This window comes from Corylus avellana, chromosome 3 (assembly GCF_965113065.1).
Source record: "Corylus avellana chromosome 3, dhCorAvel1.hap1.2, whole genome shotgun sequence".
NCBI classification, from domain to species: domain Eukaryota; kingdom Viridiplantae; phylum Streptophyta; class Magnoliopsida; order Fagales; family Betulaceae; genus Corylus; species Corylus avellana.
This window is the reverse complement of record NC_142492.1, coordinates 26,579,286-26,635,860: the sequence shown is the minus strand read 5'-3', so window position 1 is coordinate 26,635,860 and position 56,575 is coordinate 26,579,286. Positions and strand designations below refer to the sequence as shown.

Below are 56,575 nucleotides of genomic sequence, written 5' to 3'. Positions count from 1 at the left end.
AAAGCCAAATGACGTTATATATAAATGCACGTCGTTTGATCATGTAAACGATGTGCATTGTTAATGTCGTTTGTAAGACAATTATACAATTAAGATGACGTGACAGTGAAAATCAGCATCTGGATAAGTAAAGACTTGTAAAAAAAGGAAAATTAATGACTAGTTTTTACTGTTTTATTATCATAGTTGTATGACAATCGTATAACCATTTACTTAATAATATTTTTCTTATAACTTTGCCAAACATATTGGTAGACTCATATACGACATTTATGCAATTGTAATGAAGTGACAATGAAGACCATCATTTTTTATTTATTTATAAGTATTGATTGAAGAGTCAATTTTCACTTCTATATCATTAAATTATATAACAGTAGTACACCCGTTTACTAAACTTGCACTATATTCCGAATGTAAATTACAAATATGCCATTGAACAGCACTATTTCCGGATGAATTCCTTCTCCTAAGCATTACCCGTTACACAAATCTTTTTGGCACATTTTTTTCCTATTACAACCCATAATTTAATTGTGAAAAGGCTTTGAGCACCAACCATGAGTAACCGACACTAAAGTGACGTCGTGCTCACTAATAAATTTTTACCATTTTTTTTTTTTAAAAAAAAAAAGAAGTCAAAATAAGAAACCTAATTATCAGAGATCTAGCTCTTATATAAACCCTAACTTCAACAAATTTTTGGAAGAAATATTACATGCAAACAAGAGAAAAGGTAGGCAATGGGAAAGAGCAAGGTTCTTGTTGTGGGGGGCACTGGGTATATAGGGAAGAGGATTGTGATGGCAAGCCTTGCCCAGGGCCATGCAACCTATGTTCTTCGAAGGCCTGAGACTGGTCTTGACATTGACAAAGCACAAATGCTACTGTCGTTTAAGCGGCGGGGAGCCCACCTTGTCGAAGGCTCGTTTTCCGATCACCGGAGCCTTGTCGACGCCGTGAAGCAGGTCAACGTTGTGATCTGCACAATGTCTGGGGAGCATTTCCGGTCTCACAACCTTTTGTTGCAGCTCCAGCTTGTTGAGGTCATCAAAGAAGCAGGAACATTAAGGTATATATATATATATATATGTATTTTTGTCTATCTTTTCTTTGATACAATTAATTTTATCTGAAAATTTACAAATCTTTTGAAATTTTTGAGAACGAATGAATATGTAATTAATTTCATATTCTATAAAGGGATCTCCAAAGTTAAGAATGAAAATCCTTTAATATAATATTGTGTTAAATACTAAAAACTCCCTTAGGGCTTAAACTCTTTATTTTGTGCCCCTTAGGTTTTCATTTTATTAAAGGAGGTACATGTAGTTTTCATAAATACGAAAATAGTACATCTATTAAAATTTCGTCCAAAACTTAACGAAACGCCACGTTAACACCAATTATATTGTGCCACGTCAACACCAATCATATTGTGCCACATGTCATATAAATATTTTTTTATTAATTTTTTTTAAAATTAAAAAATTATATATATTTTTTAAAAAAGAAAAAGAAAAGAGAAATGTTATTTAACATACCGTTATACGTATGACTGCCTTACAACTGGGGGATGAGCAGTGATTTTTATTTTTTACAAGTCCCGGAAATATGAACATTAATCATCATTCCCGGCAGCCCAAGTGGCGATCCGCTGGCCTTTTCTATGTGAATCTTCTAAAAGTTAATTAAGCATGAAAATCCTTTCCTAAAATTTAGAGATTTACTGATAATTTGAAATTGACTATATCTAATTCAACATTTTCCTTTTAATTTTTAGGTTACGCTATAATCTTCTCTTGTTAATTGATACCGGTTAAAAAAATTAAGGGGAAACTTCATAAAGCCCCCCTGAAGTAAACTTTCAGTGATTTTGACAAACCCCTCCTGAATTTTTAAAACTCTCACTTAGGCCCCCTGAACTTTGGTTTTCTCTCACTTTGGACATTTTTAACGTTAAAGTCAAACAATTTGACTTTTTATACCTATTTTACCCTCCCCCAAAACTATGTCATTTTGTGTCCTAAAACTACAATACATACCCAACCCAAAACGACATCGTTTCAGGCATTAATTTATTTATTTATTTTTTTTAAAAAAAAGAAAAGCAAAATAAATAAATTTAAAAAAAAAAGAAAAGAAAAGAAATCGGGGGTGGCTCCCTTGGCCAAAAAATAAAAAAGGGGGATCGGGGTGCTTTGGGGGTGGCCGGACCACCCCCACGATCCCCCCCCCCCCCCCCCCCCCTTTTTTTTGGGCCTTTTGGGGGTGGCCGGACCACCCACATGGCCAAGGGGGTGGTCCGGCCACCCCCAGACCAGCCAGGGGGTGGCTCAACCACCCCCTTGGCCAAAAATGGGGTGGTTCGGCCACCCCATTTTGGCCTTCAGCCACCCCCGATTTAGTTTTTTTTTTTTAATTTTTTTTTTAATATTAATATTATTCCCAAAACGGTGTAGTTTTTTAGTAAAAAACGACGTAGTTTTGGTTGAGTCCAAAACGACGTAGTTTTAGTTGAGGGTAAAATGGGTATAAAAAGTTAAAAGGGTCCAAAGTGAGAGAAAACCAAAGTTTAGGAGGGCCTAAGTGAGAGTTTTGAAAATTTAAAGAAAATTTGTCAAAATTGCTGGAAGTTCAGGAGAGCTTTCTGAAGTTTTTTCAAAAATTAAAGTACATGTATTGTAGTTGGTGTATGCATGTATGTGTGTCAAAATTCACGCTAATGGTTAGCAATAAAAACCCATCAACACCTACAAAAAGAGCATTTTGCCTCATCATTTTGCAGCGTAAAAGTATATTTTTAAATAAAATTATAGAAAGTGTCTCATTTGATAACAGATAATAGTCCACTTACCCATTAAGGTATGTAGCCAGTGAAAAGTTTGGATGTTGTGGTTGTGAGCGATGATTGAGCAGGTTGGTGAAGTGGTAGGTGGGGAAGGGACGTGGAAGAGGTTGCCTTGGTTTTGGATTTTTTATCTTTTTTTTTTTGGGGTGGGGGGGGGGGGGGGGGGGGGGGGGGGGTGGGCATACATAGTAGCGCAGGGAAGAGGGAGGTTAGGTTGCTTTGGTTATCAAAGAAGAGAAAAGAGGCGAAAGAGGTTTGAAACCATTACGTACATGTGAGAAACCATTTTTTGTGTTTTAAAAAAATATATATATTAAAGAAAAAATTACACTTATCCTTTCTAATTAACGTACACTCCATTTTTTAATACTTTTCAAACTTAAAAATTTTACAACTTTTTTGTTAAATCCTACGAAAAAGGAATAAAATGTTGCCAAATTGTGTTTATGAGAGCCATTTGGCCTTGACTTTTTGTGAAAACCATTTTTTTGTTTATAAAAATAAAAAATTAACAAAAAAAAAAAAGGAAAAAAAAATTACAGTTACCCTTTTCAACTACGAACTAATTTTTAATAATTTTAAAACTTTAAATAATTGCAACTGACCCCAAACTATAACTAGTCGTAATTAGGATTGTTTTGTTAAACCTAAGAAATTAATAGATCATATCCATATTATCTGTGTGAAAATATAATTAGGATAGAGTCTTTCTTCAAATTGGGTTGGAGGAACTTCTTTCAACTCAGTTCATAAAAATGACATGTGTCATTTAAACATGTGAGATGCACATGTTTTTTTAATAGCAGTGACAGTTAGAATAAATAATATTAAAAACTCGTGTGTATTTCACATGTTATTAAAAAAATTGACACATGTCATTTTTATAAATTGGGTTGAAGGAAGTTCTTTCAATCCAGTTTGGAGAAAAACTCTGTCCATATAATTATGCCATTAGATTTAAAAATTATTCGAACAAAAGATGGGGCTCTTTTTTTTTTTTCTTCTTTTTTTTTTTCTTTTTTCTTTTTATATTTGATGCATGGGTATTACATACTATTGTCTATTTTAATTAAAATATATAAAATTTTGCAGCGTTTCTTGCCATCAGAATTTGGTATTGACGCGGCCAGGATGGGAGATGCTCTTGCACCAGGAAGAGTGACATTTGATGATAAAATGGTTGTGAGAAAAGCAATAGAGGATGCCAAAATCCCTTTTACTTTTGTTTCTGCCAACTGCTTTGCTGGTTACTTCGCTGGCAACCTTTCTCAAATGAGAACACTTTTTCCCCCAAAAGAAAAAGTTCATATATATGGAGATGGCCAAGCAAAAGGTACCAAAAAAAGGAACCCAAAAGAAATATCCATGTGCAAATGATTTAGGTATGATTGAGCAAGAGAAAGGCATTCACCACGACCAAAAGTGCCATACAATTTGATGGTGTGGTAGTAAAAATAAGTCTTTAAATCATCACTAATTATAAGAAAAAAAAAAAAAAAAAAGGGAAAACTTCATAAAGTCTTCCCTAAACTTTCACGCGTTTTGAAAGTATCTTTTTAAAGTTAAAAAACTGTCAATTAAGGGTATCGAACTTTCATTTGCTTCATTCCGTTAAATCTTGTTAACAATTTTAATTTAAAATACCCATGTTTTTCTTTTTATTATAAAAAATAAAAAATTGTAAAGATTCATACTTTTTTTTAAAAGAAAAAAAAAACATTTTGGGCATTTTGACAAAAATTAACGGAAAATCCTAAGAGGATTGTGTAATTAAAAGAAATTGAAAGTTTTATATTTTGGAGAATAATGTCAAAATAATTAAAAGTTCAGAGAGAATTTTCTGAAGTTTCTCTTAAATAGTAGTTACTCATATAGAAAATAACCTGGAACGAATTCTTGCTCATCATAGTCGTTGGAGGTTGGCCTTTCAAAGAAAATAAATTTATATACTAATACTATATATATATACTACAAAGGAATATGATACATATTTTCCATTTTTCATGTGGAAAATGAAATGAAATATTTGATTGGGAATTTATATTAATTATTGGAATATTTGCTGCAGTGGTTTATATGGATGAAGATGACGTAGCAACATACACAATTAAGGCAATAGATGATCCTCGAACCCTCAACAAAACCCTCTACCTTCGGCCACCTGAAAACATTCTCTCCCAAAGAGAATTAGTTGAGTAGTGGGAGAACCTTGCTGCCAAGAAATTACAGAAGATTAGCATTTCATCAGACGACTTCCTTGCCTCCATGAAAGGTAAATAAACTTTAAAATTAACTCTCACTTTTACTCCTAAATTTTTTAATTTTACGCAATTTACTCTCTACGTTAAAATCCTAACGGAGGCTATAAAAAATACCAAAACACCCTTAACTTTTTCGTTTTTTTCTTTAAAAAAAAAAAAATTTTAATGTGAAATTAAGGTAAATTTAAAATTTTATAAAATTTTCAATAGTATAAAGGCCATTTAATCAATTTTAACGTCAAATCCTAACGGAGGGAATAGATTGCATCAAATTAAAAGTTCGATGAGTAAAATTGAAATTTTTTGAACTTTAGAGAGTATTCTCAAAACGCATGAAAGTTCATGACGTCTTTATAAAGTTTCCAAAACAAAAAAAAACAAAAAAAACAAAATTTATTTATTTTTGTTTTCTTTTACTGCAGGACTGGATTATGGAGGGCAGGTAGCAGTTGGGCATTTCTATCACATTTTCTATGAAGGTTGTTTGACAAACTTTGAAATAGGGGAAGGGGGAGAAGAAGCTTCAAAGCTGTATCCAGAGGTGAAATATACACGTATGGATGAATACCTAAAGCTCTATCTATAAGACTTCATAGGTTGCATCAAAACTACATACATCCATCATAATGAAAAAAATAAGTTTTAAGGTTCTTAAACTCAGTATGTTTGTAATGATCATATTATATCAAGGTTTTGCTTTAAATTTAGAGTGTTTTTTTTTTTTTTAATTTGTTTTAATTTTTTAATGTTATAAACAAATAATTAATTCAACTGTCCAAAACATTTATTGAATTCATTCTGGGTTTGGTTGTCCTGAAGTAGTTTTACCTTTAAGGAATAATTCTTCAAAGGATTTTCACATGACAAAAATCAGTGTGTTGATTGTTTAAATGCTTTGCTTAATTTTGGTATTCATATTTGTTGTGTTGGATTGAAAGTTGATACCTTTATTAATCTTTATTGTTGTTAAGATCCGTTTTTGTGTGAGAAAAGAGAATATTAATCAAGACTAGTGAACCTAAATCAAAACTTCTTAAGGCTCTTTATTTTTGTTTGGGAATGTGTTCTGTTGCGACATAAAGGTGAAAAGCTTTTGGGATAACTTTACTTAGGACCTTTGAATTGGCATGCATTTTGAGAAGACTTCTAAAATCTTAAAAATTCTCAATTTCACCCTTTAAACTTTCAATTTGATTTAATTGACCTCCCCCTGCCAATTTTTCCTATTAAACCCTAACATAAACTTTTAAAAATACCAAATTACCCTTCAATTTTTTTTAAAAAAAAATTTCAATTTTCAATTAGAATTTTATAAAATTTTCAGTGGTATAAAGGTCATTATATCACTTTTAACGTCCAAAAACTGACAGAGGGGGACAGATTCAACAAATTGAAAGTTCGGGGGTGAAATTGAGAGGTATTAAAATTTGAAGAGATCTTTTCAAATCACGTGGTAGTTCAAAGATCGATCTTTTAGGAGATTTTCCTAAACCTTTTTTTGTGCTTTTATGAGTTTTTTGTGGTTTAGTTGTTTGTTAATATTTTTATTCTGAGAAGAAAAAACAAAAGATATAAAACCAAAATTTTAACAAACGAAGCCTCCAAACTCTCGGGGTTAGGTTATTTAGCTCGTAAGAATACGAGAATAACGAAATTTGAGAGACAGGAGAGAATTATTCTGATGTTTTGAAGAGTAAGTAAATTCAAGATATCCCAAGAGAAACTATAAAAGATGTGTTCATTAGTAAAGGTATATTATACATCCAAGATTCTGTCTACAATTGTTAAAACTCAATACAAACATATATAAAGCAGGCAGTAGAAGGTGACATTTATGTCATCAAATTAATTGTAAGACATTATATATAAAATTTTCTATCTCCTATAGGCAAACATATTGGATTCCAATTCATCTCCATTTGCAGCAACAAAATCATAATTTCCTTCTGAGTTCAAGTCAAACCATATCAAGCCCCCCTCAACTTTGAGCTTGATATCTTTATCTTCTTCCTGGGCTCCATCTGGGTAAAGCCAAATTGAAGTCAGTTAATTGTGCCTTTGCTGCTTCTATAGTACGAGGGCCATTCATATCGAGGGAAAGACTCTTTTGGGCTTTCTCTAATATTGCTTGCAAGCACTTCCCTTGAGCCTCTATTCTCATCTACAGTTTCTTCTGTACCTAATGGTAATAATGTATAGATCAGCAACAAAGAATATATAACACTTTTCTTTGCATAAAGTAGCAAAATTTGTGGCAATATACCTCAAGCTGCTCTTGTAATCTTTTCTGAACTTCAAGCTGACACTTGAGTGCTTCTGCAATTGGGATTTCTCTGTTTCATTTGCAGCATTATTTAGTATGAAGGTGGTGAAGTATAAAATAAGGTCACTGGATGAATCTTAAGAGATTCTAATTCTACAATTTAGATAACATAACTGGTTTATTATTGATGAAAATGAGAAAGGCCAGAGGAGGCAAAGGATACAACCACAATTCACCCACCTATTTAAATAACAATTATTACAATCAACCCGACAACATGCAAAGACCACTACAAAAAAACCAACAAATAGTGATGCCTGGCTGAGTGTCGTTTTAACAAAATGACACTAGCAGGCGTCACTTGCAAGTGCAAACGACGCCTCTCAAAACGAGGCATCACTTGCACAGTGAACGACGCCTCTCAAGCGTCAAATAGTGGACGCACACTATTCAAGCGTCACCTTCCAAAAGGTGACGCGTGGCCCTAAATGTCACTTTGTAGTGATGTTTTCACTGTACAAACGTCACTATATCAGTAGTGACTTTTTTTGGGCTTAAACATCATCTTCTAGGAGTCACTATTTTATGTTATTTTTTTTAGTGGACGTATGTCACAACTTAATTAGGAAGTGCTAATCACATTTGCATTATTATTCTAAAATGAGTAGTTAATGTTACAATTGGAAACTAACACACTTTTTTTTTTTTTTTTTTTTTTTTTTTTTTTTATAAATAATGTATATTCAAACAACGCACAAGGGGCGCAACCCATGTACATTGGAAGTATACGAGAGACTCTTAATCCGAAGATAAAGAAAAGCATAAACCTAAAAATTTAGAAAAATTAGAAATAGTCGGAGTAGGCCAAGCCACTTTCCATGAATACATCGTTTGTAACACCAACTTCTTCAAATGGATGAATCCTCTCTCGCAGTCATCAACACTTCGAGCATTCCGCTCTCGCAAAATATACCACATTACACACAATGGAACCATCCGCCATACATGGAAACTAACACTTATACAACACCTTTACAATTCACCCACCTAATGTAAGACTAACTAATTTCTAACTTGTCACAATATATCTCTCTCACTCACTCAAATTTCTAATGTTCTCCTCAGGGCCTATCTCAAGTTTTTTCATTAAATGTTGAAATATGACTTATTTTAGACACTTAGATGAGATAAACGGCTAAAACTTATGAATTTAAGAATCTCAAATTTAAAGAAAATTTTAGGGGATCTCAATCTTGTTTTATCCTATAATTCTCTTTTCTTTTCTTTTTTCTTCTCTTTTGAATAATAATAATAATAATAATAATGAAAGAAGCTCCCCAAGCTAATCACGTAATTCAACAAATTAACAAAGTTACTTAATTCGTTTTGCATTGTAACTGTGAAGAGAGTTGACGTGTGGGATTGACTTTCTCTTGGTCGTTTTTTATTTTTGTGAGAAGAAAAGTCGAGAATAGCTATTTTTCTATTTTATTTATTTATTTTTAAGAGAATAGCTATTTATCTGACTATTGTTCCAAAGCGGTAAAGGTTGGTAACCAGCAATAATCAAAGAAAGAACAGTTGCTAGCTGATGTGGCATTCATAAGTGACATAAAATCCGGTTGCGGTTGCAGTAGCTTTTATGTACGAGCATGTATAGTAGAAATAGGCAAAATAACTAATGAAAAATGATAAATTTTTAATTCGCTACTCATTTATAATTTATTCATACACATTCTAACAAATTATTCATTCTACTCTTTATTTTTTTAAAATATTTTTTTGTGTGGTAGAGAGTGTCAAACAAAGAGGAGAGAGAGAGTAAAAGAAAAAAAAGGAGAGAAAAAAATAATAATAAACAAAGTTTATAGCGTGACTAGTAAATAAGCTAATCAGCATGAGCATTTCCAAGCGAATAGGCAAATCCTTCATAATAGTCAGATTTGACTTTATTAGCCTTTTTCCCTCTCCAATAGAATAACTATTTTGCAGTTTTTCCTTCTAGTATGAAAGAGCATCTCTAGCAGAAGTAAGCAAAATTGCTACTGAAAAAGTACAATTTTTTTACTTTAGCCACTCATTTTTTCATACGCACTCCAACAGATTCTCTATTATACTATCTATTTTATTTAAAAATTATGTTGTGTGGGAAAGAGTGTGAAAGAAAGAGAATGAGAGAGAGAGTAAAAGGAAGAAAGGGAGATCTAGAAAGATTATAATAAACAAAGTTTATAGTGTGAATAGTGAATATGCTAATCAGCCTATTTACTATTTATACTAGAAGGAAAAACTACAAAATAACTATTATGCTGGAGAGGCAAAAAGGCTAATAATAGTCAAATTTAACTATTATGAAGGATTTACCTATTCTCTTGGAGATGCTCTTGATTAGCCTATTCACTATTCACACTATAAAATTTGTTTATTATTATTTTTCTCTCCTTTTTTTTTCATCCTCTTTCTTTCACACTCTTTCCCACACAAAATAATATTTAAAGAAAATAGATAGTAGAATAGAGAATATGTTAGAGTGTGTATGAAAAAATGAGTAGCTAAAGTAAAAAAATTGTATTTTTTCAGTAACTATTTTGCTTAATTCTGCTGGAAATGTTCTATTCATACTTGAAAGAAAAACTACAAAATGGCTATTATGCTAGAGAGGAAAAAATGCTAATAATAGTCAAATTTAATTATTATGAAGGATTTGCCTATTCTCTTGAAAATGCTCTAAGATGGACTCTTTGCTTGCTTCAGAAATCATTTTGTGCGTTTATTTTTTCTGCTTTTAGCGCAAAATACAGAAGATTAGATTATTTTTTGATTAATTTTTTATTTGTTGTTTTTATTTTTAACATTGTATTTTTGTTTGAATCGTTTTGTGCTTCAAAAAAAAAAAAAAAAAAGAAAAAGAAAAAAAAAAAGGGCAGAGTAGGTGAAGATGTTTCTTGATATGTAGGAAATAAGGTTTTCTAGAATTATGAACAACCTATATTTGAAAAAAAAAAAATGGTAGAGTAGGTGAAGATGTTTCTTGATCCGTAGGAAATAAGGTTTTCTAGAATAGAATTATGAACAACCTATTTCAAATAAGTGGGCTCAATACTCTAAGTTATCCGGAATCGAATCAAACTCATGAGAATTATGCAAATATTCTATTTCAAAAGGTGAACTCTACGGCCTATTCTTTTAAATTACTCAAGAGTAATACTACAAGTCTACATATACTATATCTCCATCCTTAATAAATTCATAATACTATGAAAAATTAAGAAATTTTTTGAGATAAATCCCTTGGTTAACTCCCAATTTTAGCTGCATCAGCCCTTCACAAATTTGAAGTAGGTCATTCGTTAGTTTTCGGTCAAAATTGTACCGGCTATTTGTGTGACGTCATCATTATCGCCAAAACTTATTAAAATAATATATATATATATATTTTTAATTTTCAATAATTTTAATTAAAAATGAAAATATTAAAAAAAAAATAGAAAAAGAAAATAGTTGGTTTTTTTTTTTTAAAAAAAAAGTTCTTCCATTTTAATAAAAATTGATTTTAATGTGATGTGGCAGAAATGCTAACCGACATGCACCAACAACGACAAAATTTTGCTAGAGAACTAACGAAAGGACCCAATTCAAATTTGCAAAGGACTTTTGTAGTTAAAACATAAAATTGAAAAAAAAAAAAAAAAAAAAAAAAAAAAACTTTAGGTGTTTTTTTTTAGCATTGACTCGGAGATTTATCTCAATTTTTTTTTTCAAAAATTAAATATAAAGGCAAAATAAAGAGAGATCTGAGACTATTTATAGGCGGTTTGGTGTTAAACACTTAAATTCACACTAGGGAAGACTCTAAAGGGCTGCATTTTACTCTTATTTCTTAATGATCAATTACAATTCAAATAATTCATATTTATAGGAAACTGTGGTAGGTGGGAGATAATACAAAATGGTAGGTAGAGCTAATATCAAATCAAATTAAAAAAGAAAAGAAGAAAAAAAAATACACAAAACAAATTCAATGGCAAATGGATACCGTCAAATCAACTAGTGAGATGGGATAAGATAATGGTGTAGTATGTAACATTATTCATTACATTTTATAAAAATACAAAATTATAGAGAATCTTAAGTTTTGTTTGTTTTGACAAAAACCTCTTTTTGAAATTTTGTTTTTCCTATTTTTCAACGTTTTGTATGCCGTAGGTCACTCACCGCGGCCACCGCCGCTGGAGGTCGCCGAAATCTACCATTATAATTTGCAAGAAGTTGCCAACCTTTGCGAAAAGAGGCAATCAATGTTGGCTGATTTTTTATACAAACTAAATACCAAAAATTATTTTCAAATTAAATCATTTTTCAAGAAAATAAACGGAGCATTAATCTCTCCAAATAAATAAATAAAAGATCTTCCATTAATTATAGAGATGTCAATCCGATTAGTAGACCCGAGAGCAAGAGTGGATTTTATTGTCGATAAGATTCTCATGTCTTTTATCTCTTTGTGAACTTTTCTTAAAGCTGCTTAGAAAAAAGAAAAAAAAAAAAATTCTAGAAGAAGGGAAAGACAAAAAAGGGAACCTACGCACTTCCGCTTTCGATTTGATTTTTAAGCGGAAAAAGGGACGAAACGGGACACCGGGTCACTTGTAAAACCATCAATTATCAACTATATGGATATATGTTATTAAAATGGGACCCATGGAAGATACCATCTGTCCCTTCCTTTATATTTTTCCTTGGAGTAATTATAATGCCTTGACATTATTTATATTTTACTGAAACCCACTTCCCAAAGATAATATCAACACACCATCAATTAGTTTCAATGCAATTTCTATGTGGTTAGTAAATATTATGGCATTGGTTGGACTCTTGTAATAAAAATTTGTATACCTGTTAGTGTTAAATTATCATTTTTTTTTTCATAAACTTAAATTTATAAAAATAGGTTAATTTAATTATTTAATTAATACTTTAATATTTTCTTTCATATGTGGGCTCGACCTTTCTTTTAATAGGTGTCGGTGAGATTCAACTTGTGAACTATTTAATTTAAATGATAAGTAAATTGATGGAATCAAGGTTTGAACCCATAGTTTTTTTTTTAGGAGAATTTTCCATATTCATTCATTTAAAAAAAATCAAGAGCATAAAGCTCTAATAAATCATAGTCAAAGCTATGAGATTACAACGTCATAGAGACAAAATATAAAAATCTTACAATCAAATCTTATCTATGACTTCAATATCCGCTAACACATAGGGGTGTCAAAAATTACTGGGAAACAGGAACCGGAACCGGTTCCGGTTTGAAAAATCCAAAAACCGAGTACCCCGGTTCCGGTACCCGGTTTTTGGTACCTGGTTTTTACCGGGAATACCGGAACCGGGTTTATATTTTATTAAATAATATTTATATATATTATTATATTATATATATATATATATATTAATATTTTTTAATTTTTTTACGCTTAGGTTTAGGTCTCCCGTCTCCGGTTCTCACTTCTCCCCTAAGTCCCCTTCATCTTCTTTCCTCACATCACGCGATTCACGCCGCAAGCCCCTCCTCTTCTCCATTTTCTCCTCTAGTCCTCTTCTTCATTTCACTTCTCCATTTTTACTTTTTATTGTTTTAATGTTTTCTTTATGTACCCAATTTAAAATAATTTTTAGGGTATTTTAAAAAATTGAATTTTTAGTCTTCTAAGGCCCATATAGGCAAAAAAAACATTGATTTTTTTTTTTTTTAATGATTTTTGGGCTTTTTTAGGTTTATTTTTTAATTATTTGGAACAGTCACAACAAAGCCTCTTTAATTTAGACAAAAAGACTAAAAGATTTTTTTAAAAAAAAATGAGCTAACTTATGAAAAAAAATGGGCTTATTTTAGGCCCAATACCTAAAATAAGCCCAAAAACTAATTTTCTTCAAAAACCGGTTACCGGACCGTGTAAAACCGAAACCGGCCTATAACCGGGACCCCGATTTCCCGTTCCGGTTTCCTAAAACTGAGAACCGGGGTACCCCGGTTCCGGTTTCGGTTTCCTAAAACCGAGAACAGGGGTACCCCGGTTCCGGTTCCGATTTTGGCCAAAAATCGGGAAACTGGACCGGGTTAACACCCGTACTAACACATGTCCAAACTTCAGTTATATATAGAACAAATCTGCTCCAAGCAGACTCAATGTAATACATAGGTAGCTTATATTTTCAACTTTTAATTTTCTGGCCATGAGAGTAAAACCCTCACACCGAAACTAATCCTCATCTGCCCAAAGATCGCTCATGAAAGCAAACCTAAGGAGAAATCAAATCCTTATACAAAAAATTAACAACAAAAACACAATAAAAAACCAACAAACAGCTACAGCAGTAGAGGTTAGGGAGGTGAAATGCATTGGCATTTTGCGCCAATGGGCAGCTGAGGAGCTGGGGAGCACGGTAAGCCGACGCGTGGCTAAGCGAAACCAGTTGAGGAGATTAACTCTAGATTTGAATATGTGTTAGCAGATATTGAAGTCATAGATAAGATTTGATTGTAAGATTTTTATGTTTTGTCACTATGACGTAAACTCATAGCTTTGACTATGATTTATCATAACTTTATGCAAAGGGATAGCTGGATCAATTGGACTGGTCGGAAAAAATAAATAAAAAAACAAGAAGGGGAGGGAGATGAAAGAAGTGGAATTGAAATAAGCATGATAGATTTTTTTGCACAATTTTTTTGACATATAATAAAAAATACAATAAAGATGTATTTTAAATTTTAAAATCAAATTATAATGAATAATCATTCTAAGCTAGTTTTAATAAATTTGAGACATGAGTGTAGGCCGAACCCATGGCTATTAGCATTGATGTCATGTTAAACTTAAGCATATAAGAAGAGATAAATTTAATTATTTAGTCAATACTTTAACGATATAAATCATTTTAGTTTTACTAATATATTGATGTAGATATGTCAAATTATGATTCAACCCAACTTGAAAAAACGCCATTGTTCTCGCCGTCTAACTGTCCCTCTAATTTTCCCTTTTTTTTTGTCGGCTGAAGCATGTAGTTGAACACCAACCATGAACCAAGTCATGGTTGCCACCCTGACCGTTGTTGCAAAGCTAGCTGTCAAGGAAGGTAGGTAACCGTCAATCAAAGAAAAAACAGTTGCTAGCTGAGGTGGCATTCATAAGTTAGATTTTATATATATTTTAATCATTATCAACAACAACAATTAAAGACAATTTAATTTGTAGGTGTATAAGTGTATTCAAACAATCAAACAATGACAGATGTTTGAATAAACTCCCCTTGCGTTTTGATTTGTAATACCGGCGTCAGCTTAACCCTTATTTTTTATTTTATTTTTTTATTTTTTTTGAATGAATCCTCTTATACATGAGTCAATCAAGATAAATGCTTCAATTACCATTTTTTTTTTCTCCAAAAATTAGTTCACAAGTAATATGTCACTATCCTATGAAATTGGTAACGGATTAGGACCACCTATAATTTCTTTAAAATTGTAGATTCTCAAATAGCGAAATTTAGGTCGATTCTAGGTATCGAAATGCTTCGAAATGTCACATAGAAAAAAGGTGGCATGTTTCAGAGTAATTTAGGTGACCTACTTGTGTTCTACTAAAATTACCATTCGATCAGATGGTATGATTATTAAAATTACCATTCGATCAAAATTCAATAATGATCGATCACAAGTCCAATGAACATTTTAATAGTCACATTATTTTTAATAAGACACAAATAAAAAATAAATAGGTCACATAGAATTACTCCATATTCTATATAAAAATATAATTTGAGAATCTATAATTTATTTAAAATTGTAAGAAATGTTAATCCAATAATAACATAATTTTTAAAATAATAGATTTTATCTTGACGTGGTTGATGGGATGGGACGGGCTGGGCTGCGAAAGTCATTGGGATCGGTTGATTAGATAGGTGAGAGGAAGAAGCAAGACAATGGTGGAGTGGTGGGACGTAGAGGAAAGGGGCAAGTGATTGAGTTTTAAAGAAGAGAGTTTCAATTCACTGTGGTTGGAGTAAAAATACTTCCTTTATTTTGGACCTTAGGATTATAATTAGGTGAAGTTGCAAAATCTGGATGATAAGTTGGAGTAAATGAGAGTCTCCCATAGTCATACATAGTCAATGACTCTATTTTCCGAAATTTTTCTCTAAAATATATTCCACTTCTGCAACACTGAAAATTAAAAACAAAATACTTTTTTATTTTTTATTTTTTTTTTCGAATTTATTAGAGTATTTTTGTTTTATTGAGAAGTTTATAACAATATTTTTATCTTTTTACTAGTATTAAGGAGACATTGATAATATTTTAATAATTTTAGAAGAATATCATTACAATTAAAAATTTTAAAAATATATTATCAATTAATTAAATGATAATTTGAAGAAGTATGTAAACTTTCCCCATTTTTCTTCATTTGCTTGGTTGGCCACCGATATGGTGGAAAAGAGAACCCACTAGTAATTTACAAACCAATTAATATATTGTTGTGCCCATGCATGGAATAAATTAGACAGCCATATTAAAATATAAGTAGTCGGGGATGGCTAGCTAGGATTTGAGAAAAAGTTGATGGGCAATTTTTGAAAGATTATCAGAAATCCTGGTCCAGTGGGGACTGTGGAGTTGTATCAAAAGTCCACTAGTTGAAATTGCAGAGAAACAAAGTCCATACACGTGATGGGAGACTACACATAACACATGGATCAAGAAGACAAAATTCGGTGGACAGCAAAAATAGAAAGGAAAATAAATGAAATTGCATGAAAAAGAAAAAAAAAAGATAAAGAATAGGCGGTTATATTTTCTGAATATATGAGCTTTGATGTTTAAATGTTCTTACTTTAATTTAATTAATGAGATGAGTATTAGATATGAGTTCAATCATGTTTTTCTCTTGATTTGGATAAATAATATAATGTTTTCCGGATGAATTCCTTCTCCTAAGCATTAGCCGTCACACAAATTTTTTTGGCAGTCTTCAAGGGGTAATTCAATCAGCTGTGAACCACGCTTCATGAAGCGGATATCACTAATTCAAATCTCTCCCTCCTTTCTCTTGTGTGAACATATAAAAAAAAAAAATCCTTTCGACACTTTTTTTTTTTTTTTTTTCCTTACTACAACCAATATAATTTAATTGTGAAAAGGCTTTGAGCACCAACCATGAGTAACTTGTACTACAGTAATTGAAAAAGAAGAAGAAAAAGAAAACCCATGAGTAACCGACACTAAAGTGACGTCGTGCTCACTAATAAATATTTACCAATATATATTTTTTTTTAAAAAAAAAAAAGAAGTCAAAATAAGAAACCTAATTATCAGAGATCTAGCTCTTATATAAACCCTAGCTTCAACAAATTTTTGGAAGAAATATTACATGCAAACAAGAGAAAAGGTAGGCAATGGGAAAGAGCAAGGTTCTTGTTGTGGGGGGCACTGGGTATATAGGGAAGAGGATTGTGACGGCAAGCCTTGCCCAGGGCCATGCAACCTATGTTCTTCGAAGGCCTGAGACTGGTCTTGACATTGACAAAGCGCAAATGCTACTGTCGTTTAAGCGGCGAGGAGCCCGCCTTGTCGAAGGCTCGTTTTCCGATCACCGGAGCCTTGTCGACGCCGTGAAGCAGGTCGACGTTGTGATCTGCACAATGTCTGGGGTGCATTTCAGGTCTCACAACATTTTGTTGCAGCTCCAGCTTGTTGAGGCCATCAAAGAAGCAGGAAACATTAAGGTATATATATGTATTTTTGTCTATCTTTTCTTTGATACAATTAATTTTATCTGAAAATTTACAAATCTTCTGAAATTTTTGAGAATGAATGAATATATGTAATTTCATATTCTATAAATTAATTAAGGGATTTCCAAAGTTAAGGATGAAAATCCTTTAATATAATATAATAGATAGATTTAGTACTTGCAATATCTAGCTAATTAATCTAGTAATTATGAGAAAATATGATAATTTTTATGCAAATTCCTCTCCCTACAATTATAGAAAAACATTATTAGGTGGATGCTTGGAATTTCTTATTGTAGACAAGACAACCACGAAACAATTTGCATCCACCTAACTACTTGATAAGCCACACACACACATATATATATGTGTGTGTGGCTTGGTCTCCGGCATCTTCTCCGGCAACTCTGGGTTGGGCTCCGGTGTCTTTTCCGGCAGCTCTGGGCTGCACTCCGGCACCTTCAACGGCAGCTCTGGGCTGGGCTTGGCGGTGGTCACTGCTGCCGCCGGAGAGAGAGAGAGAGCACGGAGAAGTGAGGAGAGAAAGAGAGAGAGAAAATGATGGGGTTGAGTAGAATTTTTTTTTTGATGACAGGAGAATGGATTTTAATCTAGTGCTTCTCATCTCATTTGAAAGTGTGTGATTTTCCTAGTTGTCAAATGCTCATTGGTGGGTACAAAGGAGGTGGTATCCAGGGACGGATCCAGGAAATTTTATGGGAGGGGGCCAACCAAAATTTTTTTTCGGTTCTTTAGAATTTTTTTATAAAAAAAAACTATTTTGGTTGTTTTTTATGAACTAAAGACTACCGTAAGGGCCAAAAAAAAAAAAAAAAAAAACTTTGTGGGTATGGGCCAACAAAATTAAAAATAGGGCCAATTTTTTTTTTTTTTTTTTTTTGAGGGGGCCAAATAACTAAAATTAAAACTTTAACTTTACTTTTTTTAATTTTTTTATTATTTTTTTACTTATAATATTTTTTTTCCTTATTTGGGGGGGGACCATGGCCCACCCCGGTCCCCCCCTCCCTCCGTCTCTGGTGGTATCCTTATAGAAGTTATCCTCTAAGAAAAGATAAATATTATTTAGCAGTGATTTTTATTTTTTATGAGTCTTAGTTGATTCAAATGTTAATTTTTATTATCACGTTATTACAATTGTATAACAATTTATTAAATAACATTACTCGTGAGGAAATATGAGCATTGATCATCGTCCCCCGGCAGCCCAAGTGGCTGCCCTTTTCTATGAGAATCTTTTGAAAGGTTAACTAAGCATGAAAATCCTTTCCTAAAATTTAGAGATTTATCAGTAATTTGAAATTGACTACATCTAATCCAACATTTTCCTTTTAATATTGTTAGATTACGTTCTAATCTTCTCTTGTTAATTTCTTAGGTTAGGTTACTTAATAGTAATAATAATACAAGTTATTTACCGTCTTCAATGATGAGATAAGCTCATTCAATTTGGACGGTCGAAAAAACTACGACCGTCCAAATTGACTATATATATATATATAGATACAATATTTATGTAAATACAAATCAAATCATACATATAGATTATATATAGACCTATCATTGGTGTATGTATATATGTATGTATATGTATATGTGGGTGTGGGTTTATGGTGAGATCACATGCCATACACTCATTCTTTGTCTACTTTCCACTCAAATTATTATATTTCGTTCTCAATCCTCTTTCGAAATTTTAAATTGCTACAAGTATCCTTCAATTTGAAATTTGAGATCATTGTTGAGCTACTGTCCAAATCATGTTAATTTGGACAAAAAAATAAAAAAAGATGAAGTGTGTTATACATAGCTAGAATTTTTGGAAACCAAAACCCCGCACTACAACTAGCATTATCTAATGTCGAATGCCGATAATCCAAAGTTCAAAAACTCAAAATCCGCACCAATTACCAGCGATAAAAACCCATAAACCCATCAACACATACACAAAACCCCGACACTACAACTACCATTATCAAATGTCGATGACCCACAACCCCAAAGTTTAAAAACTCAAAATTCACGCTAACGGCTAGCGATAAAAACCCATCGACACCTACAAAGAGAGCGTTTAGCCTCAAGATTTTGCAGTTTAAAACTTAAAAGTGTATTTTTAAATAAAATTGTAAAAAGTAAAGTGTCCCATTTAAAAGTAGATAATAGTCGACATACCCATTAACATATTTAGCCATAGAAAAGTTTAGAAGTTGTGGTTGTGATGTTATTGAGGAGGTTGGTGAGCTAATAGGTGGGGAAGCCTTGGATTGGGGACGTGTATGAGGTTGCTTTGGTTTTGGGGTTTTTTTATTTTTATTTTTTGGGCATACACAGTAGCGGAGGGAAGGGGTTGCTTTTGTTACCAAAGAAGAGAAAAGAGACGAAAGAGGTTTGAAACCGTTACATGTGAGAAACCATTTTTGAGTTTATAAAAAAAAAAATATATGGGTAAAGTCCATTTAACCCCCTCAAACTACCACCCTAGTGACAATCTACCATCCAAACTATCAATTACGAAAATTTACCCCCCAAACTACCAAAACAATAACAATGTATCCCTCAAATGCTAACAAAATGACGAAATTACCCTTATAAAATTTTCAATAAGACAAAAATAACCTTAATTTTTTTTTTTTTAAAAAAAAAAAATAAATTTTAATATTTTTGTTTTTATTTTAGCAAGGGTAATTTTGTTATTTTGTTAAAATTAGGGGTACATTGTCATTGTTTTGGTAATTTGGAGGATAAATTGTCGCAATTGATAGTTTTGAGGGTAGATTGTCATTGGGGTGGTAGTTTGAAGGAGTTAAGTGGATTTTACCCTAAAAAATATTAAAAAAAAAATTACAATTATCGTTTCTAATTAACACTCCATTTTTTTTAATACTTTTGAAAATTTAAAAAGTTACAACTTTTTTGTTAAATCCTACGAAAAAGGAATAAAATGTTGCCAAATTGTGTTTATGAGAGCCATTTGGCCTTGACTCTTTGAAAACCATTTTTTTTTTTTCATAAAAAGAAAAAAAAAATTTAAAAAAAAAGGAAAAAACTCAAATCATGTCCATCATATCCATATTATTTGTGTGAAAATATAATTATGCCATTAGATTTAAAAATTATTCCAGCCAAAGATGGAGCTCTTTTTTTTTTTTTTTTTTTTAATTTTTAATTTTTTTTATTTGATGCAGGGGTATTATTGTCATTTTCCTATTTTCTGTTTGATTTACAGAAATTTCTAACAGATAACATTTTAAAGTTTAGAGTTAAGAATATTGAAAATTGGATGGTTGTTTAATTAAGAGGGGGATAATTAAGTGTAGTTTTTTTTTTCCTAAAAATATATAAATACACCGACAAACTAAATTTATTAGAACAATTAATTAAATATGACAATAGTATGTACCACATATATATATATATATATATATATATATATATATATATATATATATATATATATATTTGGAGCAAATTGATGCTAACATTTAATTAATATATACAAAAATTTGCAGCGTTTCTTGCCATCAGAATTTGGCATTGACCCGGCGAGGATGGGAGATGCTCTTGAACCAGGAAGAGTGACATTTGATGAGAAAATGATAGTGAGAAAAGCAATAGTGGATGCCAAAATCCCTTTTACTTATGTTTCTGCTAACTGCTTTGCTGGTTACTTCGTTGGCAACCTTTCTCAAATGGGAACACTTTTTCCCCCAAAAGAAAATGTTCATATATATGGAGATGGCCATGCAAAAGGTACCAAAGAAAAGAATATATATATATGTGTGTGTGTGTGTGTGTGTGTGTGTGTGTGTGCACGCTCGCGCACACGCGTAGATTTAGGTATTATTGATAGAGAGAAAGGCATTTATGACAACTGTCATATAATTTGATAGTGTGATAGTGAAAATAAGTCTTTAAATTAGCACTTATAATAAATAAATAAATTTTGAAAGTATATTTTCGAAATTTAAAAAGTCTCAATTAAGGATATTAAACTTTCAATTTATTTTAATTACCTAATTCCGTTAGAATTTTCTCTTAAATCTGGTCAAAATTCTCAAAATACTATTATTTTTTTATTATTAAAAAATTAAATAAATTTTTTTAAAGATTCGGACTATAAAAAAAAAAAAAAAAAAAACACATTTGCAATATTTTTTCAACATCTTTGTAATTTTTTATTTCATTTCTTTTAATAAAAAGGGGTATTTTGACAAAAAAAAATAAAAGAATGAAAAATCCTAATAGAATGGGATAATTGAAATAAATTGAAAATTCGATACTCTTAGTTGAGAGTTTTTAAACTTTCAGGAGTAGTGTTGAAACGAGCGGAAGCTCATGAGGGTTTTATGGGGTTTCTCCAAAAAACAATATTTAATTTTTACTGTCATGTTATTCTAATTTGATAGTCATATAACAATTAACTAAATAGTATTACTCAGAAAGAAAACTAACACATAACGAAGTCTTGCTCATAGTCATAGGGGGTTGGCCTTTCAAAGAAAATAAATATATATATTATATATATACTACAAAGGATTATGATACATATTTTCCATTTTTCATGTGGAAAATGAAATGAAATATTTGATTGGGAATTTATATTGATTATTGGAATATTTGCTGCAGTGGTTTTTATGGATGAAGATGACGTGGCAACATACACAATTAAGGCAATAGATGATCCTCGAACCCTCAACAAAACCCTCTACCTTCGGCCACCTGAAAACATTCTATCCCAAAGAGAATTAGTTGAGAAGTGGGAGAACCTTGCTGCCAAGAAATTACAGAAGATTAGCATTTCATCAGACGACTTCCTTGCCTCCATGAAAGGTAAAAACTCTCAATTTCCTTCTACAATTTTTAATTTGATACAATTTATCTTTTTCATTAGGATTTAACGTTAAATCCTAACGGAGGCTATGAAAAATACCAAAATATCATTAACTTTTTTTTTTTTTTTTTTTTTTTTAAGTTTCAATGTGATATTAAGGATAAGTTTAAAATTTTATAAAAGTTACCGTGGTATAAAGGTTATTTAATCCATTTTGTCAGTTTAACGCCAAATCCTAATGGAGGGGATAGATTGCATCAAATTAGAAGTTCAATGAGTAAAATTGTGATTTTTTAAACTTTGAGAAGTTTTTTCAAAACGCTTGAAAGTTTATGACGCCTTTATGAAGTTTCCAAAAAAAATAAAAAACAAAAAACATAGGAAAGAAATATTTTCATTTATTTTTGTTTGTTTTTACTGCAGGACTGGATTATGCAGCGCAGGTAGGAGTTGGGCATTTCTATCACATATTCTATGAAGGCTGTTTGACAAACTTTGAAATAGGGGAAGGGGGAGAAGAAGCTTCAAAGCTGTACCCAGAGGTGAAATATACACGTATGGATGAATACCTGACGCTCTATCTATGAGAAGAGTTCATAGGCTGCATGAAAACTACATACATCCATCATAATGAAAAAAATAAGTTTTAAGGTTCTTAAACTCAGTATGTTTGTAATGATCATATTATATCAAGGTTTTGCTTTAAATTTAGTGTGTTTTTTTTTTTTTTTTTAATGTTGTAAACAAATAATTAATTCAAGTGTTTATTGAATTCATTCTGGGTTTGATTGTTCCGAAGTAGTTTTACCTTTAAGGAATTCGTCAAAGAGTTTCCACTTCATGGCAAAAATCAATGTGTTGATTGTTTGAGTGTTTTTCTTGATTTTGGTATTCATATTTGTTGTATTGGATTGAGAGTTGATAACTCTATTAATCTTTATTGTTGTTAAAATTGAGATATTCATTGTTTAACGACTTGCAGTCTAAACTAATGTTTTTCATGTCTTATTGGCAAGATCGATTTTTGTGTGAGAAAAGAGAATATTAATCAAGACTAGTGAACCTAAATCAAAACTTATTAAGGCTCTTTAATTTTTTGTTCAAGAATGTTCTGTTGCGACATAAAGGGGAAAACCTTCTTTTTTTTCTTTTTTTTTTTTGTGCTTTTATGAGTTTTTTGTGGTTTGGTTTTTTTGTTAATATTTTTATTTTGAGAAAAGAAAATAAAAATTTTAACAAACGAAGCCTCTAAACTCTCGGGGCTAGGTTATTTACCTCTTAAGAATACGAGGAGAACGAAATTTGTTAGACAATAGAGAATTATTCTAATGTTTTGAAGAGTTAGTAAATTCAAGAAATATCCCTAGAGAAACTATAAAAGAGGTGTTCATTAGTAAAGGTATATTATACATCTGTTGGCTACAATTGTTAAAACTCAATACAAACATATATATATAAAGCAGGCAGTAAAAGGTGACTTTTATGTCATCAAATTAACTGTAAGACATTATATATAAAATTTTCTATCTCCTATAGGCAAGCATATTGGATTCCAATTCAGCTCCATTTGCAGCAACAAAATCATAATTTCCTTTTGTGTTCAAGTCAAACTGTATCAAGCCCCCCTCAACTTTGAGCTTGACATCTTTATCTTCTTCTTCCTGGCCTCCCTGTGGGTAAATATGGATGCCTGATCCATTGGCCTTTCTGTAAATTTCATTCATCTGTAGCATGTTTTCTTTTCTATCTCCTTCATTCATATTCTCCATGAGGCTTGATAAGGCCAAATTGAAGTCAGTTAATTGTGCCTTTGCTGCTTCTATAGTACTAGGGCCATTCATATCAAGGGAAAGACTCTTTTGGGCTTTCTCTAATATAGCTTGCAAGTACTTCCCTTGAGCCTCTATTCTCATCTGCAGTTTCTTCTGTACCTAATGGTAATAATGTATAGATCAGCAACAGAGAATATATAACACTTTTCTTTGCATAAAGTAGCAAAATTTGTGGCAATATACCTCAAGCTGCTCTTGTAATCTTTTCTGAACTTCAAGCTGACACTTGAGTGCTTCTGCAATTGGGATTTCTCTGTTTCATTTGCAGCATTAGTTAGTATGAAGGTGGTGTAATACAAAATAAGGTCACTGGATGAATCTGAAGAGATACTAGTTCTACAATTTAGATAGCACAACTGGTTTATTATTAGTGAAAATGAGGAAGGCCAGAGGAGGGAAAGGATACAACCACAAATAACAATTATTACAATCAACCCGACAACAAGCAAAGATGTCACTTAAAAAACCAACAAATAGTGATGTCTGGCTTAGTGTCGTTTTAAAAAAACGACACTAGTAGCCGTCACTTGCAAGGGCAAATGACGCCTCTCATAATGAGGCGTCGATTGCATAGTGAATGAAACCTCTCAAGTGTCAAATAGTTGACGCACACTATTCAAGCTTCATCTTCCAAAAGGTGACGCATTGCCCTAAATGTCACCTTATGGTGACGTTTTTACTATACAAACATCACCAAATTTAAATCCAGTTATTATGTTTAGAGTCTTTTGCCAAATGTCACTATGCGAATGTCACTACATCAATTGTGACTTTTTTTGGGCCTAAAACATCATCTTCCAAGAGTCACTATTTTATGATTTTTTTGTAGTGGACGTATGTCACATCTTAGAAAGTGCTAATCACATTTGCGTTATTATTTTAAAAGAACTAGTTAATGTTACAATTGGAAACTAACAATTTTTTTGTTGATAAATAATGCATATTCATACAACGCTTAGAGGGGCGCAATTCATGTACCCAAGAAGTATATAAGAGATCCCTAATCCGAAGAGAAAGAAGAGCATAAACCTAGAAATTCAGAAAAATTAAAAATAGTTGGAGTAAGCCAAGCCACTCTCCATGAATACAGTATTTGTAATACCAACTTCTTCAAATGGATCAATCCTCTTTCCCAGTCATCAAAAATTCAAGCATTCCGCTCTAGCCAAATAGACTACATGACACACAATGGAACCATCCGCTATAAGGGGAAACTAACACTTATATAACACCTTTACAATTCACCCACCTAATCTAAGACTAATTTTCTAAGTTGTCACAATCCCTCTCACTCAAATTTCTAACGTTCTCCTCCTCAGCGCCTATGTCAAGTTGCGATTCCCCAATATCACATGGTATTGCCAAATTGCTATTATCTCAAACGGACTAATCAACATTATAGTTAGTGCTCATTGTAATCACTTAAATAGCATAATCTCACTTAATAAGGAACCAACGTGAAACTTAGCATCTAACAATAAAATACGTTTAATAAAGATAAAAGCACCCCAAAAAAAAAACTCCCAAAATCCTAAAATTGAAATTAAATTACCATATATTTTTTAAAAAAGTAACAAAACCAACAAATGTGAGATTAATGGTTTCACATACGTACCCTTGTTCATTATCACCTCTTGAAGAATTGGGACTGGTCCCTGAGGAATGATTACCAAATTGTACACATGTGCCCCCTAAAGTTTACAAACGGCAATGTGTAACTACAGAGAATTTGAAGCATAAATGAAAAAGAAAAAGAAAATAAAAAATAAAGTTCCAAGCATAAGCAAAATTTTCTTAAGATATGTTCTATATACGTACATTAAAGTATTGCCTCTGGGAAACTTTTCAATTAATTACTTTCTTCGTAGAATTTGTGTGGGAATTCTAAAACTTTTCTGAACAGGAAATTTCTAATGGACTCACCACTGCTCTCGTTGGCTTGTTCTGCCGTACATTGTCTTCTTGATTGTTGTCCAAGTCTGTACTTCTGCATATTCATCATCTTCATTAAGTTGTGAAATATTTTAAAAAAATATAAGTAAAATTAGTCGTTGTAATTTATCTGTTTACAATTAGCTTCATTTTAATATTATAGGAAGCGAATTGTAAATTAGGTAACTCACAAAGACTAATTTTATATTTTTCTCAAATATTTAATTGGAATTAGAGGTAAATAATGAAAATAATGTTCAAACTTAGTATATTTACTCTTGTACCATGTCAGATTACTATTTACTCAAAAGCTTAAAATGATAAAAAGAAAAGAGAAAGAAGTTTATTTAATTATTTAATTTATATTATAATATAAAATTCCTTACCACAAAACAAGATTACAAATAAGATCTAGATAAAGAAAAATTTATTTGCTTTTCTTTCTTTGCAGAAGTGTGGCGTGATTAAACCATGTGATCAAAGTTTCCAATTACCTGCAAATGGCTCTTCAAATGATACAATGTCAAGCCCTTCATGCCCATCAACCTCAACACAGACTTGGGAGTTGCTTCTGAAAAAAAAATTAAAACCCTCTCCAAATTAACTTTGCAAGAGAAAGTGGTGGAAAACACCCGTTTGGAAAATAGTGAAAAGAGGCTACAAAAATATCTGTAGTCGACTTGTGAACAGAAAGCTGCAAATTTGGGGTTTAATTTTCTGGTAAGTTATTACATAAGAATTTGGTTAATTAGTTAATTCACTTCCATGGTGCAAGGTTGTACACTTGTAACTGGCCACACCAAGGTTGTAGATAACAAGGTTCTTCTTTTTCACAATTCAGTTCAACAAAATGACATATATAGCTAGTAATTTTTTATATGAGTCGAAAACTTGACATGAACAAAACACGAAAGTAGCAGGTTAGGGTTGAAGGAAGTGACCCATTTAATTAAATAGGTTGGGTTAGAATTAATCTATATAGTTTTATACGCATGCATCGACACAACCTGAACCTGACACATGACATTTAGAGCTGTTAGTTTTTTACAAGACTTACAAACCCAATACGAACTCAACACAAACTTAGTAAGTTAAAGTTTAGAAGTATGACCTGTTTAGTTAATTGGGTTGGGTTAAGGTTGACCTATAATCTTAATACGACCCAAACCTGACATTGGGCTGATAAAGTTTTACACAACCCGCAAATCCGACACGAACTCAATACGAAATTATTGGATTAGGATTGAGAAGTATAACATATTTAATTAAATGTGTCAGATTAGGTTGACCTATAACCTCGACATAACCCAAACTTGACATTTAGTAGTGGCAACTTTTGACACGACCCATGAATCCGACATGAAATTAGCTGGTTAAGATGGAGGAGTATAACCTATTTAATTAAATAGGTTGGATTATAATTGACCTATATAGTCTTGTATCCATGTCTCAACACGACGTGAATCCGACACGTAACATTTAGGACTAACAATTTTTGACACAACTAGCAATTCCAACACGAACTCAACATGAAATTAATAGGTTAGAGTTGAGAATGGGTCGGATTATAATTGATATATATAGTCTTATATACATGTCTTGACATGACCAAACCCGACACAGAAATTCAAATTGCCGAGCACCCCTAATGACATTGACAATTGCGTTTTCCCCTACTTCTTGTATATATATCATGCACCATAATTAAAGTTAAATATAACTATTGCTACACAACTTATTCATTAAATTCTCACATCAGATTAAAAAGGCAAAATTAACTCCAGCACAGTATTCAAAACAAGATAAGATTTTCCATAAAATAAATGTTACTAATCTTTAATGAATAGAAGAAGGAAATGGGCTATACATCATAGATTCAAAGCCACTTGATTGGGCTAGTATCATGAATCATAAATTTGCAACAACTTACCTCAACTTCAAAATAAAACCATATTAATCCTTCACAGGGAACTTAAGAAGATGAAAGAAACCAAGAAACAAAAAAGTATATATTCACCCAAGAAAAAAAAAAAAACAGAGAGAATTATAAGTAGCTAGAACAGACTAGTAACGTACTGTCGGGGCCACCAAGCTTTGTGACAGCATCGACAAACCGGTCGTGGAGATCAGCCGTCCACCTCAGCCTCGGCTTCGGGTCTCTGGTCATCACCACCCCATTCTCGTACGGGAAGCTCCCTCCTCCTCTAATTCCACCGCCATAATTCCTCTCCATCATCTCCCCCCTACCCCACCCCACAACCCAAAAGAGTCCTCAAAACCCAAAACCCAAATTCTTTTCTTCCGAAAGCAAATTCGAATTCCCAGCTTTTTTGATCACTTTCTCTCTTTTCCCTGTTCGTTAATTACATTTTCCCACCAGATTGGCGGTCCCATTGACTTTAACAAAAAAGGAGAGGTCCCAAAAAAGGAAAGATGAAAGAGATGTGCAGAGAGAGATTCAGATGAGTTAATGATGAAGGCGGTAATTATGTTATCTCAGATGCCAGGAAAGAAGCAAAAGCAGAGCTTTGTTTCAACGGCTATTTATTATAAAAAATATATTATTATTATAATCATTAACGAACATGTAGAGGAAAGCTCGGCGACGAATCTCAAGCGACATGACAGCGTTGTATGCGGACTAGAATATGCTGGAGAACGTTGTGGTGTGCTCCAATGGAGTTCGTTCGCTCCACCTTAGAACCGTTGGATATTCGTTGTGGGAGAATCGGACGGTGGGCGATGGTGTAGGGACGTACAAATGGTGCACTCGGCGAGGCAGGGGAGGAAGAGAATCGGGTGCCACGTAGATGCCAGCGTGGAATATTCGCCGCAGAACGAGGGGAATAGAATATTCGAGGATTGACGTGGCACGTCTCAAAAGGCCATGTCCCGCATGTGGGAGGAGGACACGTTTCGAAAATTCCGCGAGCGACGGGGTTTTGGAGGTGACGGCAGAATATTCCCTCCGGCCTTGACGAAAAGGCATCAAAGTGGGCCTGTGCTGTGAATTTCTTCCTTCATTATCCAAATCCTTATTGGACGAATTTATTTATTCATTTTTATTTTATTTTTTAAGAAATAATGATAATAAAAAAAAGTAAATATGTTAGTGGGAGGTCACAGAAATCGAATCTTTACAAAGGTCACGGAATTTAGCATAAGTTTGCTTAATTTTGTTTTTAGTAAGTCAGCCTATGGTTTTGTTTTTTTCTCCTGGCCTAATGGTTGTGCCACCCATATTTGGATTTTATTTTATTTTATTATTATTTGGATTTTATTTTATTTTATTATTATTTTTAAGAATAATAAGTGCGAATGTTCTAAGTTTCAACCTTGGCTAACATCGACAGCTTAGGGGTACAAGTCAAGAGCGAGCATGGGTTCAAAATTCTAACAAACTTTGACCCGAAAACAAAGAAATATTATGCTCTCAAATGCATAACTCTCTAACATAGTAGTAAAAATCACTACTAAATTTTAAATCTAATAGTGATTTTTACTCCTACCGTCCTACGTCAAGAATAATACATTTATCTGAAACAAAATGAAGCATTCACAATAACTTTCAATTATTTTAGCTAGCCAAAATGTTAAAAGGGCTCTAGAAAGCTCTCAATTAGCCTCACCAAATTGGTGAAAAATACTGAGCGTGAGCGTGAGCGTGAATAGTACTTACCAAATTTGATGAGCGCTGTTCAATCACAAAATTGACAAAAAAAAATTAAAATATAGGAATATTCTCTCTCCTCTCAATTATTATTAGTATTTTCTATTTCTTTTATCTCATCTCCTCTCTCTCTCTCTCTCTCTCTCTAGCATTTATTATGCTCTCGTCTCACTCTAGGCTTATGCCCAAAAAAACAAAAAGTATAGTACTGGTGCTCCCCTGATAGCACAACCATATTGAAGCTAAGACTCTTACAACCTAAGAACCACAAGCAGCAGATTTTGGCATGTAATAAACAGTAAAAAAGCATTTGTCAAGCTGAATCAGCATTAGCATTACTCTAGATAAGAAACATAAGCCACATCAGATAGATAGATAGATAGAAAGAGAGAGAGAGAGAGAGAGAGAGAGAGAGAGATATTATTAGAGGTTTATCAATAGTTCTCTTACATACTAGAGATGTCCAAAATTCTTGTCAGTTTGACATGTAAAAATGTACAATTTTATACATGAGACAATTTCTGCTGAAAACCAATTCAACGCCAGAAAGATGAATGATTGATGCACTAGTGAAACTAAAAGCCTTTCTTAGGTGCACTTTGTGCCTTCATCCATCTACCATTTAAATATTTGACATGTACCAACTCTTGCTAACTTACCCTAAAAAGGAACCAAAAAAAAAAAAAAAACAAAAAACAAAAAACAAAACAAAACAAAACAAAACAAAACTCTTGCTCATACTAGACAACCTTTGAAACCTTTTCTTAGGGCAGCTTCGTCCAAATTTCTTCCTATGAACACCAGTTTGTTAATTCTCTTCTCATCGGGTCCCCATGTTTTGCCAGGGCAGCCATCCAACGAAGAATGCACCCCCTGAAAGCAAACAACACCACAGGAGAGAAGGACAAAATTAGGAAAAGAAATTAAGCTATAATCAACACAATCACAGGTGTGATATCAATATGATAATGAAAGCAACAATAAGAGGAGGAAAATAAGTGCCTGAAAAACATAACGCTGCTCAGAACCACTAACACACAAGATGCCCTTCATTCTGTACAAGTCCTCTCCCTTTTCATCGATCAACCTTTCAAGCCAGTCATCAAGCTGGTACAGCAACCACCAATAATCTATTAGTTCATCATATCATATTAGCTTAAGAGCTTATCTTAAGCTGATACAAACGTCAAGTAGAACCCACCCTTAAAAACCAACTTATAAAGAGAAAGTGCACAAAAGTTAATATACATATAACTAAGATTGCATTGAAGCCATGTGGGATGCTTAGGAGTGTAACATTCAAACATTTTAATCCAATCCATAGGTCAATCCCTCCATGACTTAACCACAAAGTCGCAACCTATTCAATCCTATACTTGATATGGTGGCTGATTATGATGCTAAATTATACAAACTTTATGTAGAACTCATCCTTAAAAACCAGCTTACAAAGAGAGGGTGCCTAAGAACTTATATACACATAGTAAAAATAATAAAGAAAGAAACGTAATTAAATTAAACAAAGGTAAACCTAAGTACTAAAGCAAATACTGCAGCTCAACTGATAATATTTATTACCTCATCAATATCAAGAGTTCCCTCGGAAACAATACTGACACTAGAGACAGCAGAATCATGCGTATGATCATGATGATGCCCTTTGTGGTGTTCTGCAATATTCAACCAAAATGAGATATGAATTGAAATGAAACAGAAGGAAAACATTTTGAAGTTGCTCTGGAGAACAAAATGTTCATAGGAAATACTAAATTACAAAGTAGAAAAGGAATATAATATGATATAATGAAGTGATTAAAAGAACTACTATGATGCAATTACTACTATAGTATAAGTCAACCAGGGGATTCTACGTACAGCACCCAACAATCCCAGCTGGCTTCCCCTAATTTCCTTCTTTTCTTTTTTCTTTTTTTTTGAAATGTATTCTAGATGTTTCATGTATCAGTCAGTTAAAAGCTATAAGGCTCAACACAGGAGAACGTAAGGGAACCTACAAAATAGTGGGTAAAATCACAGTAAAAATGACTTTAGAGATCAAATGTTTATTCATCTGTCTGCAGCTTTAATTTTTTGTCTTTATACTGCTAAATTTTTTTTTTGTGAGAACGTAAGGGAACCTACAAAATAGTGGGTAAAATCACAGTAAAAATGACTTCAGAGATCAAATGTTTATTCATCTGTCTGCAGCTTTAATTTTTTATGTCTTTATACTGCTAAATTTTTTTTTTTTTTGTTTTCTGCCTGGGATTAGGCCTAGTTTAGAAAAAAGTTAATCACTATTAAAATTAACAGATATCTAAGTATATGAAGAATGTCAAGCAAATACTTGAACTTGATCTCTAATAGTAGCCAAACTGTTTTCAGAAAGTCATCTCTAAAATTCCAAAATTCTAACAGAACATTAGAGGAAACTGATCCATGTACCTCCTATTGATTTTAGTCACCATAGTGACAGCAAGTAATCAATACAAACTACACTTCATTATTAGAACCTTCTTATACATAATTAGGCTTCAAATTGGCCTGGTTGTTTGGATGTACCCTTCAACTTTCTCTATCTGCATTTATTAATTTAAAGAAAACATAGATCCCAACAATTTTTTTTGAAGTCAAAACATCATCCAGATGAGAAATACGAACCAAACCCCTCTGTAACTAACCAAAACGCAAGAAAGGAAGTAGAGCTATATAGCTTATCATCCCAGTTGCAACTCATAAAAGTTGTCCATATGTAATAAAAGAAGAAAAGATAAATTTGCAATGTAATATAACAGGCAAATGTTGAAATGGAATTAATTCCAAGTCTCGGAGCCCAAGGAAAAAAAAAGAGAAAGAAGAATGGTTTAAATGAAAATCATTCAAATTCACAATTATTTATTATCAATTCTTTTCTTTCACTCTTGTCCTTAAAACTTAACCACCTACAACTGACCCATAAAAGGGGAGGATGACAGGAAGGGGAAAAAAAAAAAAAAGAGAGCGAGAGAGAAAATGCTACCCTGTCCAGTTTCATGTTGGTGGGTTGCAGAACAGGAGCTATCTACATGAACTTCAGAGTCAATTCTGCAAATTCAAGTCATTTGACATATCAACATAGGTGAGTTTACATCCTGCCCCTTCAAATATGAATATGCATTAGAATGTTGCTAGTGCTAAGTAGAAAACACACACACACAGAGTCAAGAAATAAATATTATAAATAGAAAATAATATAAAAGATTTGACTATCGGCAGAAACAGATGAGACTGTAACCTTTCAAGATCATATCCTCCAACTCCCAAAACAAAATCCATGTCAACAGATCCAAATTTAGCTAGCTTAACTTGTGCAATCCCATTAATATGCTGGCAACAATGCACAAAAATACAGAGGTTGTCAGATCAAAGTAAATGAAAAAAGCTAAACAGATGCAATGAAAAGATGGAGCAAGTAGAGAAGACATAACGCCAATCTAATAATTCATGTTTTGCTAGCGCTTAAGTTTTTGTTGTGTTTTGAGTGGGTTCTTATAGCTGTCCTTTTTTTCCTCGAGTTTTTCTGGCATCAATAACTAACATTATTTATGAAAGGTCACAATCAGGCTTCATATAGAATTTAGATCAAATATATAAAATAAAATAAAAAGAAGTCTTGGAGCTTGCTTTCTTTAAATGTCATGGTATTATAGATTATTCATCAAAAAAGTTATGGGCTCATAGATTGATATTTCACGAGCTTCTCATTGCCTTAGTCACTGATGTGGGATTTACTCAGTGACCAATTTATAAAACTATATACTTGAGTTTGATTCTTGACATGAGACCAAACTATGAAGTTATCATGTCACATAGTGAAAGGGGCTTACACGCATGTATTTGTGTGTTTTCACAGCTATAAAGGCCTTGCACCCCCTTTATCGACAATGTATACGCATGTATGCATAAGAAAGCACCTGACAGTAATTATTGACAAACTAAACGGAGTGTACATGTGAAATAGAAAGACATACCTTGATTTTCTTAGTCAATATCTCCAACTCAGCTTCACTGACCAAATCTATCTGCCAAAAAAACAAAAGCATGGTATTGGGAAGGCACAATAGCTAGAAATAGGTCTTTGGTATATTATAATTGCCCAGTGCAACGGAGACAGATTAACAGAAAGCCTAACCACAGCATTCAAGATAAGAAATCAAAGTTCACCTTGTTCAAAATAATACGGTCAGCATAGGCAACTTGCTCTACCGCTTCATTCACCACAAATCTTGGTTTGACCTCAGTTAAATGTTGCATTGCATGCTTGGAGTCAACTAAAGTAACAACTCCATCTAGTTTCACATAACGTGAAACCAGTTCATCAGTACAAAAAGTTTCTATAACAGGAGCTGGCTTAGCAAGGCCTGAAAAAAAAGAAACCACGAATAGAAGACATAGTCAGCTTTCAGTATCTGCACCTGATGCAGTCATTGATGGAATAAAGTTCCACCAAGGGAATGACAAGCTATTCCAAAAAGTTTCCATGACCAAGAAAGAAAAGCCACACTACATATGAGGCTTATAAATTGAATAAAAAAAGTAATTAAGAGAAGAAAAAAATATTGAAGGAACAAATATCTACTTCCTTTCCTCTTCTTATCCATTATAAGTTTTACTTTTGTTCTTTTCTTTTCTTTTTCTTTTTTTTTTTCATTTATTTTTAGAAAAAGATCCACTTGGAAATTATGTTTTCAAGTTAAGATTTGGACAAAGGAGGTTGAGACATATGAATGAAGATCATTTTTTTTTTTTACTAATAACTCAGTTTAGAGTTCAAGTAAAAACATAAATCAAAATCCCTACCCTCCCCCCGCATGCAGGTAAGAACTGGGAGGTTGCACCAAAATATACCTGTTGTTTCTATAACAATATGATCAAATCTGTCTCCTTTGTCCTTGACCAACTTCAAAAGCATCTTAACGAGATCTCCTCGCACAGTACAGCATAGGCAACCATTATTAACCATGACAATGTCTTCAGACACAGAGGAATGACTAGCAACCAATGATCCATCAATATCCACCTCACCAAACTGCATTGACAGTATTTTGAGTATTTAAGAATTACAGTAATAACCTGACCACTCTATGCAAGAAAGAGCTCAGCCAATTAAATTACGTACAGATTCTCTAGCAAGGAGGTAAAAGGAAGTATAAGAGGTACAGTAAACTATTTCTTCGAAATAATGAAAAAAGAATATTCTGTAAACTGCCAGACAAGTCAAATCATGCATCTATTTGTACATATTAATTACTTCAGCAATCTAGAAGCAACGCATATAACCCCACCAAAAAAAAAAACACATAAGTAGTATGTGTAGTTTTCCATGTGAAACTATGCATGTATTTGTAATTTGGCATTCTATCAATTCTGAATCAAATAAAAACCAACCAGATCTAAAAGGTCTCTGAAACCTTGAATTTTTAACATATAACATATTGAGTACTTAGCATACTAAACAAAATACATATTAGTACGTGTAGTCTTCCGTGTGAAACTGCACATAGACATCATGATTTCATCCTATCAAATCCATGTCGAACAAAATCCTATCAATTTTAAAACATCTCCTAAAACTTCAATTTCAATACTGTGAGAATACTGATTCATCTGCAATCAGTCTCAGAAGAATTTGATAATTTTCAATTTAGATATCCATAAAACAATCTTTTAAATTTTCAACTTAGATATCCGCAATTAGTCTCTGATTCATCCATATTAGTGGGTATGAAAGAAGAAATTTATGTGACAGGTGGGGTTGGGTTCTGAAGTCAAGGGTCTCTGACATTGTAGTCTTTGTGCTTTAAAGTTCTCGAAGTAGAAATAGAATTGGCCATTGGAAGGAGCTGTTTGTTAGGAGTATTATTATTGAGCAACGAGTTACTACATCGTGTCGAGGTATAAAATGGAATGCAGACTATGTAGGCCATTTTATTTGAAAGGCAAGAGATCCAATATATGGGTCTCGGTTCTATTTATGAATCATGGGTGATATACCGAACACAAGATGTTTGAGGAAATGGCCACCTTTGATTTACATCTTGCACTAAATTACACAAGAGGATGGTGATGCTAATCTGCTTTGAGATTGACACCATCAGATGTTGATCTGTCCTTGGCTATGCTTAACTGAATATGACATTTGAGTATGCAAATGATGATTCTTGGATTCTCTCGAGTGAGAAAAGCAGAAAAATTTTCAGTACCTCATTTTCTATGACAGCAATCCGCTTGCCGTGTTGAGATGTAAGAATATGATTCAGTAGAGTTGTCTGCATTGCATAGCATTAAACAATATAAGGTAATACATTAGTGAAGCAACAAAGACAATACCATATGATCATCGACTACAGACACAATTTTTCAAATTCATCCCTCAAGACATTGATGCCCTGTTTGGTGACAGAAATTCCACAGCAAACATGGCATAGGGAAATGAAAATCTAGAGCTGATTCTTTCAATTACAGTGAAACAAACCGAACCTTTCCAGAACCGAGAAAACCGGTGACCACGGTGGCCGGAACGCGGTTATCGGGGCCGAGCGCAGAAGCACCGGCTTCATCGAGGTTGTAGATAGCGGGGGAGACGAAGCCCCTGAAGTTTCCGGGCTGGGATTTGTAGAAATCACTGGAAACAGAGTGGAGGCTCCGAAGGAATTGGGAAACTGGCGGGGAATGTCCGAAGCGGGATTGGAGGAGTTGGTAGAGATTTTTGGTTGATGTTCTCGACGTTAGGAATCTGGTGCCCATTTTTGGAGAAGAGTTTGGATAAATCCTTAAACCCTAGCCATAGTTTGAAAGCCCGAGTATTTATATCACAAATCAAATTACTGTGCAGTCCGGACCCGGTATACGATTTTTTGATAATTCTAAAAATTAAATGCTGAGTTAATAAAATTAAATAAATTTTAAGAAAAACAAAAATGCCAAATCAGTCTTAATAGTTGCACTAGCTTGCAACAACCTCCTTAAAGTTTAATAAATTACTTAAAACTCCTAGTGATGAGCATAAATAACAAAATAAATCTCTGTGTTATTTTTTAAGTTTAAAAAATTACTTAAAATTCCTTACAATCAAACAAGGCATTGTCTTCATCCTTTCACACTGGAAACCAGAGAATGTGACTCTTGGGAGTTCATCTAAGAGGAAGTAATCCCTAAGCTTGATCTGGTTCTCTTAATGATATTAGACATCCATGTTACTCTTAAACTATTGTTTCATGATAAGTCTTTTGAGTCTATTCTTCGAGAAATTCTTCAAGTACACTAGATAAAGACCACCTTCTCATAAGGAGTGTTACATCGTCACTTTCCTTAAGAAATTATTTGTCCCTACCAGATATGGTATACAAAAATGTAACAGTAAATATTTCTCCATGATTCTGCACAAACAAAATTAAACTCAAAAATACCCTTAGATTTTCTATTCTATTATGAGACAAAGACTTTGATAATTATCGGAAAAATAGAGAAGAGTTCTAAAAAGAATTAAATAATCAAAGATAATTATTTGTAAATTGTTGAGATAATTTCGAAATTAAACGGCTAATTTAACAGCTAAAAATTGCTAAACTGCTTATCCAACCAACACTTAATTATGACCGTTAGATTAAATAATTATCTAATAATAATCATTAGATCTTAATTTTTTAATTTCAACCGTTAGATCAAAGTTAATTTGATTTTACAATTAACTTTAATTACGGTCTAGCACTAGATCTACCTAAGAAGCATCATAAGGTTTAGATCAAACGATCTTGACCGTCAAAAAATGAAGGGAAAATACATTTTACCTTCCTGAACTATCCACTCATTTGCACTTTGACCTCAAATGTTTAAAAAATGATATTTGACCCCTCCAAACTTCCAAATTGTTGTAATTCGACTGTTTTGACTTTTTTTTTTTCAAAATGCCCCCATCCCAAGCTTTTTTTTTTAAAAAAAAAAATTAAATTAAATTAAATTAAAATTTCAAAAAAAATTAAAAATTAAAAATTAAAGGATGGCTGGCCACCCCAGTTGGGCCTAGGGGTGGCTTCGGCCACCTCAAGCCAGACACCCTTTAATTTCTAACCTTTTTTTTTTTTTTTTTTTTTTTTTTTAACTTGGGATGGGGGCATTTTGGAAAAAAAAAAAGTCAAAATAGTCAAATTGCAACGATTTGGAAGTTTGAGGGGGGTCAAGTGTCGCTTTTTAAACATTAGAGGTCAAAATGCAAATGGATGGATAGTTCAGGCGGGTAAAATGTATTTTTCCCAAAAATGAATGGTCATGATCAGATTACTCCGATGCTAAGTGCCAAGTGTGCCATCAAGGCGCCACAAAAGCACCCTACAGCCCAACATCATGCGCACGTGCATGTGGTGCTTTACACCGTACTAGCATATATACTATTGTGTATACACCCAAGCATTTAAAGTTTGTTGGGTCTTATAAATGCCAATTTCATTTTCTCTCTTTCCAACGTGAGACTCTTTTCATTCAATGCTCTTTAAAACTTTACATTTTAAAACATTCTCAACACACAAAAAGATATCTATAAATATTAATTTTGAAAATATTTCAACAGATATAAGTATCTATTAGCTTAAAGAAACAATTATTATCCTTATGGAATTTTTGTATGGATAATAGATTAGTAGAAACATTCTAGCAATCAAAAACATTTTAAAGATGTAAAGTTGGTTTTGGAGTATTAAATGAGGTAGAACTAGTGTGAGTAATTGAAAGCCCACCATCATTTCATGACTGCTTTATTTTCATTGTATGGTTGCTAAATGGAGAAGTCCACATTGGCAGTGATATGGTTATTGGCTTCACTATTTTTTTTTTTTTTTTTTTCTAATTGATTAAGAAAAAAGATTACAGGGGAGAGAATTTTTCTCTTATTGCAATAAAGCAATGCTGGATTGGCACAGGTAGTTCACTTCAATTAAGTTCATGAAGGGGAAAAATAGGTATCCTAAAATTTACCATATTTGTGGAGAGAAGTACTCCTAATTGCATGAGAATGAAATTGTTATGCTATGAGAAGTATCGACCAGGATGCTCAAACTGGACCAATTTTAGTATAGATGGGCCAATTTGAAGGCATAGCACCACATTCTAACAGGTCTATTTTTTCAGCAACCAATTCTCTGCCTTTCACTAGCTGTATTCAGATCTTCAATTTCAATTTAGGTTAAATTTGAAGTTGCTCAAGTAAAAATGTTTATGGAAACACTAAATCAATCATTTCATTGTGTTTGGCCAAAGATAATGGAACTGGCCTTCCCACAGCCAGTTTACGTCCATGAATATTATCAACAGAGCCAGGAGAAGTTTCTACATCAATTCCGCGCATTAAAAACTCAACCTAAGAGCATTTCTAGTGAGCTCAGTAAAACCTGTTTTTAGCCAAATTTACCAAGTGAGCTCAAAATACCCCCGCGGCAAGCTCGCCAAAGCTACAGCCATTTTGCTTCTTGTCAGAATAAAACTGCCACAACTTATACGATCAATGCATGCGGGTAAAGAATGAGTACTAGTTACTCTCGTGAGACAGGGATTTCACCAATTGAAGATAGTTTGAATGAGAGAACTTGGGGGGAAGAGTTGTGAGTGGTTCGTCCCCACTGAGCTTTCGAAATGACAATCCCAGGGCATAGCCCAAGGCTCGTGCAACAGGAACAGAAACTGCATTTCCAATCTGACAATACCTGAACGAAGTACAAAGAAACTCTAATGACACCAGGTTTACTACAAAATACTCACATAACTCATGCAGGAGATGATGAGAAATTGAAAATAACATGTTACAGCAACTTATGTTTCTCAAAGACCAAGAAAATTGTAAGATAATACTTTACAAGCAACCTGAATTTAAAATATAAACAAATAAAATTTCAGACTGTTTAAAATCAGCAATTTGATTATGCATAGTTCTTGGAGGTCATACGGGGCCCAACTTTCAACGTTTTGAATCCTCCAGTAAATTCTATCACTAGGCTGTCTTTGGGGGTTTGCACCTTTGACACCATAACTGTGGAAAATGGTCTAACCAAATCCCAGAAGTGGCTGATTGAGTGGTTGAGGGAAGGTGTAAAGGACGATGAGCCGCATATGGTGATCTTGCAGGACATGGAAGAGGGTTATCGTCAGGCAAATATGGTAGCACGCGATGGGGACCTGTCCTCCAATCCCCTGGATCAGGCGTGGGATGACGATGAGGAGGATGATTGGAAGTAAGCGTTGCTGAATGAGGTGAAAGAGAATTTTCTACGGGAGACAAAGGTCGTGCAGCCTAGGATCAAGGGAAAGAGAGAGCTGTTAAATTTAGAAGGCTCCATTAACTACGGTATTGCTAGCGGGCCTTCTCGGGGAAGGAAGGGCAAGACCATTGTGTTGTAGCGCCCTGTGTGGGTTTTAAGGGCTGTTGGGTGATTCTGTGGGGCTTTTTGTGGGTTAACTTGGCTTCTTCGGTTATTTGTTTCTGAGGGATTTTGAGTGGGTTTTTTCTTTTACTCGTTAGGTGTTTCTGCTTGTATACTTCTAGTGTACGTAGGCACGCCTTACGCTTTTAATAAAATTCGATTATTACTTATTAAAAAAAAGTAAAGTAAATTCTATCAAATAATGTCAAGTCAACACTGAGACCATTCCCATACAAAACTTGACACTATTCATCTATCTTCTTAATTTAGCTTAAAGTCATTGTTTGCATGTGCCAGAACTTATAAGATGTATCACAAATAGCCCCCTACAAATCCCTTTCTTGTTGAGTCCTTTCATCAAAAACTAGAGTAATAATAATTCAACCAAACATTATATTGTTGATGTTATTCATAGGCCTATTTTCTAATTGGAAAAACCACATCTTGACAACAGTGATAGTCCATGTGCAGTTTCACACATGACGTGAACAAAGCTAACTTTTGATGAATGCTTAGTGTTGACAAAAACAACATTCCTTTTCCTTTCCATTTTCTTTTTTTTTGGTGGGGGGTTCTGCCTGAAACATGCATAAGTCTACATACCTCTCTTTAATTGTACCGCAGAATCTATAATAATCAGGAAACCCTTGCAACCTTGCATATTCCCGTATGGAGAGGACTCGGTCCTGCTCTGGATGTAATGCTGCCTACACAAGTTTAATAGCTTACAACAATATCCAAAAATGTGTAATTTCACTACCAAAGTGAATCAGAGGAAGGATAGACCTGATTGTGACAACTTGGGAAAGTTACTACAGTGGGAACTGTTTCATCCCACCACAACCTTGCAAATGGCCTACATGTATATCAGATTATCAAAATAATAGAAACTAATATACAAGAATAACATATCTTTGAGGCTACCAAGAGGAAACATCTAACCTTCTAGACTTCCCTTGCTCAAAGGTAAAGGCATAATCTGGTACCTAAAAGTAAAATAAAACAGTATTTTCATCATTATTAGCTGTCTTGATGTTATGGAGAAAGAATATAAATGCTTTCATTTTACTTATTTTTCAGCCTGCTCCAGTTAGCGTAAAATGCTTTCATTTTACTTATTCTTCATAATTTTGTTATAGTGTTCTGTGACATACAAGCAGCTACTGTCAGTCCCTAGAGTTTTGCCTAGAACTCTTTGAGATATAGTCTTTACAATATTTCATTCTTCCTTCCTATCTTCATTGCAAAAGGCATATTTAACGACTATAGTTTAAAACTTGTGGCTTCATTTGGGGTGGGATTTCTCTAGCTCCTAAATACAGATCTTACCAAGTAAATTACAGGGGAAAAAAGGGCAATATCCTTTGAATTTTCCAAAATTCACCAATGCGAGTGAACTTTACTCTCCAAATTCAGAAGAATGTGAATACCTATCAAATCTAACTGTTATTTCTTTCCAATATGACTGTAGCTGGAAGACAATCTTTTTCAGAAAGTTGGATTTAACTATGCTGCTCAATCTTGGGCGCGCACGCACACACAGAGGAGACATAATATTACATTGGTATAATTTCATGGCATAGAAATTTCATTAAAATGAAGCTAATCCTCTTCCCAGCCATCAGAAAACAAACACTCACCATTGCTTTTCCAGATGGCAACAGCTTTTGTTCTTTAGGATCTCGCCGAACCACATTGTCAGCTCCTACGACTACACCAGGAAGGTCTCGGAAATTTGCTCCCTAGAAGTTCTAATAAGTTAGAAACAGTAGATAGGGTCAAAGGTCAGATATCAATGTAAAGTTTAAATGTATCAGACTTTTCTTTTTGGAATTTGGCAAACTCGTAAGTAATCATCTTCACTCAATGCGTAAGGCCGATGGTCGAAAAGTGAAGGTTTTGTTTCTAAAGAGCCACTTAGAGTGGAGCCAGTCATCTCTGTAGAATAAAAATTAAAGAAAAATAATAGCAACAATATTGGTCAACTTGGTTTCATTGTCAAAGTACATGAAATAAATGATTTTTTAGTAAGTAATATATGAAATACTTAGGATCTACACTGACAGGACAGAATATATAACTGATTGAAGAATATGAATTCATCCACAAGCAAATATCAAATGCAGGCACTGTTCACACAGAATGGTAAAAGAGATACAAACAACTCAAGTAATTGTAATTGGGAACATAATATGCTGATGCATAGTAGTCTTCTAAAAGGCAATTTACTAGTGTGGCTTCGATTAAATTATCTCCAAATATTCAGACGAATAGGAAAATTCAGAACATATCTAATTAAGTGGCAAATAGGCACAGTATATGTCAACACTTTTCCCAATCTCAAAATTACTTCGATTAGTGCCTACTATCTTAAGCTTCATCAAAATGGCCATAGAGATTGATAAAAGTACCACTTTTCTTAAAAAGCCTAAACTAATCCATAAAAAGTTGAATTCCATTATTTAACCATCATTTTAACACACCCCCCCCCCCCCCCCCCCCCCCCCCCCCCCCACATTGGTGGGCCTAAACCCTCCCTTAATGAGTAGGGACCGACAGTCAGAATTTTTAACCTTAAATGAGAAGTATGAGTGAAGAAAATGTTAGAACTCAGGATCTGATATTATAACAAATGACCATTTTTCCAAAAGCCTGATCTAATAGGGAATAGAATTGAGTTGATGATTTATACAATTAAATTAGATTCAACGAAAAAAGAAACTGGCTAATAAATAAATCCATTAGATAACAACAAAAAAGTAGCTGCCAACCTAATCTAGGAATCATCACTTGTAATCAATTGATGAAAAGAAACAGGATATGCCTCAGTTAAATATATGGGAATGGCTAGATTGCTGAAGACATGTTCAGATATGCTGTGAACTGGACTATGTTAGTATGAAATGAAAACTCAATATTCATAAGATAGTCCATGATTTAATGGATTAAGGAACTTGGTGTTTCAATCTAGAACCAAATCTATGACATCGAAAATGTTCATAATCTTATAGTACCTAGTTGTCCTCATTCAATTATAACTTAACCATTTGAAGCAGAAGAACAGAAAAAAGAAAACAAGATCATCTAAATCTAGCTAAAAAGAAGGATTACAACATTTACATATGAGACAATAGCTTTTAGTTTTTCTTTTAATGATGTTGATTGGAAAGATTTTAACCAAAAAATATATACCAAACGCAACCCCTAAACACCCCTGTTAGACTATAATTACGATACAATTTTCCTTTTCATATCAGCTTATTGGGATAAGTGATAATGAATAGTAGCACCAAAACAGGAGGCCCTGCATTCAAATCCTCTCTCAATTTGTTTTCTTCTATTTAACTTCAATTCTAGGTTAAGCTTGATGCTTTAACATGATATCAAAGCCCGGTTTATCTGTTAATGGACTCCACATGGGCCCATTTGTATATATCTCTGGTTCTGTTGCGCTGGTTGAGCCCATTTGTTACTGTTCAGTTTCTTCTATTTTTATTGGGCCGTCAAGTAAGAGTAGATGTTAAAGAAAGTCCCACATACCGTTGAGTAAGAGTTTATCCATGGGTATATGGACTAGTTAGATTGAACCTATCCACCTACTAGGTTAAGGATTGGATGTTTAAGATCAGATACTACTCACTGAAAGAAGTCTTGAGTCTACAAGTGAGAATTATTAAACTTCCCACTTTTTATTTGCTTAGGCTTTGAAATATATGGTAATGTATCAAACTCCTTCACTGCCTAAATCAAAGCCAACAAGCACATCCAAGACAATGACTTAGTTGTTGTAATTTCTAACCTTTAGTCTATAATTACCAATATCCAAAAATGCTGATAAGAAGCGTAAATGTGTGATCATACATTTGCTATCCAACTAGAAATATAGCACAAAAAGAAAAAGGAAGGGAAAAGATACATTCGGTATCGAACTAAAAGAGCAACAAATTAACGCTTGCAACTAGATCACTGTAAGTAGCCAACCCAAATGGCTCTGCAGCAGAACGGTCAATTAATACGCAAGTATATAGAGCTTCAAATTTACATTTGGAGGATGATAAGATTACCATATCGAGTTGACCTTATATATCTTTGAAATTCAGTTTCTGGAGGCTTTTGGTATGACATTTCTTCACGAGTTTCAAAGTTTGTAACCTATATCAGTAAATTAGTTCAATATTCTTTTGAATGGGATAAAAGCAGAAAAACAAGCCAATTGAATATTATGGGGTTACAGCTGGAAGATCAGAGATGGCATCTTGAAGAACAACCGCCTTTTCTAGTTTGTGAGGTTGTCCTTCATCATAAGCAACAGTATTACGCTGCACATGAAGGTACAAAATAAATCATAGAAAAGAGAATACAGGAGTGAAAGTTTAAATATCTGAAGAACATACTGATTTAGTACCTCAAACTCAAGTGGAGGCCAATATTTAACAATAACATCATGTGTTGGAAGTGGAAATTGGGGAAGTTTCTGCAAGCATCAAAAACAGAAAAGGAGGAGAAGAAGAATCAACCACTCATTTGTTCACCTCATGGAACTGAATTTATTTACTTTCTTACAATGAAGTTTTGGATGATTTTATTTCTTATTTTGCACAGAACTAAGAATGGCTTAATTTTATTAGAAAATATAACATCACTCTTTTTTTTTTTTGACTAAATTTAATTTTATTAGAAGGTACAAAGGGGCACAACCCAAATATATAGAGAGTACACAAGAGAGACACGCAATTAGGAAGAAGAAGAAGAATAGAAATCTAGAAATTCTAGAAAATCAAAGAGGTGAGAACTGTTGAGAGCCTATAAAGGGTTTTGAACAACAGAGCTTTTAACTCTGCCACGATTCTCGGTCAATCTTCAAATTTATGGTATTGCATCCTCTCCAAATGCACCACATCAAACAAAGAGGAACCATGCTCCAAACATCTATGCACCGATGACTACCAAATTGGCATTTCCAACTAGCCAACAACTCCACCACCTGTTCTGGCATGACCACTCTACCCCAAAAATACTGAACACAAATGCCCACAAAACTCATGATCGATGGATTCCACGCTCTTCTTGCACAAGCAATGCTAGCCCATCACAATGTCATTGATATGCCTCTTCCTCAAGCTAGGAGAACCTTGGAAGATAAGACGACCATCACTCTTTTTTTTTTTTGGTTGCTAGAATGTAGTAGTATCATTTACAATATATAAGAACTGATGTATCTAATCATTCCTTTTAAAATGTTCAAACAACAATTACAGTCAAATAAATCCCCTCTCTTAGTATGGGCCAACCTAACACAAGTTTTAGTATCGCAAAGATAAAGTCAGGGAAAATTGTGTGAACAGCTGATAGTCTAAGGAAGCGTCACCGTTACAAATATAATAGTGCTAATACTAGTAATAACAATTATTATTACAAGTACTATTATTATTATTATTAGTGTAATGTATACTGGTAACTATAATTACATTAACAACAATGATAATTATAACAACAATAATATTAATGTAAAATATCTTTCTTAAAGAGTCATTATCACAAATGGAAAAAATAAAATAAAGTGAGAATTCACCTCACTAGGATGGGCACCCCACAAGAAAACACGCAAGCGAAATTGTGGAAGACCATAACAGCCAGCAGCAATTGTTCCAAGCCTTGCTTGGTAATTCATATGTACCAAACGACTTAAAGCATATCTTCCAAGAGAAGCCTTGTCAAATCTCAAAATGTCAACGACATTTTCCATCAACACATACTTGGGCTTCAAATATTTTACAATATCCATGAAGACTACAATTTGATGATTTCTATCATCAGCCAATGGGGAATCGTGGTTTCTAAAGCGATTATAGCCACTTATTCCTTGGCAAGGAGGACCCCCACAAATAACATCAACATCACCCTGGAATATATATATTTATACTTTAAGATTCAATACAATGGAAATCGAAAAAGCAATTGTTATGGTACTTTTCCAGCTCATACAATTAGTAGAAACTACTTACCGGAAGTGGCAAGATTTTCAATTTCAATCCATGTTTTACAAACTTCTGTATCATTTCTTGGCAATTCCTGAGAAAATACATTTGGATAAAGACTGAGCACAAAGTCAAGCAAAAAGAGAAAAACCTTTAATGACAGCTAGCAATACCTTAACCCTTCAATTGGTTCCCACGTATCTTTGATTGTACTGTAACCCTTCCAATGCACCTAACAAAACAGCTAAGACTAGAAAATCATCTTTCACCAAACTACAATATCAAACAGGTGTTATATGAATAAAATTCAGGACACCATTCAAAGAAAAAAAGAGGGTGGGTCTCCATGGGGCAGGGTGAAGAACTTGACAAGGAATAAGCAAACACGATCGGTGACTTCCTACCTGGCTAGCATATATGACAATGAAAGCTTCTCACATATACCAATTTCTCATATTAACCAAAAAGAAGAAGAAGAAGAGAGCCCTCATTTTTAGAAACCATTAATCCTAAAAGCTTAAGTTATCAAGAAGTGGGCCAACAATGTATATCAAGAACACACCAATAGACTAACACTCATATATACTTAAGGACACTCGTAAAAATCATAGGATTGGTTCAATTTTTGATAGATAGAAATAAGTAAATGACAGCTTTTTAAACGCATTACAGAAACAATTAGACTCGGCTTAAATAGACATATGCAAAGTATAAGATTCAAGAGGACCTAAGATGCTGAATAACTGCATAGGTCAAATGTAGTATTCCGCTACATATAATTTCTGCAAACTGTTAGATAGGATACCATACCCACTGGATGAGCCTACATGCACCAGTGGTATAAATGAAGATCTTTTTAAATTATAAAGAAAAAGCAAAAGACATGATTCTTAAATACTGTCAACATATGGCATTTGCCTAAAAAGAGATAATATACTTTTACCTTAAAATTCAGTCCATGCTTGCCTGTCTTATTGGGATCACCATAACATATATCAACAAGTCTAGAAACTTCATATTCACCAGTGGGAACCTCATCATCATTTAGAGAATTTCCATTGCACCTGGCTGCTCTTAAACTTTTTGCTCTTGATTGACGCGTTCTTCCTAGATCATTGACCTTATAACGTTTGCATAGTTTTTCCCATTCCTTCAACAGTTTTAGAAAATCCTCAGCCGTTTCATTCCTGACCTAAAAACTGAAGCATATTACTACTTCGCCATACCTCCAAGAGATCTTATCATACTATGAGTGGACATAATTTAATGATAGATAAGGTTGTATACTCACATGTGTCTCTCGATGATTTAATCTCAAGCTTTCACATGCAGACCTATCACTATCAAGAGCCCAACTCTAAAGTAGAGGAAAGTAAGATAAATGAAGTTATAGAACATAATATATGGCAGCTAGTTGGCATGATATACATGGAAATGAAGAAGAAAAATCTATAAAAAGTACCGTTGCAAGATTAACACCAGAAAGTTTGGCACCAAGGCACAATCCAGTTGACATTCCACCGCAACCAGAAAAAAGATCTAATAGTGCTAATTTGTCTTTAAGTGTTTCACCATTGGATATCTTCTCCAAAAAAGTAGGAGTGGCCATTGGACAGACAGACTCAACACTGTCAGGTGATGATACATCATGACTCTTAACAGAATTATCTGAAACAAAATAGAAAACTGGACAAAGTTAAAATAATCTTAGTCTCCAGCGTAAAGGTCAGTTTCCTTTACATTTTCCGATCTTGCAAGTCAAGAAAAAAGCACAAATATACGAAGTAACATGACTGTTTTAGGGAATGCAAAAGAGACTAAAGAGCTCAAAATCAATTAGAGGCACATATCTCTGATCAATCTCTTGAAGTAAAAGAAGTATTATCAGATACTTAAGAAAGATAGCATAGTGTTAGTCAGATACTTTCGATCTCCAGGAACAACAAAAATAATATGACAAGGGAGAGAGTTTATGGAAACAAAAAAGGGAACAATCATGAGTTTTATATATTGCCATGTAATGAACAATTATTTTGTTATCCTAGAGATGTTCCAACAAAATTCTTATTAGTGCACTTCTATATTACAAAGAAATAGAATGAATAAGTTGCATAAAAAAATTTAGGCCTAATGTGGATTAAGTGCAGTGATTAGTGGAATAGTGTGGGAGTTTTAAAACCTGACTGGATAAGGGGCTTGAGGAAAAAGGAGTTGAAAAAGTGATGCGATAGGAAGAATCCTTTGATTGTGAGAATTGCACCATCTATTGTTAGAATTACATCATATTTGAAGGGGTAGGAATAACCCTTTAGAGAGATAGGATTAGTCTCACACCCTCAATAAGAGATCATACTGATTATGAGCTTCCGTAAAACACCCAGCAGTAATTTTTCTTTGACCAAGGAATCAGCAGCAATTTTGACCACAGGAAGAGCATTTTTCCATCTATTGCCCGGGAAAGTCAAGTGTCATTACTTCCAGATCCAAAGATGGTATCCATGATATTAAAGAAGCTTCCATATAATAATCTCACTCATCAACCAACCTATGGGAAGCAACTTGCTCTAATGCCATCAAAGTTGGGGAAAAAAAGGGAAAACCAACAGCTGATATTGTTGCATACCCATGCTACAAATGAAATTGCTATCAACCACTTCACTTTGAGTCAAATGGTGTTAAGTCTTTTTCCCCAAATAGAAGAACAGTGAGTAACTACAACAAGGTCACTTTCCCTTAACCAATGTCTGCTCCCTTGAATAACTAGAGCAGACCTGATACCTGAGCATGTGTATTATAAACTTCTTCAGCCAATGTTATTTGATGCCATTGATATTGTGCTCTTAAACAATATGTTTCAGAAAGTTTCTTTCACTGCCATCGATCTATATAAATAAATTTTAGAAAAGAAAAAGTTAAACTAAAAACCATTATTACTCAGGAAGTGCTTACCAGTCACCAAGGAGCGAAATGTTGAATAGTCGACACAGTACTCCATATCACAAAAGAAGTCAGATGGTGGAATAGAGTTCAATCTTAGACCTACCTGTAACAAAATCACAAAATACTAAGAACTCTGCAATACAAGAGACAACACCTCACTTTTTTCTTAAAACTAGAAGTTGGTAAAAATATATCTACAAAGTTCAAAGATAGTTAACCAGCCAAATAAATGAAAAAAGAATATTTAATTGAAAAGGCTAGAGAGCAAGTTTGAAGCTTACCCTAGGTGTTATTTGTGTAACATTGACTTTTGCAATTATACAATCTATCAAATTATCATTCATTATTGTAGAATAGAATAAGCGCCTCTTGTCATGAAAAGCGCCTTCGTCTTTTATAACCTGACAAACAAATGCAAGGAGAAGATATTGAATACAAAGCTATGAGTTAATCAGGTCACATTCAACACAACTTTATACTCACTGTGTCTTCAACTCTGTAAAACCACTGGATTCTGAAATAGTTTTCTCCATCGGTTGTTCTGAAAAATTCCAAGATCCTGCCCACATGTTTTTGTCCTCCATCACCCTTAACAATTGCTTTGCATATAAATCATCATATCCAGAAGTAAACTTCTTAAAATGATACAATACTAGCACAAAATTTCCAATCTTATTAAAGAGGCCTTATCATGGAAATATCCAAGAAGAAATGTAACTAAAAGTACTCTTAAAAGTTTATTCCTCACACGTGCTGCGAAATATAACAAACTGCAATCTACATTAGAACAGATAAAATTTGCAAAGCTTTAATAAAATAAATTTAAAGATTTAATAAGTCATGGTGGACCAGAAAATTCTGTAGTGGGAGCTTTAGAAAAAGTTTGACTGACCCACTAAGCTGGATGAAACTATTACAGCATTAAAATCAATTAAATTCTGGACCTTCCATTTGGTAAGCAAAAAATTGAAGGAAGAAAAAATTTGAAGAGGACGGATGGAAATGAAGCCAGGCACCCCATAAGCCCTAAAGAAAAACTTATGATACCCAAAACTCCCCAACCAAGCCTATGATAACCACGTAGCCAGACAGCATTGCTTGCTAGTGCACTTAAATGATAAAAGAATACCAGCTCAGAAGCGAAGCTATGCGTTGGATCTGAACCCAATGATAAACTCATTAGAGACTAGATTAAATGCAGCAAAAGCTTGAAACTGCAAACTGAAGAGAATACTTTATAAGTAACGGTAACCCATTCATGACATTCTAAACAAGGATAAAAACTAAAACAATTTAAGAAAATCAACAGTGGCCAAGCAAGGGATCCACTATGTTCATTGACACAAGCATATAAAATGGTGACTCGAGAAAAGCGTCCTATGCTATGCAGCTGACCGGTCATAGAAATCCATCTAAGATAACATTATCCAAACAAGGAACCTAATTTTTACAGAATACAAGGGAATCTTACTCTTTGGCTAAGCAAGAGCCAAAAACAAAAAGCTGCAAGAAAGAGAAACTTTATTTTTACAAATAGTTACCTTCAAAATGTGGTAATTACAAGCCTGACCTAGTCCTATTTAAAGCAAGGAAACAAGAAAGCAACTCCAAAAGATAAAATATTTCTTAATGTCCTAAATGTGTCCACATCAAGGGGAACATGTCAAAAAATCCATGCTGTAAGGCATGTCCAGAGCCACTTACGCATCTCTATTTATTTTATTTATTATTATTATTTTTTTATTGAAATAGAAGGCAGAGAAGGAAGCTGCCTTTAAAGAGGCCCTCTCTGCTCACCAAACTGTGGAAGATCTGGATGTCTGCCCTTGCACACATGAAAATGGGTGAAGGACGCACCTAGCTCCCTACTAAAATTATTCTTCCAAAGTCTAAGATCTCAAAGAATAGAGTGAAAAATGCTTTTGAAACCTTTAATACTCCATATCTTGCATGTACAACAACTTTTCACGAGAAAAGGACTTGTTTGGAAGTTCCACAGATTAATTAAAAACTGGGCTTTATTAAAATGGTAGACCGAAGGTACAAGAATCAAACTCAAGACTAATTTGCCAGATTCATTCACAACCCTGGCAACTATTTCATACCGGTCAAAAAAATTGTTCTCTTCAAACTCAGCTATGAGTGAAAATAAACCAAAATATACATAGAGAAGATATCCATCCCAAAATCCAAGAATTCAGATAAAGACAAACCTTTAAGCCATTGTCACAAAAAACTAAATGCAGCTAAGGAGGCGATAAAGCTCCCCATTACTACACATATGAACTGAATCACCTAAAGGAATAACTCACAGTTTATAACCACTCCAGTACTCAAGTTGTTTCAGAAAGCCTAGCATACATTTAGCTGAGCAAACTCAGAACTGTTAAGGTCTTAAAAACAACTCTTCCACAAAAAATATCACTCAAATGACTGAAATCTGATCAGTTTTGGTCAGACTTCTGATTTAGCAACTGAACAACTTTTAGAAACAGACTGATAGAACTCATTTTGATCTCCATGTCCATAGAATTGCATTATTTTAAAGACTCCAAGCTAAAAAGGAATTGCATTATTCCAAACATCCATGTTTAATGGATTCTCCCGTGCTTTAAAGTGCTTTTACCTTTATATATGCACAATCTCCCAAACTAAATATGCAATTGTTTATTTTAGCTCGAGCATAATGGCATTGCACATTCCAGACTACCTCATCTTTGTCATCCTCACTGCAAACGTGTATAAAAAAATTAGCAAGCAAAAACGAAACAAAGAATATACTACACACATCTAAACTAAGAAAGAGGAGAACAAAACCACCAAGCTTGGATTATTTACTACTCACATTTTTGTCAAGCATTGACCTTTAGATCTTTGACTCTGCAATTGCCAGCAGTGGCACACAACTATAAGTTGAAGGTCAAGTAAAATTAATGAATTTCAGATCAAAGCATAATTGGGTAATGACCTTCATTTCATAACGCCAACGCCACCTTTCTTGAGCTTCATCATCAAGAATCGGATCTCCAATAAAGGAAGACATATTTTTGTGCTTCTTCTGTTTATACTCTAAAGAAGCCGGGGTCTTAAATTTCTTTGGAGGCTGTTTCTCGTCTGACTCAGACAATTCAATAAGAGAATATTCTCTTTTGCCATTTTCAGCCCCATACAGAGATGTTTTTGGAAATTCTCTCAAGCAGTTTTCATCTGGATCCGATTTTCCTGAAGAGGTTATAATCATCTTGGAAGGATGCTCATCTGATTTAGACAATCCAACAAAAGAAGAGTCTAATTTGATGTTATCAGCCTGAGTAAGAGATGAGGATAGTCTTGGAGATGTTAAATGATTTTTATTAAATACATCCCCAAGAAATTTGTTCATATATTTATGACTGCCATTGTCTTTAGTTGCTGAAATTAACCTTGGTGATCTTCTCAAGTGCCTCTCACCAAAGAATTTATTGTCACAATATTCTAAGGGCATATATAACTTGTCACCATCTTCATGCCATAAGATAGATAATGGCTCAGCTTCTTCGTCCGTACTGTAAAAATGCAAACTTAAAATTAGCAAAGAAACTGAAACAGAAATGCATGTACACAATACAAACCATGAAAGAACAGGGTTTGCAGATTTTCACTCACTTCAATGTCAAGCTTTGACACTTGGATCTTTTGCTCTGTGAAATCCATGAACCCATACTTAGAAACTAAAAGATAAAATTATCTCCCTACTGTTAAAAATAAATTAAAATGTAATGTAACATATTAGCAAATTATAGAAGCACTAAACAGTGAGCTATCAAAAGTTATGGACAGCAGCCAACTTCTTCGGCATTCTACTTCATGTTTCTAAATCATATGCTTGCACTTTTGAGGGCTTCCAAAAGAAGAAATGAAGATATAGTGAGCTCCTTTATGAAGCTTCCTCATGCCTAGAAGAAGGGAAGAACACAAATGCTCTTGTTGGTTTTATCATTGAACCATTTGTGAAATTATAGCCAATGAGAACAAGCATTTGCTGGTTCTTAAATAACCAACTCATGTTAGCTAGTGTTAATTATATCATTATCATAAGTTCAAAAGTGTTCTGTCTCTTCATTTGGGTTACTTCCAGCAAAGTCCAAAAAGAAAATCTTGTAAACTGATGATAATATAGTTGACGAATTTTAAAATAAAGGACCCAATTAATAATTTTTTTAAAAAAAATGTATAGATTTGTGGACATCTTGTATCCTAATTATTCAAAGTATGGAATAACTTATAGTAGGTCACTTATATTCCAGTTCTCGCTGGAGGACTCTCCATTTTCAATGGCTGCCTGCTTTTATTTTTTTGTTTACATTTGTTCTTCTATACACTATACCGATAACTTGCCAATTGATTTAGAAAAAGACAAAAAAAAAAAAAAATAGTGACTTTTACCATTATCTTTGAAACTATTGAAGCAAAGACAAAAAAGCGTAAAAGTCGGAGAAGTTGCCCAAAAAAGACAAAGCCAAAGAACCACCCAAATACGCAAAAACAGGACTAAAAAAATATTATTAGGAAATAAAGAACAACCGGGCCCACGTGATTAGCCTAAATCGTAAAATATTACTATCCCCACATGTTCTTGTACTACTCAATATTGCCTAGCCGCTACCTGATGCCCCAAGGTAATAAAAGACACTTAAACAAAAATAAATAAAAGAAGGTAATAAAAGACAAAGTACGCTATATTATATAACTCCCTAAAATTATTTATCTCTAAACTATTAATTACGATAATTTATTCTTCAAACTATCAAAAAAACAATGACAATATACTCCTCAATACTAACAAAATGGCAAAATTATTCTTATAAAATTTTTAATAAGACAAAAGTACCCTTAAAATTTTGAAAAAAAATTATTTTTTAGTATTTTTGTTTTTATTTTAGTAAAAATAATTTTGTCATTTTCTTTTTAAATTAGGGGTACATTATCATTATTTTAATAGTTTAAAGAGGTAAATTGTCGCGCAATTGATAATTTAGATAGTTAATTGTCATTATCGTGATAGTTTGAGGAAGTTAAGTGAACTTTACCCATATTATTGATACACTACAACAGCCGTGAACCCACTGCTAAAAGCACAGCATTGCATCCCAGATAGTTGGACTTGGGACCATTTTTCACTTGGGTCCTCCACATCATATGCCATCATAAAATTTTCAGTCAACTTTTCTCAAAATACTTTCATTTGTTTTAGGATCCTAAAAAAAATTATAAAGATTTAAAGCGTTGATCCGAATTTAACGAGATTTGCAATCCATACCTCAATCTTTTTTTTAAAAAAAAATTAAATATTTTTTCTTAAAAAAAGTGGGTATTTTAAAAAATTTATTGAGATTTTTTTAAAAAAAAGTTCCATAGAAGTTTAGAGCTTTTAGAAGGACATTACAAAAAAGTGTGACAATTAAGGGTAATTGAAGTCTTTTATATATATATATATAAATAATTCAAAACTTAAAAATATTTTATAAAACACAAAACATATAAACCCATCATCGAAAGCATATTTCAAACACGTTACTTATCAAAAGTATATATATATATATATATTTTTAAACCATTGTGACTTCATTCATTAAAAAGTAAACTTTATAACAAAAAGAGTAAACTTTATAGAAAGAAGGAAGAGAGCCCATCAAATGCAATGCAATGCAAGGCAACAAAATGATGTCACCTTCATCATAATTATTCGTCAAAAAAAAAAAAAAAGAAAAATTTATTTTCAGTTTCAGTTTCACGGCCTTCAGCCCAGACGCACGCAGAGAGAGAAAGAGAGAAAGAGAGAAAGAGAAGATGGTGACGTACCTCCACTACGGTAACCTCTGTTGTACCAATTTTAGACAAACCGAATCTTGGAGTGTTTCCGAGAAGCACTCTCGTCTCCGGCTTTCCCAAACTACCCTTACCCTTCACAGAACCCGATTTCCTCGACGATTCGGGCAATGTACCCGGATCCGGACCGGGGCTGCCATTCAGCCTCGGCGACCTTCTGATGCCCTGCGCATGCAGCCGTGCCAGAGCAGCATTTACGGTCGCCGGAGCGGAAGACAGCCTCGGCGACCTTCTCAGAGGCTTAGATTGATTTGAAGCTACGGAGGCGCTTTTCTTGGCGGTATTTTGGGCCGCATTGACATCCGAAGCCGGAGGAATTGGAGGAGCGAATCTCGGAGACCTGCGCACCGGTTTGTTGTCGCTCATCGGCGGCGAGTGAGGCAAAGATTTGGACTTCGGATTTGGTCGGTGATCTTCCAGTGGTGATCAGAGCGAGGTTTTTTGGGTGAGAAGAATGAAATGCAAAGAGGAGTGAGTGGAGAGTCGTCGTTGATATCTATGGCATCACGGACAAACGTGGGCATCTGAACTCTGACAACGCAGTAGGCTTATCGCTTTCCTTTCTTTTTCATTAAAAAAACCAAAAAGTTAATGACAATAATTTGTCTATTTTTATTTTTTTTATCTCGAGAGTAGAAAAGTCGTTTTCAAATGCTAAACACCATGTCACCATCCACTACATCGGCCATTTAAAAAAAGTACAATTAACTTTTGAATTTTTTTTTAGGGATTGATTTAATTATTGATGGCACCGCTAAATTAGCAAGATGAAATAATTATTAAATAAAAGTGTAATTTATAATATTATTTGCATTATATTAAAAGAAATAAAGTTATATATTATGTTTTTAGCACATTTTTATCTTACTTTATTAATGTTGCATTATTAGTCAATTATTTGATTTTTTTTATATATAAAAAAAGTTTCAAAATAACTGATTAACTATGTCACATCAATAAAGTTAAATAAAATTATGGTATATAAAGGTTGCTATGTGAGCTGGTCTTATAATTATAGTTTATATGTTTTTAATTAATTGGATGGTAAATTGAGAGACAGGGTGATGTTAAACATCACGTCCGGCGTGATGCACGCTAGGGTGGTTTGATATTTTAAAATAATAAAATATAATATTTTTTTATTATATATATATATATATATATATATATAACCTGGCGTGCATGAACAGTTATGCATGCCAACGTTCTTAGTATCGTAGCCCTGAGAGATAAAGGCAAATTACAATGAAAAATGTATTTTAAAGGCACTGTTGTATTAATAATGACAGTGAAAAAAAGAAAAGAAAAGAAGAAAGAGATGCAAGGGTAAAATAGTGGCAAGCTCAGCTCAGATCACTTATACAATTAGGTTGCATATGTTATAATCATGTGGTAGTAATGGTAACATCTCAAGTTAATTAATTTGGGACGCTACAACCAACTACTCTGGTTGTTTTTTCTCAGCTGCATCAATGTTCTCTATAAAATAATATTTTACGAGTAAAAAATAAGTCCACGAATCAGCAAGTAGGCATCAATTCAAAGCAGAATTAATATGAGACAAGCCCATGCTAAAACTTGAAAACATTTTTAATTACATGAAATTAAACATCCTTTGGTAAACATTAGTTTTCTAAAACAAAAGGACACTTCCCTATAAAGCATCTCTTTAAATTGAAATATCATGGTTCATCATACTGTTAAAATAAAAGCATCATATGCATGATTAGTATTAGTCGTCTTAGATTCTCATTGATATCTTGATGGGTCTGGGTCAAACTATAGCTCAGTCGGATTTGAGGGAGCGTCTGTGATTCCCACCGTCTAGGATTCTCATGTGCGACTCCTAGACTCCTAGTAGGTAGGTATTACTATA

At 33.4% G+C, this 56,575-nt stretch overlaps 4 protein-coding genes and 1 pseudogene across 8 annotated transcripts; 2 read left to right on the top strand and 3 right to left on the bottom strand.

The window, feature by feature from the left end:
* Nucleotides 1-728: 728 nt before the first annotated feature.
* LOC132176272 (isoflavone reductase homolog) lies at nucleotides 729-5,698 on the top strand (annotated as a pseudogene).
* Nucleotides 5,699-16,828: 11,130 nt separating this feature from the next.
* Nucleotides 16,829-22,754, top strand: LOC132175890 (isoflavone reductase homolog). The gene is made up of 4 exons (XM_059587980.2): nucleotides 16,829-17,170; nucleotides 20,710-20,950; nucleotides 21,827-22,030; nucleotides 22,455-22,754. Exons 1-4 carry the CDS (start codon nucleotides 16,841-16,843, stop codon nucleotides 22,616-22,618), a joined length of 939 nt encoding a protein of 312 aa, XP_059443963.2. The 5' UTR covers nucleotides 16,829-16,840; the 3' UTR covers nucleotides 22,619-22,754.
* An 800-nt stretch (nucleotides 22,755-23,554) lies between these two features.
* LOC132176473 (Homeodomain-like superfamily protein) lies at nucleotides 23,555-28,031 on the bottom strand. The gene is made up of 6 exons (XM_059588697.2): nucleotides 27,872-28,031; nucleotides 26,290-26,366; nucleotides 25,787-25,850; nucleotides 25,479-25,554; nucleotides 24,047-24,116; nucleotides 23,555-23,962 (listed from the first exon to the last, which is right to left on the bottom strand). The coding sequence occupies exons 1-6, from the start codon at nucleotides 28,029-28,031 to the stop codon at nucleotides 23,555-23,557; spliced, it is 855 nt and encodes a 284-aa protein (XP_059444680.2).
* A 1,864-nt stretch (nucleotides 28,032-29,895) lies between these two features.
* LOC132175382 (uncharacterized) lies at nucleotides 29,896-36,316 on the bottom strand. Its single transcript, XM_059587322.2, has 10 exons — nucleotides 35,985-36,316; nucleotides 35,708-35,773; nucleotides 34,353-34,533; nucleotides 33,669-33,865; nucleotides 33,476-33,526; nucleotides 32,740-32,831; nucleotides 32,485-32,549; nucleotides 31,044-31,135; nucleotides 30,468-30,572; nucleotides 29,896-30,338 (listed from the first exon to the last, which is right to left on the bottom strand). The coding sequence occupies exons 1-10, from the start codon at nucleotides 36,249-36,251 to the stop codon at nucleotides 30,201-30,203; spliced, it is 1,254 nt and encodes a 417-aa protein (XP_059443305.2). The 5' UTR covers nucleotides 36,252-36,316; the 3' UTR covers nucleotides 29,896-30,200.
* A 2,304-nt stretch (nucleotides 36,317-38,620) lies between these two features.
* CMT2 (chromomethylase 2) lies at nucleotides 38,621-55,261 on the bottom strand. 5 transcript variants are annotated; one of them, XM_059585446.2, is made up of 23 exons: nucleotides 54,673-55,252; nucleotides 52,477-52,511; nucleotides 51,800-52,376; nucleotides 51,677-51,711; nucleotides 51,458-51,560; nucleotides 49,315-49,419; nucleotides 49,113-49,232; nucleotides 48,841-48,934; nucleotides 47,354-47,559; nucleotides 47,183-47,248; nucleotides 46,835-47,083; nucleotides 46,065-46,123; nucleotides 45,919-45,985; nucleotides 45,486-45,815; nucleotides 44,319-44,387; nucleotides 44,146-44,232; nucleotides 43,978-44,065; nucleotides 41,733-41,851; nucleotides 41,554-41,655; nucleotides 40,856-40,899; nucleotides 40,700-40,769; nucleotides 40,517-40,620; nucleotides 38,621-39,199 (listed from the first exon to the last, which is right to left on the bottom strand). In XM_059585446.2, exons 1-23 carry the CDS (start codon nucleotides 55,063-55,065, stop codon nucleotides 39,025-39,027), a joined length of 3,297 nt encoding a protein of 1,098 aa, XP_059441429.2. In that variant the 5' UTR covers nucleotides 55,066-55,252; the 3' UTR covers nucleotides 38,621-39,024. The 5 variants fall into 5 exon arrangements, 4 of the variants coding, with proteins under 4 accessions (XP_059441429.2, XP_059441430.2, XP_059441432.2 ...); XM_059585447.2 differs by having other exon boundaries at nucleotides 51,542-51,560; XM_059585449.2 differs by lacking the exons at nucleotides 52,477-52,511; nucleotides 54,673-55,252 and having other exon boundaries at nucleotides 38,622-39,199; nucleotides 51,800-52,089; nucleotides 52,254-52,298.
* Between the last annotated feature and the right edge of the window lie 1,314 nt (nucleotides 55,262-56,575).

Excerpts from the sequence above, each read along its gene's own strand:
- LOC132176473 (XM_059588697.2), bottom strand. The coding sequence starts at position 28,031 with ATGATGGAGAGGAATTATGGCGGTGGAATTAGAGGAGGAGGGAGCTTC. Across the intron at positions 25,851-26,289 it reads ATTTGAAGAGCCATTTGCAG|AAGTACAGACTTGGACAACA; the intron begins GTAATTGGAAAC and ends ATGAATATGCAG. Across the intron at positions 25,555-25,786 it reads ACAAGCCAACGAGAGCAGTG|GGGGCACATGTGTACAATTT; the intron begins GTGAGTCCATTA and ends TGTAAACTTTAG.
- LOC132175382 (XM_059587322.2), bottom strand. The coding sequence starts at position 36,251 with ATGGGCACCAGATTCCTAACGTCGAGAACATCAACCAAAAATCTCTAC. Across the intron at positions 33,866-34,352 it reads TATTGTTATAGAAACAACAG|GCCTTGCTAAGCCAGCTCCT; the intron begins GTATATTTTGGT and ends CTTTTTTTTCAG. Across the intron at positions 30,573-31,043 it reads GAACTCTTGATATTGATGAG|CTTGATGACTGGCTTGAAAG; the intron begins GTAATAAATATT and ends TTGCTGTACCAG.
- LOC132175890 (XM_059587980.2), top strand. The coding sequence starts at position 16,841 with ATGGGAAAGAGCAAGGTTCTTGTTGTGGGGGGCACTGGGTATATAGGG. Across the intron at positions 17,171-20,709 it reads AAGAAGCAGGAAACATTAAG|CGTTTCTTGCCATCAGAATT; the intron begins GTATATATATGT and ends AAAAATTTGCAG. Across the intron at positions 20,951-21,826 it reads TGGAGATGGCCATGCAAAAG|TGGTTTTTATGGATGAAGAT; the intron begins GTACCAAAGAAA and ends TATTTGCTGCAG.
- CMT2 (XM_059585446.2), bottom strand. The coding sequence starts at position 55,065 with ATGAGCGACAACAAACCGGTGCGCAGGTCTCCGAGATTCGCTCCTCCA. Across the intron at positions 46,124-46,834 it reads AGCATGGACTGAATTTTAAG|GTGCATTGGAAGGGTTACAG; the intron begins GTAAAAGTATAT and ends CTGTTTTGTTAG. Across the intron at positions 45,816-45,918 it reads TGAAAATCTTGCCACTTCCG|GGTGATGTTGATGTTATTTG; the intron begins GTAAGTAGTTTC and ends TATATATTCCAG.